The sequence below is a fragment of the Onychostoma macrolepis genome, chromosome 16 (assembly GCF_012432095.1).
Source record: "Onychostoma macrolepis isolate SWU-2019 chromosome 16, ASM1243209v1, whole genome shotgun sequence".
NCBI classification, from domain to species: Eukaryota; Metazoa; Chordata; class Actinopteri; order Cypriniformes; family Cyprinidae; genus Onychostoma; species Onychostoma macrolepis.
In genome coordinates, this window is record NC_081170.1 from 20862197 (window position 1) to 20919087 (window position 56891).

The following is a 56891-nucleotide window of genomic DNA, read 5'->3' on the forward strand; positions in this document are numbered from 1 at the left end:
GACTTTTTCTAGCCCTCATTGTCAAGTTCATGTTCAAATGAGCCACTTGTGTGCATTTAGGTTAAATACAAAAATTACACACTCTTAAAAAGATGATCAACTTAATTATGGTTTCTGCAAACAAAGTTCAACTTACAGTTACAGCAACATTATAAAAGCATATTTGAAAACAATTTGTCACCTACTTTAATGTGCAGCAATTAATGGACAAACTACAAATTACCAAACTACAAATAATACCACATTTCCCCATATTCACTTTTTATTTATTGTAGAAATGTATTTGTTAAAAATAAAATACACATTAAAACTGTGAACAACTAAACATTTGTTTCTTCAGTTAGTTCAGTAATAGCAATCATATTCAGAATTACTGGGGGAGCTGCATAAAGCAAGCACTCCTCCAATATTCTTCCTCAAAGTATTTATGAGGCCAGATACACCCTGACTGTAAAGGAACTGATTCTCTGCAATATTTCCTGCCGCCTTCACCACATCTTCCATAGCATTTATAACAGGCTGGCAGAAGATGAAATGTTGAGTTTGTCTCTCCAGTACAGTGACTCTTCCACTAAGAACACTCAGTAGATTTACAGCTCTTCTGACCACTTCTTGAAATGCAGCTGTGCCTCTAGATGCTGCTTCACCTCTTCAATCTCACTCTGAATTTTATTCAGCAATTTATCAGTCTCTTTAATCTCAGTCTGTATGCTAGAGATCCTGGATCGGTAATTAGTCACTTTCATGCTGTTCTCATTCACCTGACACTCATTTTCTTTAAGCCCATCTTCAGCATCCCTGATAGCCTTTGAAGCATCCACTATTGTATTTACTCCACTATAGAAAATTACTGGACCTAAAGGAAAGCAAGAAATCACATCAGCCATAATAGATGATTAGGTGTGCTCTTTAGGATGATGATAAATGGTAGGGATTGTAGCAGTGATCAGAAGTAGAAAATTTCTCACCTGCAATCCATCCAGCAATTGGTATCAGAGTAACACATGCTCCTGCAGCTGCTACCCATCCACCTGTCCCCTGCCTGCCTTTCTCTTTTTTTAATGTATGTTTTGTTAATTCTACATTTTTTTGGGCCTGCTTCAATGCCGCTTCAGACGCCTTTAATGATTCTTCAGCTGATTTCTTCTCAATATGTAATTTATCTTTGGCCATACATTTTTCCTTATTCTGCTGCTCAACATTTCCCTTTTCTATAGTAAGTCGCTCCATCCATTCATCCAAATATCCCAGTTTTTCTTTAATTGTTGTCTCTGATTCTTTCAGGTATCGCTCAGCGTGCTCAATATGTCCTCTGATTTGTTCATAATTGGAGCATGTGTCAGTGGTGGGATCAACTTGTGCATCCAAGAGAGACATGCAGATGTTGGAGATAGAAACAATTCCCTCATTTAGAGGCCCAACAACTGTCTCCACAGACTGCAAATCCTCAACACTGTGAGTGTAAAGATATAGAATAAGAAAATCAATCATAAACAAATATAAAAAACAGCAATATTCTGTGAACAGAGACTAGATTTTAAAACACTTACTCAGATAATTGGAACAGTTTTATTTCAGCTGTCATACTGAAACACAAAAAGAAAGAAAATGAATGATATTGTGTGTAATTAAACAGTGCTGTTGAGTTCTTTAGCAAAACATTTTGGAGTTATTGTAAGTATTATGATTTTATTTCATTTAAATTCACAACTCAAAAACAAATTCAAAGAAACAAAAGCAAAACAAAAAGTTGTATAACTGGTCTAGGTAAGTCATTGGTAAAGGATTAATTAGCAAAATCACACAAGAGTGCCTTTTTCTTAATATCAGCACATAATGGTAACATTCTCTCACAAATTGTGCTTTTGTTTTGTGATTCTTAGTTCAGTCTTGAGTTTGTATTCCTGTTTCCTTTTCCCCACTGCCTGATTGTTCTCAACTGTTTTTTGTTAGTCATATTATTCTTAATGTCTTTAATGCTCTGTGTTTCCCTTGTTCCTGGTCAGGTCTTGTCCTCTCATAGTAGTAGTAGTTTGTATATGTGCTTTGTTCTGGTTTCCTTGGCTGTTTTCTAGTGTCTTGTCCTGTTTCTATACTTGCTGTTAATAAACAGAATAGCTGGATTTACCTCTTAGACAAAATAATTTTGTCGTTCGTTAGTTTGTCGTAGGGGTGTGTGATATACAACCCGAATTCCGGAAATGTTGGGATGTTTTTTTAAATTTGAATAAAATGAAAACTAAAAGACTTTCAAATCACATGAGCCAACATTTTATTCACAATAGAACATAGAGAACATAACAAATGTTTAAACAGAGAAATTTTACACTTTTATCCACTAAATGAGCTCATTTCAAATTTGATGCCTGCTACAGGTATCAAAGAGTATGGCACGGTGCCAACAAAGGGATGAAAAAGCAAGAAATTTTGAAAAGATTCAGCTGGGAGAACATCTAGCAACTAAGTGCCACATAAATATCCAGCCTTCCTGAGTATGATTACATAAAAATGCAAATGCTCATCTTGTTTAACAGATTGTCAGGTTTATAACAACCAGAGGTGTAAAATACTTGAGTAATTTTACTTGATTACTTTACTTAAGTATTATTTTGGGGGATTTGTACTTTATTCAAGTACAATTTAAACTGACTACTTGTACTTTTACTTGATTACATTTCTGAAGAAAAAACAGTACTTTTTACGCCTTACAATTTTATTTCATCTTGAAAAGTACATTACATTTTTATTTTACCTTATGCACATTAAATATGGTAAACAGAAGCTCAAACGTGCGTGCCTGATGTGAGAACCAATGATCATTGTTTCATGCATCAAGCACACATTATGACCGGATTTATGACCGGATTTATGGGCTCCCTGTCAGCGTTGATCGACAGGTTGTCCTATGTCAAATGTATACATGGGTAGATTTCTGACCTGATTTATGGGTATATGACCCCTCTGTCACCCTGACTGTCACGTCACCGGGGTCCTGTCAGCCCTGAATGACATGACAGTAGGGGTTTGTAAATCAAAAGATCTAAACAGATGACATTTGATTTGACATTTGTTGGATTTATGAGTGGATTTACGTTGTTTTTAATCACTCACCTGGTGCCATGGGGTTTTTATGGCGTTCCTTCCTGGCCTGTAGCTAACGCTCAGTCTTGGAGGTGTTGGGCCTCTTCTTGGTTCTGGAAAAAATGGCTGAGCAAAGAATGTGTATTGCCACCTTATGTTTGTTTGATCTGTATGTTATATGTTAATGCCTAGTCAGGGGGGTCTTCCTGGTTGTGGAAAAAGTGGCTGAGTAATGGGTGATGTGGTGGCTCCTTAAGAGGACCAATGTTTGTTTGATTTGTATGGCATATGTTATTGTCTAGACACCAATTTGTTCCTACCGGCTTGTCTACATCCGCCTCTGAATAAGGAAGATTGTCAGGACATCTGCTTTTCCAGGTATGGATCAAGAAAGGTGTCGTGTCTGAGGGTAGTTCTTTGTTTTTGGGGGGATGGAAGACATCCAAACACGTGTCTAATGTCAAACCCCTAAACGGTTCAGTTCTGCTTGATCTATAGGCTAAATGTTGATAGCTAAGACATCACTGTTTTGATTGTATGAAAACTGAAACATAGAATTAAAGATTTCACCAATTGATGAAAATTTCTATATGCGTCTGAAAAGGTGCTATGTCCGGGCATGTTTTTCTTTATCATCTCAATATGTGTATGCTAACACCTCTGTAGGATCAGAGCAACCTAATCTGCAGGTTGAATAGATAAACTTATAAGGAGGAGTCTTAAGTTAAAAATTATCCAACTATCCATTTACTTCTGACAGTGAAGGTGATTGTGGGTCTAACTGACAGCGGACGACAGTATCCTCTTTGTGCTTGTGTTAATGACTTTACAGCATTCACTCATATAGATGTGCACAGAATCATGCTTTAGTTCAGTTCAGTTCATTTTATTTATAAAGCACAATAAAACAACAATGGTTGACCATTGTGCTAAACGATATTGTTTAAATGAAAAGTACATAACATGATATGACAAGACAAACAAATAAACATTTTTAAATAAGCCCTGCTTTAGACAAATAATCAACACTTTGGCTGATTATTTGGACTATCTCTCTCTCTCTCTCTCTCTCACACACACACACACACACACACACACACAAATCTGAGTATACTAAATTTTAAGTATGAGCAAATATGTTGTTTTTACTTTTTATTGTTGTTATTTAATAAATGTTTTCATTTTAATCTAGCCCGTAGATAGTATGTGTACTGTAAAAGAACAAATATACATTTCACTTAAAACTCCTCAGTAATACAATTACACCTACGGTTTTAAACATGTTTAAAAAGTTTCAAACACATTGTCACTAAAGCAAGTCATGCTGTCTATTGTCTTTAAAAGAGAGGAAAGAGAGCATGACAAGCACATACTTATTCATTTAAGAAAATGATTGAACATTTGACCAAACTTTTTATTATTTTGACAAACCTCCATTTCAAATTATTTCCCTCGAGGTGTTTGTCCACCGAATCTTTTTCAACACAACGACATTAAACATTAAAGAATGTCATCAGTCACTGTCACCATCTTCTTTGACTTAAATAAAGTGACATCTCAGGTGTACGTAAGCATCTACAATCTGCTAAACATTTTTGTTTCTCCACTTCTGTCATATTTATTTGATGTAATGCAAACATATTTTGAGAACTATGATGTTCCACGTTTTTGTAAAGGTCATAGAAAGAATTCAAATATAATCTTTACATAGGAATTATCTTTGCGCAAAGCAAATTGACTAAAAATCATTGAATTACAAAATGCAAAAATGTATACATTTAAGAAAAATTGCTATAATGCATACAGAATACAGAAATCCTCCTCTTGATCTATTGTGACTGACATTTTACTAAGTCAGACGGTCAGGATTATGGACGACACGGCTCACATTTAGTTTGTTGGACTGTATATGTCACTACTATGACTGTACTGTAGGTGAGGCCTTCTCTCTCTGAGAGCCATCAGCATTCAGTGTTTATAGAAATAAATGAAAATTAAGAACATTTCTTGAGAGTGTTTGACTAAGTCGGTATTTCTTTTTAGGACGATTATTCATCTATTTGATGTGATACCCCATTAAGTATCGACACAAAAATTAAGGCGTGCTGTTTTACACTTACGACTGAATTGACATATCTTACCATTGTGCTCAAAGCTACACATTCAGTAAAGTTTGAGGTCGTACACAGTCTTGAAAAGGTATATTGATCATGATCAACTGGGTATATTTTGTAAATGTTGTTTTAAATTACTTTTTTCTTACGCCACTACATCTAGAGCTCTTGTTCAGATGTGCACATTTTATTTGTCGTACTCGTTTCAACATTTCCGCTTGAGATTAAAGCCTAGGTAATGTGACTGCAATTAAGAACCATGACATTATACTACATTCCCTTTGAAAAGGTTATAGACATAGTCGTTTATACAGGAAATATGTTTGCGCAACAGAAATATGTATCAGTATAACAAATACCTAATACTGAAATCCTCTCTTCTAAATTTGTTAAAGTTTTAATGCTGATTTTGATGGCCTACCCCGCTAGCTGATACCACTCTATACTTTTTCATTGTTTTTAGATGAAGACTATTCTCAGAATCTGGTCAATCATGTCGCGAGTGTTTGCCGGAAAATATGAACAAATACATTATAAGAAAATAAAAGGATAGTCCTTCTACAAGAGATTGTTTAAACCGAGATTGTGATGTACTGTAGAGCTTTTTCTGGTCTGTCCACAAAGTGGCCACGAGACACACAGATCTTACTGTTTCTCTGTTACATGTACATCTATTTCATTTAGAACACAAAGCTGCACATTACAAGTTGAAGACAGTGTGGAAACACTATTTTCTTTGTACGCGTCTCTAAACATGACTTTAATAAATAAATCACAGATGTCATGTAGTTAATTCATTGAAAGGTGCATGTTTTTGACCGTTGTATACGTTCTGCACCAGCACACCGACACATGTTTTAGGTATTTATCTGTCAAAAGGTTTGATCCTGGGGAAACACACACAACAGCAGCTGTGTGTTGTCATGATTGTCTTTATAACTGATCCACTTTTATTAAAACAATGCGGCATGAAGTTACTGTATTCAACAGCACAGTCCCTTGAAATATTGTAGTATATATATATTTTTTTCCTTCTAAATATCATGTATTTAGCTTAAATATTAGTTGTTAGGTGTTTACAAAGTTGTCATGCCTGTTGTTGAATTTTATAACATATATTTCACCAAACCTAAAGGACTGAAAAATAGGTTTAGCATAAGTCTGTATTTCAGCTGTTAGCCTGAAAATGCAAGTGAACTGAGATTTCATACTGAGATAATCTACAGAACGTAAAACAAGCTCGCAGTTTTGGATTCTAGTTTATTTTCAATATTGTTTGTTACAGTTTCACAGGTTTAACACCTCATTACTTGAAGACACGTACTGTATAAATCACAACGTTTTTCACTGTAGTAGGCCGACTCTGAAACCAGACCAAAAAAAATTAGCTTGATACTTAGCTGTATGAAAATTGTTGTGTTTTTTTCTTTCTATGATTTGTTCGTGTTCATCATATACGTATTTATGTGTATTTCCTTAATTTAATAAAATATTTAACAAAATGTTTGGGTAATGTGTGTGAATATAGATGAACACGAACAAATCATAGAAAGAAAAAAACACAACAATTTTCATCCATAATCCTGACCGTCTGACTTAGTAAAATGTCAGTCACAATAGATCAAGAGGAGGATTTCTGTATTCTGTATGCATTATAGCAATTTTTGTCTAAAGCAGGGCTTATTTAAAAATGTTTATTTGTTTGTCTTGTCATATCATGTTATGTACTTTTCATTTAAACAATATCGTTTAGCACAATGGTCAACCATTGTTGTTTTATTGTGCTTTATAAATAAAATGAACTGAACTGAACTAAAGCATGATTCTGTGCACATCTATATGAGTGAATGCTGTAAAGTCATTAACACAAGCACAAAGAGGATACTGTCGTCCGCTGTCAGTTAGACCCACAATCACCTTCACTGTCAGAAGTAAATGGATAGTTGGATAATTTTTAACTTAAGACTCCTCCTTATAAGTTTATCTATTCAACCTGCAGATTAGGTTGCTCTGATCCTACAGAGGTGTTAGCATACACATATTGAGATGATAAAGAAAAACATGCCCGGACATAGCACCTTTTTCAGACGCATATAGAAATTTTCATCAATTGGTGAAATCTTTAATTCTATGTTTCAGTTTTCATACAATCAAAACAGTGATGTCTTAGCTATCAACATTTAGCCTATAGATCAAGCAGAACTGAACCGTTTAGGGGTTTGACATTAGACACGTGTTTGGATGTCTTCCATCCCCCCAAAAACAAAGAACTACCCTCAGACACGACACCTTTCTTGATCCATACCTGGAAAAGCAGATGTCCTGACAATCTTCCTTATTCAGAGGCGGATGTAGACAAGCCGGTAGGAACAAATTGGTGTCTAGACAATAACATATGCCATACAAATCAAACAAACATTGGTCCTCTTAAGGAGCCACCACATCACCCATTACTCAGCCACTTTTTCCACAACCAGGAAGACCCCCCTGACTAGGCATTAACATATAACATACAGATCAAACAAACATAAGGTGGCAATACACATTCTTTGCTCAGCCATTTTTTCCAGAACCAAGAAGAGGCCCAACACCTCCAAGACTGAGCGTTAGCTACAGGCCAGGAAGGAACGCCATAAAAACCCCATGGCACCAGGTGAGTGATTAAAAACAACGTAAATCCACTCATAAATCCAACAAATGTCAAATCAAATGTCATCTGTTTAGATCTTTTGATTTACAAACCCCTACTGTCATGTCATTCAGGGCTGACAGGACCCCGGTGACGTGACAGTCAGGGTGACAGAGGGGTCATATACCCATAAATCAGGTCAGAAATCTACCCATGTATACATTTGACATAGGACAACCTGTCGATCAACGCTGACAGGGAGCCCATAAATCCGGTCATAAATCCGGTCATAAATCACGGTCATAAATCATCTTTGACGTAACGTATTGGAGAACTACTGTTCTGATTTGATAGAGCCATTAGCTGTGTAATATATTAGCTGAATGCACAAGATTGAGTGCAAATAAAATCAGTGATGAGAATTTAAATACCATTAATATTTTTGTGGAAATATTTTCTTAATTAATTAAAAATCTCCAAAAGTGTGTAAATAAGCATTGTTTGTTAAATTAATTGTAATTCATGTTTAGTGATGTTCTCACCAGGTAGTGGATAAGTTGTATTTATAATATGTCATTATATGACACATTGCGTAGGAATCAGGACTGTCAATGTTTTTTTTAAGTTTTTTAAAAAATCTTAATAATTACATGATTTGCTGATTAATTAATCTAATTAGTAACAAATAATTATTTATGAATATTTGCTGAGAAAAAAAAAAAACTCTAAAAGCCCTTAAAAGATTAATTATCCTGTCAGACAGTGACGTTGAATAGACAACACACAAAAAAGTGGCCTTTCAAAGCGTTAATGTTGTATGTTTTAATTCTATGACTCTCCTCATTAATTCAACACATTCTTGTATTCTGTGTGGAATATGTTCCTAGCATCACATCTTGCTCTTCAAAGGGATAGTTCACCCAAAAATTATAATTCTCTCATCATTTACTGACCCTCATGTCATCCCAGATGTTTATGACTTTCTTTCTTAAGATGAACACAAGCAAAGATTATTAGTCAGATAATGCAAAACAGAACCACTTCAGAACCCACACAAAGTGAACACGCAAGCTTGAACACGGTCAAGCTTAAAATATTAGTAGGCCTATTTGTATCCTTCTTACATATGCCTATCATTTCACTTAAGAAGACACTGATTCATTAACAGGGGTTGCATGCGTTACTGTCAGGGGCGGATCTACCGGGGTGGCACGGGGTGGCAACTGCCACCCTAAGAAAAAGCCATGCCACCCCACCTGCCACCCCAGAATTATCACAGAATAAAATATAAATGTAAGCAGTGCTTCATGTGCTACTTTTCAGCCGCGGCGATGACAGCCTAACGGAAAATAATGGCAAAAAACAAACAAACAAGTCTTTCACTAAACTGTGCACGATGGTTGCACGCACGCAGCGCCCAGTGTAGTCGGCTTCATTAACAAATGACTCTTATGAACCGGTTCTTTTGAGTCGAAAACACAAAGCGCGGCCCATACGAATTGTTTTTGCATTTGTTCGTGAATCAGATACTGATTCTCGGTTTCCTCTGAGAAATCTAATCCTGTCCGGATGTGTCTGAGATTCATCCCAATTGTTTGGTGATCCGATTCTCCGACCGCTCGCTCCACTTTCATCATGGATATGGATATTGACGGAATTTTTCTTGACGTAAAAATGGGCGGCCATTTGTAAATTTTATGGGTCTAGCTTCCGGTCTCATCCGCGTCCAGCTATTTTTAGCTGTACAAAACAGTTCGTTTTGTTGCTTTATATTGAAAATTATTGTGTCTTATCATATTATTTTAATGTATTATCTTAGTTATGAACACACTGGTTTGTAGTGCAAACAGTTTTACCGTTTACTGCACGTTGTTATTTTTCTCCTTATTTACCTAGCGGCTAATGAACCGGAAGTCTCACCCATAGGCTTACTTTCGCGTTGAAGAAAAAGGTGGATAGAGGCCTTTCTGCCATATGGGACGAAACAATAACATGAAATCAATAAGAAGATGCCGATCACGAAAACTAATAGCAGAGTTAGGTAAGAATATTGTATTGACGTTTTCTCGATTGTTAACATAATATAACTGATTTTAGTTGGTCCATTTTCCCAAACCATTAATTCAGTTCTCAAAACAAAGACTAATTTCTCAAAAAGTTTAACAATGAGTAAGTTAAACATTAGGTAGCAAAACTGATTACACCAATCAAAATCTCTGCATCCTAACAACGGAGAGAGGAGAGAGCTGAATGAATAATATACATGGGTTTTACACATTCAGTATAATTACAGTACAGTACCAGTACATTAGATGATGGAAATTTCCATATTCTATATATTGTACATATTCTACATGTTGTACACCTTCAAACGTGTGACTGTCAAATTTTATTTGTAATCATTTTTTATGTGTAGCTACTGCATGTTTTCAGAACTGAGAAATTACTGCCTATAGCTAGTCTTGTGTCAGGAGAACAGGAAACTGCTGTATACTGTAATGAAATTTGACCAAATGTGCAGCGGATGCTGAATTTACTTATTTTTATTTTGTTCATATACAATTCTTTGGTATTTGAACTTTTCTAGTGTTTTTCATCTACTGCAAGATTACTTTACAGTAGTAAAATGAAAATGATCTGTTCCCCAAAGTTCATTGCTGAATTATTATTATTATCTGTAATTTAATTTATGTTATATACTGTAAAAGACATTGAGCTGCAATGATAATTCCTGAATCCTAAGAGTTTTCTAAGTGTTACTGATCTCATGAGTGTTCACTGGGCAGGAAAGTCATCTGTGTATTTGAATTGTGTGTAAGTATTTAAGAATACCCGTAATAACTAGATTGAAAAGTTTGATAGACATTTATGCTGGCTTGTCTTAAAGTCTTGTTTAAGAAACATAAATAGTTTGGTCAGTTAGATGTTCTAGATGTTTGGTAAAGTGTTGCTAGGATGTTCTGGGTGGTTGCTAGGCTCTTGCAGTTGTTGGGGTGTTGCTAGACTATTTATAGTGTGTTCTGGGTGATTACAGACATTCCCACCTTTGGTAATAACAGAAAATCAAATATTGTTTTCAAAACTGATCCAGTTGCAATGCTTTGATATTATTGTATTTCTTTCTAATGTTAGAAAATTCAAAAGTGTTACTCTTAAACTTGCACTAAAACATGATTTATACCATCTAAGTAGCTTATGTAATATTAATAGAACCGCATGTCTTCTTTAGTGATACAAGCTCAGAAACATTTAGAACCTGTAGAAGTTTTTTATATTGTGTATTGACTTGGTGCCATGAAGGATATTGAAATGTTATTTATTTTTCATTTTAAACAGTATAGATGATTACTTAATGGTAATGCAATATTTGTGAACAACTGTGCATGTCAGACAATCAATCCCCAAAAACTATGGATGGGGGCTTGCTTTGGTGTTGTCACCCCTCATAGACCCCGTGCCACGCCTTTGCCTCCCTAAAAAATATTTTCTAGATCCGCCCCTGGTTACTGTCATATTCACTTTGTGTAGTTTTTGAAGTGTCATACACGTGATTTTCCCCCCCTAAAACTCTTTGTTTGTGTTCATCTAATAAATGAAAGTCACATGGGATGGCATGAGGGTGGAAAGGATGGAGTTTCCTTTTAATCCCTTTCCCTGTATTTTTTTTCCCGGTGTTCCGCTGTGCTGCATTTTAATTGTTGTTATTGCACTAATGTTATTGCACACAGGTGTTTGACCTGTACCATTGCATTTTGTTTCGTTTTCTCCCTTTAACCAAACTTCTGAATGTATGTCAGAAAAGAAAGTACTTCTACTTTTTTAATACTTGAGTACAATTTAAAGTTGTACTTTTTTACTTTTACTCAAGTATGTTTTTGGCAAGATACTTTCACTTGAGTAAAATGTTTTGAGTACTTTTTACACCTCTGATAACAACAGCTCTTTAGTAGGCTACTTTAGTAAACAAATCATTCTAGAGCCCTATTCTGTGGCAATACAATTTTAAAATGTGCATTTTAAACAGATATATACATAACTATATCGCGTATAATTATATACAACTATAGTGTGTATATTTTCCTATTTTTAAACGGGAGATTTAAATAATCAAATAATACATAGGATGATATTTTATAAAAGATGCTTGCAATAATAATAATAATACATTTTACACAATAAGAATAAATTTGTAAATACAATTAATTTTATTTACAGCAGACAATAATGTGACTGGCCACGTGAGCAGCGCGTTTCCGTTCATAGGATCACAGAAATTGTTCCTTCACTGTGAATAAATCGCTATCCGAATCCATGAATTTGATCACTGAGGTGATATGTAAATTTATTTTTACAGACGTCAATATGAGAAACAATTACCGTCCGAATCGGGCTAGTCTACATAAAACTAAAACTAAAACCAAAAAAAAAAAACGAATCAAGTTATTATGGTAATCCAAAACATAACAAAAATACAAGATGTGACATGACGTGACATGACAATGACATAGGCTAAAAGTTGGATTAAACAATTTCATTGAAGATAAATTTTCACAATTGCAAACGTACCTGAAAGTTATCTCGCTGTTTCTTTATTTTCAAACGTAGACTGTTTCGTCACTGGTGAGGATGGAGTGTTTGTGGGATCCTTTTATTGCTTACCAGCATCCCCCTATCGTTTTAACTGGTGAAGGGACCACCTGCCTTGGCGACTAACTGTAAACCACGTTTTACAGTTAACTGTTTTGCTATTACTTGGATATTCATAATCGTTAGCCTACTTTTGCCATTGCAAGTTTTATACGTGTGCTTGAGCGCGGAATAGGCTATACACCTATACTGTATATTAAAGGACGGTTAGTAGCCTAGGTTATTATATTAATCAATTTACGTGTGACTAGTGAAATCTTTAAGCCCCGTTCACACTACAAGCGACACGCAGCGGCAAAGCGACACGATCCCATTAATTTCAATGGAGAGCTGGCGATTTCCTGCGACACGAGGGACAGCGAGCGATAGCTACAGTTGGCGACCGGATGGGGCGTGTCCAGCGACGCGACAAAGTTCAGAATCCTTCAACTTTATGCAAATGAAGAGCGACTTTCGAGAGCAACAGCCAATAGGAAAGAAGACGGTTGAGCTCATGTGATCGTTCTCCTCTCAGCCGGAGATAAACATAGAAACAGAAAGTAGGCTCTGTTTCTCATTCATTTTTGTTTGTATGTACGGATATAATTTAGATTTAGATTATATTTAGTCTTTTGCCTCCAAAATGTTTGAATTTAGCTGCAAGAAACCTGACTCGCTGTCAAGGCAACCAGTAGTGGGAACGCCCACTAGTGACCTCATCGCCAGCCCCTGGCGACATGCAGCGACAAAACAGATGATGTGCCAAAGATGTAGGCTAGGGGTAGCTGTGGTTGCAGATGTGAATAAATTAATATAGCTATGAGAAAATAATTTTTTAATATTTAATAAAATTAATATTTCTCGCGCAGGTTGCCGAATTGATGCCTACACAGAAGTAAGCCCTGTCTAGGCTCTGACCCGGTACGGGCTATTCATTAGCCATTTGTTATTCTGGTTGTTTGATGAGAAAGTGATGAAATATAGTTGCAATAAACCCGTTAAGAATGCATATAACTGTAGCAGCAGGACTGTTTTCTGCTGCGCTGAACTGTAGAAGAAGAGAAGTAATGACGGCACGGTTTAATGTTTGGTTGTCCAACATGCAGAGATCGAAAATTCAAGTCGTTTATTCATTTTCTAGCCCTGAAGATAAAAACAGAAAATCAAGCATAATTCTTGTTTTTTCGTTTTTTTTGAACAATTAAAAAACGAAAAAAGGAACCGTTTTCTTATTTTTCTGTTTTTAATATTAAATTAAAAAATGAATGATCGGAAGATACCCTGATTTGATTGGCACTCCACTTGCTGTCGCTATGGCAAATAACAGCTGCTTTGTTTAAAAAGGGTCCGTGTACGTTTTGATCATTTGTTTTTCAATTTTAAATTAAATAAGCAGAAACCAGAAAAGTTTTTTTTTTCGTTTTTTCATTTGTTCAAAAAAAACGAAAAAATGAGATTTTGGCTCGATTTTCGTTTTTTTGGTTCACGGGTAGAAAACGGATAAACAACTTCAAAATTCGTTTTCCCCTTGTGGGCGGTCGTGACACGCCCCTTTCCGCCGATTGGCCAGCCAAATCTGAGCCCGTGAAGTCATCCTCAGTTCCTTCAGCAAATAGTTCCCCAGCAAACACAGAACGTTGTGACGACGTCGCCAGTTCGTCGTCCTTTGGTCAGCGCGACATTACTTTATGGCGACGTTGTGAGGACGTCGTGGTAAAGTTCCAATTTTTAGAATCTTGGCTGACCAGAAACGTCGTGAGCACGTCTTCGCTTGTTAGTCCCATGAAAAACGTTGTTGCGACGTGGTCAGCTGGTCTCATGATAACTTTTCATATTATTGCACTACATCATGTTAAGATACCATTTGGATAGCCTATATTTTGGGAAATATACTGAATTAATCAAGCATTTTAAAATATGGCATGAATTATTATATGAATTATGTGTGTGTGTTAAATTAATGACAAAAAAAATAAATAGTTTGCTTAGCAAATGGTGATCATTGTTAATTACATGTTTGTGAATGACTGAGAATGAGATTTATTGAAAGAGGGCACTGGACAAATTAACATTTAAACCAGCAGCGCGCGGCGCGTCACTGTCTGAGTACTGCGCAAGAGTGTGCGTGCCCGTCATTAACGGTCAACTTCCAGCAGACGGACTCGGAGGAAAAGGTAAGCGCTATAAATCTACTTGTATTCATCGTTTTTACTGATTTATAACGTTAGATGTCACCAAAGATGAGTAGTGTTTTGTATTTTTTTTTTGTAGGTTTTCCAATTTAATTTAATAAATAAATGCCCTGTTCGGTTAATTAGCTCAGGAGCAGTCTCATGAGGCGGTCTGAGGTAACATTAACCGTTAAAACTTAGTAGTAAAGTTAACTAGATTAAAAAGTTTGTCGAGACAAACTTTAGGTTGGCTTGAGAAAGTCTAGCCTGAATGTTTAAAGTAGTTGTGAAAGCTTGAAGTTTAAAGGTTTTCAGTTTGAAATAGGCTAGTTAAGTGTTCATTTACTAGTTTTTAAAAGTTAAAAACCAGAAAAAGGTTGATAGCATGATTAGCATGTTATTAGCATGATTAGCATGTTGCTAGCATATTGCTAGCATGATGAGCAAGTGACTAGCATGTCGCTAGCATGTTTTTAACATGATTAGCATGTTACTAGCATGTTGCTAGCATGATTAGCAAGTGACTAGCATGTCGCTAGCATGTTTCTAACTTGATTAGTATGTTACTAGCATGTCGCTACCATGTTTCTAACATGATTAGCATGTCACTAGCATGTTGCTAGCATTATTAGCAAGTGACTAGCATCTTGCTAGCATGACTAGCAAGTGACTAGCATGTCGCTAGCATGTTTCTAACATGATTAGCATGTTACTAGCATGTTGCTAGCATGATTAGCAAGTGACTAGCATCTTGCTAGCATGACTAGCAAGTGACTAGCAAGTGACTAGCATGTTTATAACATGATTAGCATGTCGCTAGCATGTTTCTAACATGATTAGCATGTCGCTAGCATGTTTCTAACATGATTAGCATGTTACTAGCATGTTGCTAGCATGATTAGCATGTTACTAGCATCTTGCTAGCATGACTAGCATGTGACTAGCATGTCGCTAGCATGTTTCTAACATGATTAGCATGTTACTAGCATGTTGCTAGCATGATTAGCAAGTGACTAGCATCTTGCTAGCATGACTAGCATGTGACTAGCATGTCGCTAGCATGTTTCTAGCATGGTTAGCATGTCACTAGCATGTTTCTAACATGATTAGCATGTCGCTAGCATGTTTCTAACATGATTAGCATGTTACTAGCATGTTGCTAGCATGACTAGCATGTGACTAGCATGTCGCTAGCATGTTTCTAGCATGGTTAGTATGTTGCTAGGATAGATAGAAAGATTAGAAATATTAGATAGATGAGTTTGAATGGATTAGAAATAGTACATAGAAGGGAAGCTTGATTGAGTCTCAAAGGATTCTGGGAACTTAAAATTTGTATTTTGACAGTTGGAGTTTGAATTGTCTTGGCTCATTTGAACATTCCGTAATGGTAAGTCAATGGGATTTTATGATTTTTAATCTTCAGTTTTATGAAAACTATAAATCCAATCAGTTAGAAAAGATATAGCACACTAAGTGAGATCAGTCTGAACAGCTGGGCTGAGTTTGGTGATTCTAGCTTGAAAGCTCTAGGAGGAGATGCATTCAGAAATTTAGTCTAAGAAGAATAATAATAACTAGAATATACATTTCCTGAAGAAAATGTGAGTGGTGCTTGCCGTGACAAAACTTGGCGCTGGGCAGATAATACAGTGTTCTGCGCGATTGTAGAGAGCCAACTCCCATGTCTGTATGATGTTGTGGAGCTGAAATATGGCTTCTTTATGTTGCTGTACGGTTGCTAGGGTTCTCTATGTGGTTGCTAGGGTGTAGCTGCACAGTCGCCATGGTGATACTTACAAACTGGTTTTTCAGCCCAAACAAGAGAGGCCACCCCCATATCTATACCACTTTCTGCTGCTGAGAAATTGCTTATTCATGTGTTTGTTCAGTTGCTAAGGTACTCTAAATGGTTGCTATGGTGTGGCCATACAGTTTATGGCATGATATTTAAAGACTATTTGACAGTCTGAATCAACAGAGCCCAACCCCATGTTTCTACAATGTTTTGGTACTGAATAATAGCTTTTTTAATGTCCTTTTACGGTTTCTAGGGTGCTGTAAGTGGTTGCTAGGGCATAGCTATGAAGTTGTCATGTCAGTACTTATTGGCTGCTTGATAGATCGAGTCAAAAGGGCCCTCCCCCAAGTCTCTGTGACCTCCTAATCCAAAGATATAATCTCACTAATTTTGTGCCAATGTTAAGTCTATGGATTTTTTCGCCCAAATGTTTTCGTCCACCAGACGAACATCGTACACTCAATTACTTATAAAAGATATAGCACACCTCTCCTCAATATGTCGCATGATTTGACACCTCATTCATGGGTCTACGACAAAAGGTGAAGGAGGAGTAGCGTGCCGAAGTTTTGTCTGGGCGAATAGTAATAACAATACTAGAATGTACATTTCCTGAAGAAAATGTGAGTGGTGCTTGCAGTGGCAAAACTCGGCACTGGGCAGATACTACCGTGTTCTGCGCGATTGTAGAGAGCCAACTCCCATGTCTGTATGATGTTGTGGAGCTGAGATATGGCTTCTTTATGTTGCTATACGGTTGCTAGGGTTCTCTATATGGTTGCTAGGGTGTAGCTGCACAGTCGCCATGGTGATACTTACAGACTAGTTTTTCAGCCCAAACAAAAGAGGCCACGCCGATATCTATACCACTTTCTGGTGCTGAGAAATTGCTTATTCATGAGTTTATTCAGTTGCTAAGGTACTCTAATTGGTTGCTATGGTGTGACTATACAGTTTATGGAATGGTATTTAAAGACTATTTGACAGTCTGAATCAACAGAGCCCAACCCCATGTTTCTACAATGTTTTGGTGCTTAAAATTGTTTTTTAATGTCCTTTTACGGTTGCTAGGGTGCTGTAAGTGGTTGCTAGGGCATAGCTATGAAGTTGTCATGTCAGTACTTATTGGCTGCTTGATAGGCTGAGTCAAATGAGCCCTCCCCCAAGTCTCTGTGACCTCCTGATCCAAAGATATAATCTCACTAATTTTATGCCAATGTTAAGTCTATGGGACTTTTTCGCCCAAATTTTTTCGTCCACCAGATGAACATCGTACACTCAATTACTTATAAAAGATATAGCACACCTCTCCTCAATGTGTCGCATGATTTGACATCTCATTCATGGGTCTACGACAAAAGGTGCAGGAGGAGTAGCGCGCCAAAGTTTTGTCTGGGCGAATAGTAATAACAATACTAGAATGTACATTTCCTGAAGAAAATGTGAGTGGTGCTTGCAGTGGCAAAACTCGGCACTAGGCTGTCAATATAGCCTTCAGTATGATTCTAGAGAGCCAACTCCCATGTCTGTATGATATTGTGGAGCTGAGATATGGCTTCTTTATGTTGCTATACGGTTGCTAGGGTTCTGTATGTGGTTGCTAGGGTGTCGCTGCACAGTCGCCATGGTGATACTTACAGACTGGTTTTTCAGCCCAAACAAAAGAGGCCAGCCCCATATCTATACCACTTTCTGGTGCTGAGAAATTGCATATTCATGTGTTTGTTCAGTTACTAAGGTACTCTAAATGGTTGCTATGGTGTGGCTATATAGTTTACGGATGATATTTAAAGACTATTTGACAGTCTGTATCAGCAGAGCCCAACCCAATGTTTCTACGATGTTTTGATGCTGACAAATTGTTTGTTAATGTTCTTTACGGTTGCTAGGGTGCTTTAAGAGGTTGCTAGGGCATAGCTACGAAGTTATCATGTCAGTACTTATTGGCCGCTTGATAGGCCGAGTCAAAAGAGCCTCCCCAAGTCTCTGTGACCTCCTGATCCAAAGATATAATCTCACTAATTTTGTGCCAATGTTAAGTCAATGGGACTTTTTCGCCCAAATTTTTCATCCACCAGATGAACATCGACACTCAATTACTTATAAAAGATATAGCACACCTCTATAACTGGGCGGTTACTATCGTGTTGCTAAGTGGTTGGTAGTTGTCACACATCATTACTATCTAGTTCTATAGAGTTATTCGTATGTTCTTAGCCTGATTTAACACTTAGCTAATCACTATTAGCATGTAGCTATTCACTGCTAGTATGTGTAGCAGGCATGAGGAAAGTCCTGTTTGCAATCACGAGTCAAAAGAGCAAAACCTGCATGTTTATATGACACTTTTATCCAAAGATATCCTTTTGATCTGTTTTCAATGGAGGTCTATGGGTGGTTGCTAGGGTGCTGTAAGTGGTTGCTAGGGTGTGGCTATGAAGGTCATAGGTCATTACTTATTGGTTTCTTAAAAGATGAGTCAAATGAGTGTGTGTGAGTTACAGAGAGAGAGAGAGAGAAGGGGTTCCTAAGGGCCTGCGTGTGTGTGTGTGAGAAAGTGACAGTTGAGATTCAAATTCACGAACATTCCGCCAATGTAAGTCAATGGGATTTTTTTGCCCGCTTTTTCGTCCGCTGTGTGAACATCGTAGGTCCGATCGCTTAGAAAAGATATAGCCCACATCTCCTCAATGAGCCGGTCGATTTGACGCCTCTTTCATGGGTCTGTGACAAACGGTGCAGGAGGAGTAGCGAACCGAAGTTTTGTCCAGAAGAAGAATAAGAAGAAGCAGAATAATAATAACTAGACTGTACATTTCCTGAAGAAAATGTGAGTGGTGCTTGCAGTGGCAAAACTCAGCGCTGGGCAGATACTACAGTGTTCTGCGCGTTTGTAGAGAGCCAACTCCCATGTCTGTATGATGTTGTGGAGCTGAGATATGACTTCTTTATGTTGCTATACAGTTGCTAGGGTTCTCTATGTGGTTGCTAGGGTGTAGCTGCACAGTCGCCATGGTGATACTTACAGACTGGTTTTTCAGCCCGAACAAAAGAGGCCACGCCGATATCTATACCACTTTCTGGTGCTGAGAAATTGCTTATTCATGTGTTTCTTCAGTTGCTAAGGTACTCTAAATGGTTGCTATGGTGTGGCCATACAGTTTATGGGATGATATTTAAAGACTATTTGACAGTCTGAATCCACTGAGCCCAACGCCATGTTTCTACAATGTTTTGGTGCTGAAAAATTGTTTGTTAATGTCCTTTTACGGTTGCTAGGGTGCTGTAAGTGGTTGCTAGAGCATAGCTATGAAGTTGTCATGTTAGTACTTATGGGCTGCTTGATAGGCCGATTCAAAAGAGCCCTCCCCCAAGTCTCTGTGACCTCCTGATCCAAAGATATAATCTCACTAATTTTATGCCAATGTTAAGTCTATGGGACTTTTTCGCCCAAATTTTTTCATCCACCAGACGAACATCGTACACTCAATTACTTATAAAAGATATAGCACACCTCTATAACTGGGAGGTTACTAAGCGTGTTGCTAAGCGGTTGGTAGTTGTCACACATCATTACTATGTATTTTTATAGGATTATTCGTATGTTCTTAGCCTGATTTAACACTTAGCTAATCACTATTAGCATGTAGCTATTCACTGCTAGCATGTGTAGCATGCATGAGGGAAGTCCTGTTTGCGATCACGAGTCAAAAGAGCAAAACCTGCATGTTTATATGACACTTTTATCCAAAGATATCCTTTTTGATCCGTTTTCAATGGAGGTCTATGGGGTGGTTGCTAGGGTGCTGTAAGTGGTTGCTAGGGTGTGGCTATGAAGTTCATAGGTCATTACTTATTGGTTACTTAAAAGAGGAGTCAAATGAGTGTGTGTGAGTTACAGAGAGAGAGAGAGGAGTGGTTCTAATGGCCTGCGTGTGTGTGTGTGTGTGTGTGTGTGTGAGTAAAGAGAGAGAGAGAGAAGGGCCAGAAGAAGGCCAGGTCTCAGGGAAGCAGATACCAGTTCAGTTACGGAGGAGAAGTCCTCGAGCACAGCACCAGCTACACTTACCTGGGCCTCGAGATCTCTGCATCAGGGGGCTTCGGTCTGGCTGTGAAGGCCTTGAATGAGACGCCCGGAGGGCATTTTATGCCATCAAATCACGGTTTGGCCAATTAAAACATGGATCAAATTATATCACGCAATCATTAAACAAATTCTACTGTATGGGAGTGAAATTTGGGGACCAATAATACATTTTAAAAATTGGGATAAAACTTCAATAGAAAAACTACAACTAGAATTTATCAAAAACATTTTAGGGGTCCATAGAGGTACGTCCAATGATGCCTGCAGAGCTGAATTAGGCTTATACCCACTGAACATTGAGATCCAGAAGAGATGTGTTCAGTTCTGGCATCACCTCCATCGATCTGATCCTGATTCAGCCCTCCTCGCCAATGAAACCTCAGCAGAACCTCATCCTCTAAACACGCTCGCTCTTCAGCTCGTCCATAAAACCCAGCTCCTCACTGACTACAGCTACAACCCCAAAGCCATTATTAAAGAAATTTATAAAAATCTGAAAGACACTCATGATGAATCTCAAAAAATACACTTTGACCTTCATAATAAACTCCAATGCTGCTCAACCCTAAACAGAACCACTAGATTTGCCAATTATTTATTGATTAGACCATTCAAAGAAAGACAAATCCTCTCCAAATACAGATGAAGTAACCATGATTTAGAAACAGAGAGAGAAGACATAGACAAACATGGACAGAGCGAGAGCAGAGGATCTGTAGACACTGTGATCTACAGCAGATAGAGAACGAGAAACACTTTCTGCTGATGTGTCCTAAATATCACAATGTGAGGGAAATATTTCTCCCCAGATTTGAAGCATTGATCCCATCATTTACTGAACTTAGTGATACTGAGAAGATGCCCTTCTTACTCGGAGAAGATGATAACACAGCTGCACTCACTGCTAAATATGCATTAACCATTCACAATGTTAGATGATAAACATGATTAACTGACTTACTTTATCTTTTCATTTATTTAGATGGATTTTATTTATTATTATCTATGTTGTTGTTATATATATATGTTAATGCTTTGGCAACATTGTGCTACACAGTCATGCTAATAAAGCTGAATTGAATTGAATTTAATTGAGAGAAGGGGCTCTAAGGGCCTGCGTGTGTGTGTGTGTGTGTGTGTGAGTTACAGAGAGAGAGAGAGAGAAGGGGCTCTAAGGGCCTGCGTGTGTGTGTGTGAGAAAGTGACAGTTGAGATTCAAATTCACGAACATTCCGCCAATGTAAGTCAATGGGATTTTTGCCCGCTGTCCGCTGTGTGAACATCGTAGGTCCGATCGCTTAGAAAAGATATAGCCCACATCTCCTCAATGAGCCGGTCGATTTGACGCCTCTTTCATGGGTCTGTGACAAACGGTGCAGGAGGAGTAGCGAATCAAGTTTTGTCCAGAAGAAGAATAAGAAGAAGCAGAATAATAATAACTAGACTGTACATTTCCTGAAGAAAATGTGAGTGGTGCTTGCAGTGGCAAAACTCAGCTGGGCAGATACTACAGTGTTCTGCGCGATTGTAGAGAGCCAACCCCATGTCTGTATGATGTTGTGGAGCTGAGATATGACTTTATGTTGCTATACAGTTGCTAGGGTTCTCTATGTGGTTGCTAGGGTGTAGCTGCACAGTCGCCATGGTGATACTTACAGACTGGTTTTTCAGCCCGAACAAAAGAGGCCACGCCGATATCTATACCACTTTCTGGTGCTGAGAAATTGCTTATTCATGTGTTTCTTCAGTTGCTAAGGTACTCTAAATGGTTGCTATGGTGTGGCCATACAGTTTATGGATGATATTTAAAGACTATTTGACAGTCTGAATCCACTGAGCCCAACGCCATGTTTCTACAATGTTTTGGTGCTGAAAATTGTTTGTTAATGTCCTTTACGGTTGCTAGGGTGCTGTAAGTGGTTGCTAGAGCATAGCTATGAAGTTGTCATGTTAGTACTTATGGCTGCTTGATAGGCCGATTCAAAAGAGCCTCCCCAAGTCTCTGTGACCTCCTGATCCAAAGATATAATCTCACTAATTTTATGCCAATGTTAAGTCTATGGACTTTTTCGCCCAAATTTTTTCATCCACCAGATAACATCGTACACTCAATTACTTATAAAAGATATAGCACACCTCTATAACTGGGAGGTTACTAAGCGTGTTGCTAAGCGGTTGGTAGTTGTCACACATCATTACTATGTATTTTTATAGATTATTCGTATGTTCTTAGCCTGATTTAACACTTAGCTAATCACTATTAGCATGTAGCTATTCACTGCTAGCATGTGTAGCATGCATGAGGAAGTCCTGTTTGATCACGAGTCAAAAGAGCAAAACCTGCATGTTTATATGACACTTTTATCCAAAGATATCCTTTTGATGTTTTCAATGGAGGTCTATGGGTGGTTGCTAGGGTGCTGTAAGTGGTTGCTAGGGTGTGGCTATGAAGTTCATAGGTCATTACTTATTGGTTACTTAAAAGAGGAGTCAAATGAGTGTGTGTGAGTTACAGAGAGAGAGAGATGGTTCTAATGGCCTGCGTGTGTGTGTGTGTGTGTGTGTGTGAGTAAAGAGAGAGAGAGAAGGGCCAGAAGAAGGCCAGGTCTCAGGAAGCAGATACCAGTTCAGTTACGGAGGAGAAGTCCTCGAGCACAGCACCAGCTACACTTACCTGGGCCTCGAGATCTCTGCATCAGGGGCTTCGTCTGGCTGTGAAGGCCTTGAATGAGACGCCCGGAGGGCATTTTATGCCATCAAATCACGGTTTGGCCAATTAAAACATGGATCAAATTATATCAGAATCATTAAACAAATTTACTGTATGGGAGTGAAATTTGGGGACCAATAATACATTTTAAAATTGGGATAAAACTTCAATAGAAAACTACAACTAGAATTTATCAAAAACATTTTAGGGGTCCATAGAGGTACGTCCAATGATGCCTGCAGAGCTGAATTAGCTTATACCCACTGAACATTGAGATCCAGAAGAGATGTGTTCAGTTCTGGCATCACCTCCATCGATCTGATCCTGATTCAGTTGCCAATGAAACCTCAGCAGAACCTCATCCTCTAAACACGCCGCTCTTCAGCTCGTCCATAAAACCCAGCTCCTCACTGACTACAGCTACAACCCCAAAGATTATTAAAGAAATTTATAAAATCTGAAAGACACTCATGATGAATCTCAAAAATACACTTTGACCTTCATAATAAACTCCAATGCTGCTCAACCCTAAACAGAACCACTAGATTTGCCAATTATTTATTGATTAGACCATTCAAAGAAAGACAAATCCTCTCCAAATACAGATGAAGTAAATATGATTTAGAAACAGAGAGAGAAGACATAGACAAACATGGACAGAGCGAGAGCAGAGGATCTGTAGACATGTGATCTACAGCAGATAGAGAACGAGAAACACTTTCTGCTGATGTGTCCTAAATATCACAATGTGAGGGAAATATTTCTAGATTTGAAGCATTGATCCCATCATTTACTGAACTTAGTGATACTGAGAAGATGTTCTTACTCGGAGAAGATGATAACACAGCTGCACTCACTGCTAAATATGCATTAACCATTCACAATGTTACTTTATCTTTTCATTTATTTAGATGGATTTTATTTATTATTATCTATGTTGTTGTTATATATATATGTTAATGCTTTGGCAACATTGTGCTACAGTCATGCTAATAAAGCTGAATTGAATTGAATTTAATTGAGAGAAGGGGCTCTAAGGGCCTGCGTGTGTGTGTGTGTGTGTGTGTGAGTTACAGAGAGAGAGAGAGAAGGGGCTCTAAGGGCCTGCTTGTGTGTGTGTGAGAAAGTGACAGTTGAGATTCAAATTCAAACATTCCACCATTGTAAGTCAATGGGATTTTTTGCCCGCTGTCCGCTGTGTGAACATCGAGGTCCGATCGCTTAAAAAGATATAGCCCATATCTCCTCAATGAGCCGGTCGATTGACACCTCTTTCATGGGTCTGTGACAAACGGTGCAGGAGGAGTAGCGAATCAAATTTTGTCCAGAAGAAGAATAAGAAGAAGAATAATAATTAGAATGTACATTTCTGAAGAAAATGTGAGTGGTGCTTGCAGTGGCAAAATTCGCAGGGCAGATACTACAGTGTTCTGCGCGATTGTAGAGAGCCAACTCCCATGTCTGTATGATGTTGTGGAGCTGAGATATGGCTTCTTTATGTTGCTAAACGGTTAGGGTTCTCTATGTGGTTGCTATGTTGCTATGGTGTGCCTATACAATTTATGGCATGATATTTAAAGACTATTTGACAGTCTGAATCAACAGAGCCCAACCCCATGTTTCTACAATGTTTTGGTGCTGGAAAATTGTTTGTTAATGTCCTTTACGGTTGCTAGGGTGCTGTAAGTGGTTGCTAGGGCATAGCTATGAAGTTGTCATGTCAGTACTTATTGGCTGCTTGATAGGCCGAGTCAAAAGAGCCCTCCCCAAGTCTCTGTGACCTCCTGATCCAAAGATATAATCTCACTAATTTTGTGCCAATGTTAAGTCTATGGGATTTTTTCGCCCAAATTTTTTCATCCATCAGACGAACATCGTACACTCAATTACTTATAAAAGATATAGCACATCTCCTCAATGAGCCGGTCGATTTGACACCTCATTCATGGGTCTGTGACAAACGGTGCAGGAGGAGTAGCGAATCAAGTTTTGTCCAGAAGAAGAATAAGAAGAATAATAACTAGAATGTACATTTCCTGAAGAAAATGTGAGTGGTGCTTGCAGTGGCAAAATTCGCAGGGCAGATACTACAGTGTTCTGCGCGATTGTAGAGAGCCAACTCCCATGTCTGTATGATGTTGTGGAGCTGAGATATGGCTTCTTTATGTTGCTAAACGGTTGCTAGGGTTCTCTATGTGGTTGCTAGGGTGTAGCTGCACAGTCGCCATGGTGATACTTACAGACTGGTTTTCAGCCCAAACAAAAGAGGCCACCCCATATCTATACCACTTTCTGGTGCTGAGAAATTGCTTATTCATGTGTTTGTTCAGTTGCTAAGGTACTCTAATTGGTTGCTATGGTGTGCCTATACAATTTATGGCATGATATTTAAAGACTATTTGACAGTCTGAATCAACAGAGCCCAACCCCATGTTTCTACAATGTTTTGGTGCTGAAAATTGTTTGTTAATGTCCTTTACGGTTGCTAGGGTGCTGTAAGTGGTTGCTAGGGCATAGCTATGAAGTTGTCATGTCAGTACTTATTGGCTGCTTGATAGGCCGAGTCAAAAGAGCCCTCCCCAAGTCTCTGTGACCTCCTGATCCAAAGATATAATCTCACTAATTTTGTGCCAATGTTAAGTCTATGGGACTTTTTGCCCAATTTTTTCATCCATCAGACGAACATCGTACACTCAATTACTTATAAAAGATATAGCACATCTCCTCAATGAGCCGGTCGATTTGACACTCATTCATGGGTCTGTGACAAACGGTGCAGGAGGAGTAGCGAATCAAATTTTTGTCCAGAAGAAGAATAATAACTAGAATGTACATTTCCTGAAGAAAATGTGAGTGGTGCTTGCAGTGGCAAAATTCGCAGGGCAGATACTACAGTGTTCTGCGCGATTGTAGAGAGCCAACTCCCATGTCTGTATGATGTTGTGGAGCTGAGATATGGCTTTATGTTGCTATACGGTTGCTAGGGTTCTCTATGTGGTTGCTAGGTGCTGCACAGTCGCCATGGTGATACTTACAGACTGGTTTTCAGCCCAAACAAAAGAGGCCACCCCATATCTATACCACTTTCTGGTGCTGAGAAATTGCTTATTCATGTGTTTGTTCAGTTGCTAAGGTACTCTAAATGGTTGCTATGGTGTGCTATACAATTTATGGCATGATATTTAAAGACTATTTGACAGTCTGAATCCACTGAGCCCAACGCCATGTTTCTACAATGTTTTGGTGCTGAAAATTGTTTGTTAATGTCCTTTACGGTTGCTAGGGTGCTGTAAGTGGTTGCTAGGGCATAGCTATGAAGTTGTCATGTCAGTACTTATTGGCTGCTTGATAGGCCGAGTCAAAAGAGCCCTCCCCAAGTCTCTGTGACCTCCTGATCCAAAGATATAATCTCACTAATTTTGTGCCAATGTTAAGTCTATGGGACTTTTTCGCCCAAATTTTTTCATCCATCAGACGAACATCGTACACTCAATTACTTATAAAAGATATAGCACACCTAATACATGTTGCTAAGAGTGATCACACATCATTACTATGTAGATTTATAGAGTTATTCGTATGTTCTTAGCCTGATTTAACACTTAGCTAATCACTATTAGCATGTAGTTATTCACTGCTAGCATGTGTAGCATGCATGAGGAAGTCCTGTTTACATCACGAGTCAAAAGAGCAAAACCTGCATGTTTATATGACACTTTTATCCAAAGATATCCTTTGATCTGTTTTCAATGGAGGTCTATGGGTGGTTGCTAGGGTGCTGTAAGTGGTTGCTAGGGTGTGGCTATGAAGGTCATAGGTCATTACTTATTGGTTACTTAAAAGAGGAGTCAAATGAGTGTGTGTGAGTTACAGAGAGAGAGAGAGAGAAGTCATGATTTGTGTGTGTGAGAAAGTGACAGTTGAGATTCAAATTCACGAACATTCCGCCAATGTAAGTCAATGGGATTTTTGCCCACTTTTTTCGTCCGCTGTGAAACATCGAGGTCCGATCGCTTAGAAAAGATATAGCACATCTCCTCAATGAGCCGTCGATTTGATTTTCATGGGTCTGTGACAAGGTGCAGGAGGAGTAGCGAATCAAGTTTTGTCCAGAAGAAGAATAAGAGAAATAATAGAATGTACATTTCCTGAAGAAAATGTGAGTGGTGCTTGCAGTGGCAAAACTCGCACTGGGCAGATACTACAGTGTTCTGCGCGATTGTAGAGAGCCAACCCCATGTCTGTATGATGTTGTGGAGCTGAGATATGGCTTCTTTATGTTGCTATACAGTTGCTAGGGTTCTCTATGTGGTTGCTAGGGTGTAGCTGCACAGTCGCCATGGTGATACTTACAGACTGGTTTTTCAGCCCAACAAAAGAGGCCACATATCTATACCACTTTCTGGTGCTGAGAAATTGCTTATTCATGAGTTTGTTCAGTTGCTAAGGTACTCTAAATGGTTGCTATGGTGTGATACAGTTTATGGCATGATATTTAAAGACTATTTGACAGTCTGAATCCACTGAGCCCAACGCCATGTTTCTACAATGTTTTGGTGCTGAAAATTGTTTGTTAATGTCCTTTACGGTTGCTAGGGTGCTGTAAGTGGTTGCTAGGGCATAGCTATGAAGTTGTCATGTCAGTACTTATTGGCTGCTTGATAGGCCGAGTCAAAAGAGCCCTCCCCAAGTCTCTGTGACCTCCTGATCCAAAGATATAATCTCACTAATTTTGTGCCAATGTTAAGTCTATGGGACTTTTTCGCCCAAATTTTTTCATCCATCAGACGAACATCGTACACTCAATTACTTATAAAAGATATAGCACACCTCTATAACTGGGAGGTTACTGTGCTAAGCGTTGGTAGTTGTCACACATCATTACTATGTAGATTTATAGAGTTATTCAGATGTTCTTAGCCTGATTTAACACTTAGCTAATCACTATTAGCATGTAGCTATTCACTGCTAGCATGTGTAGCATGCATGAGGAAGTCCTGTTTGATCACGAGTCAAAAGAGCAAAACCTGCATGTTTATATGACACTTTATCCAAAGATATCCTTTGATCTGTTTTCAATGGAGGTCTATGGGTGGTTGCTAGGGTGCTGTAAGTGGTTGCTAGGGTGTGGCTATGAAGGTCATAGGTCATTACTTATTGGTTACTTAAAAGAGGAGTCAAATGAGTGTGTGTGAGTTACAGAGAGAGAGAGAGAAGGCTCTAAGGGCCTGCGTGTGTGTGTGTGTGTGTGTGTGAGAAGAGAGAGAGAGAAGGGCCAGAAGAAGGCCATCTCAGGAAGCAGATACCAGTTTTGTTACAGGAGAAGTTGCAGATTAGCCACTACCTGGGCCTCAGATCTCTGCATCAGGGCTTTCTGGCTGTGAAGGCTTGAATGAGACTACATTTGCATCAAAGGTTTGGCCAATTAAAACATGGATCAAATTATATCATAATCATTAAACAAATTCTGTAGGAAATTTACCAATATATTTTATTGGGATAAAACTCAATAGAAACTACAACTAGAATTTATCAAAAAGATTTTAGTCCATAGAGGTGAGATGTTTCAGAGCTGAATTAGGCTTATACCCATTGAACATTGAGATCCAGAAGAGATGTGTTCAGTTCTGCATCACTTATGATGATGATTCAGTGAATGAAAAGCAGAACCTCATAAATAGTCTGTGTAAAAAGCTCACTAATTCAGATGTTAAAGATTATTAAAGATAAAAATCTGAAAGATAATGATCTCAAATTTTGACCTTCATATAAAAATGCTGCTCAAAAACAGAACCATGATTTGCCAATTATATTGATTAGATATAAAGAAAGACAATTCCAAATACAGATGAAGTAATGATTTAGCAGAGAGAGAAGACAGACCATGGACAGAGCATGATAGAGGATCTGTAGACACTGTGATCTGCAGATAGAGAACTAGAAACACTTTCTGCTGATGTGTTAAATATCACAATGTGAGGGAAATATTTCCAGATTTGAAGCATGATCATCATTTACTGAACAAAGTGATACTAAGATGTTCTACTCAGAAGATGAAAACATAGCTGCACTACTGCTTTATGCATTAACATTGAGTGTAGATGATAAACATGATTAACTGACTTACTTTATCTTTCATTTATTTAGATGGATTTATTTATTATTATCTATGTGTTGCTATATATATATATGTTAATGCTTTGGCAACATTGGCTACAGAAAAGCTGAATTGAATTGAATTAATTGAGAGAAGTCAAGTGAGTGTGTGTGAGTTCAGAGAGAGTCTAAGGGCCTGCGTGTGTGTGTGTGAGAAAGTGACAGTTGAGATTCAAATTCCGAACATTCCACCAATGTAAGTCAATGGGATTTTTGCCCGCTCCCGCTGTGAACATCGTAGGTCCGATCGCTTAGAAAAGATATAGCACCTCTCAATGAGCCGGTCGACACTTTTCATGGGTCTGTGACAAACGGTGCAGGAGGAGTAGCGTCAAGTTTTGTCCAGAAGAAGAATAAGAAGAAGCAGAATAATAATAACTAGATGTACATTTCCTGAAGAAAATGTGGTGCTTGCAGTGGCAAAACTCAGCGCTGGGCAGATACTACAGTGTTCTGCGATTGTAGAGAGCCAACTCCCATGTCTGTATGATGTTGTGGAGCTGAGATATGGCTTTATGTTGCACAGTTGCTAGGGTTCTATGTGGTTGCTAGTGTGTACAGTCGCCATGGTGATACTTACAGACTGGTTTTCAGCCCAACAAAAGAGGCCACCATATCTATACCACTTTCTGGTGCTGAGAAATTGCTTATTCATGTGTTTGTTCAGTTGCTAAGGTACTCTAAATGGTTGCTATGGTGTGATATACAGGGATGATATTTAAAGACTATTTGACAGTCTGAATCCACTGAGCCCAACGCCATGTTTCTACAATGTTTTGGTGCTGAAAATTGTTTGTTAATGTCCTTTACGGTTGCTAGGGTGCTGTAAGTGGTTGCTAGGCATAGCTATGAAGTTGTCATGTCAGTACTTATTGGCTGCTTGATAGGCCGAGTCAAAAGAGCCCTCCCCAAGTCTCTGTGACCTCCTGATCCAAAGATATAATCTCACTAATTTTATGCCAATGTTAAGTCTATGGGACTTTTCGCCCAAATTTTTCATCCAAGATAACATCGTACACTCAATTACTTTAAAAGATATAGCACACCTCTATAACTGGGAGGTTGTGCTAAGCGTTGGTAGTTGTCACACATCATTACTATGTATTTATAGATTATTCGTATGTTCTATCTGATTTAACACTTAGCTAATCACTATTAGCATGTAGCTATTCACTGCTATGTGTGAGCATGCAGGGAAGTCCTTTTATCATGACAAAAGAGCAAAACCTGCATGTTTATATGACACTTTTATCCAAAGATATCCTTTTGATCTGTTTTCAATGGAGGTCTATGTGGTTATAGGGTGCTGGTTGCTAGGGCTATGAAGTCATAGGTCATTACTTATTGGTTACTTAAAAGAGGAGTCAAATGAGTGTGTGTGAGTTAGAGAGAGAGAATGGTTCTAAGGCTGTGTGTGTGTGTGTGTGTGTGTGTGTGAGAAAGAGAGAGAGAGAACCAAGAAGGCCATCTCAGGGAAGCAGATACAGTTCAGTTACAGGAGAAGTATACAGCACCAGCTACATACCTGGGCTAGATTGCATCATGGGTCTGGCTGTGAAGGTTGAGAGTGAGGGCATTTTATGCCATCAAATCAAGTTTGGCCAATTAAAACATGGATCAAATTATATCAGCAATCATTAAACAAATACTGTATAGTGAAATTTGGGGACAATAATACATTTTAAAAATTGATAAAACTTCAATAGAAAACTACAACTAGAATTTATCAAAAATATTTTTAGGGTCCATGAAGTGATGCTGCAGAGCTGAATTGCTTATACCCACTGAACATTGAGATCCAAGATGTGTTCAGTTCTGGCATCATATGATCTGATCCTGATTCAGTTGATGAAATAGCAGAACCTCATTCTAAAAGTTCAGTGATAAAAAGTCACTGACTACAGCTAAACCCCAAAGATTATTAAAGAAATTTATAAAATCTGAGACACTCATGATGAATCTCAAAAATATAGACCTTCATAAATAGTGCTCAACCCTAAACAGAACCACTAGATTTGCCTATTTATTGATTAGACCATTCAAAGAAGACAAATTCCAAATACAGATGAAGTAAATGTGATTTAGAAACAGAGAGAGAGAAGATAGATAAACATGGACAGAGCGAGCAGAGGATCAGACACTGAGATCTACAGATAGAGAACAACACTTTCTGATGTGTCCTAAATATCACAATGTAGTATTTCTCAGATTTAAAGCATTGATCATAATTTACTGAACTTAGTGATAGAAGATGTTCTTACTGAGAAGATGATATACAGCTGCATCATCAACAAATGCAAATTCAATGTTAGATGATAATTAACTGACTTACTTTTATCTTTTCATTTATTTAGATGGATTTTATTTATTATATCTATGTTTGTTATATATATATATGTTAATGTTACAACATTGTGCTTGTGCTAATAAAGTGATTGAATTGAATTTAATTGAGAAGGGGTCTAAGGGCTATGGTGTGTGTGTGTGTGTGTGTGAGTTACAGAGAGAGAGAGAGAAGGGGCTCTAAGGGCCTGCTTGTGTGTGTGAGAAAGTGACAGTTGAGATTCAAATTCAGTATTCCACCATGTAAGTCAATGGGATTTTGCTTTTGTCGCCAGTGTGAACATCAGGTCCGATCGCTTAAAAAGATATAGCCCATATCTCCTCAATGAGCCGGTCGATTTGACATCATGGGTCTGTGACAAACGGTGCAGGAGGAGTAGCGAATCAAATTTTGTCCAGAAGAAGAATAAGAAGAAGAATAATAATTCAGAATGTACATTTCTGAAGAAAATGTGAGTGGTGCTTGCAGTGGCAAAATTCAGGCAGATACTACAGTGTTCTGCGCGATTGTAGAGAGAGCCAACTCCCATGTCTGTATGATGTTGTGGAGCTGATATGCTTCTTTATGTTGCTAAACGGTTGTTCTCTTGCTATGTTGCTATGGTGTATACAATTTATGGCATGATATTTAAAGACTATTTGACAGTCTGAATCCACTGAGCCCAACGCCATGTTTCTACAATGTTTTGGTGCTGGAAAATTGTTTGTTAATGTCCTTTACGGTTGCTAGGGTGCTGTAAGTGGTTGCTAGGGCATAGGTATGAAGTTGTCATGTCAGTACTTATTGGCTGCTTGATAGGCCGAGTCAAAAGAGCCCTCCCCAAGTCTCTGTGACCTCCTGATCCAAAGATATAATCTCTAATTTTGTGCCAATGTTAAGTCTATGGGACTTTTGCCAAATTTTTTCATCCATCAGACAACATCGACACTCAATTACTTATAAAAGATATAGCACACCTCTATAACTGGGAGGTTACAAGCGATTGCTAAGCTTGGTAGTTGTCACATCATTACTATGTAGATTTATAGAGTTATTCGTATGTTCTTAGTCTGATTTAACACTTAGCTAATCACTATTAGCATGTAGCTATTCACTGCTAGCATGTGTAGCATGCATGAGGGAAGTCCTGTTTGATCACGAGTCAAAGAGCAAAACCTGCATGTTTATATGACACTTTTATCCAAAGATATCCCTTTGATCTGTTTTCAATGGAGGTCTATGGTTGCTAGGGTGCTGTAAGTGGTTGCTAGGGTGTGGCTATGAAGGTCATAGGTCATTACTTATTGGTTACTTAAAAGAGGAGTCAAATGAGTGTGTGAGTTACAGAGAGAGAGAGAGAAGGGCTCTATGGTGTGTGTGTGTGTGTGTGTGAGAAAGTGACAGTTGAGATTCAAATTCACAACATTCCAATGTAAGTCAATGGGACTTTTTCACTTTTCGTCCACAAAACATCGAGGTCCGATCGCTTAGAAAAGATATAGCACATCTCCTCAATGAGCTCGATTTGACACCTCATTCATGGGTCTGTGACAAACGGTGCAGGAGGAGTAGCTCAAGTTTTGTCCAGAAGAAGAATAAGAAGAAGAAGCAGAATAATAATAATAAGTATGAAAAGAGAATAGTGATGTTTGCCTTTGCACACACTAACTAGAATGTATCTGAAGAAATGTGAGGGTGTTGAGTGAAAATTGAGAGGCAGATACTCAGTGTTCTTATGTTGAGAGAAATGTCTGTATGATGTGGAGCTGAGATATGCTTTATGTCAGTTGCTGTTCTTGCTGGTCATGTTGCTATGGTGCCTATACAATTTATGGCATGATATTTAAAGACTATTTGACAGTCTGAATCCACTGAGCCCAACCCATGTTTCTACAATGTTTTGGTGCTGGAAAATTGTTTGTTAATGTCCTTTACGGTTGCTAGGGTGCTGTAAGTGGTTGCTAGGCATAGGTATGAAGTTGTCATGTCAGTACTTATTGGCTGCTTGATAGGCCGAGTCAAAAGAGCCCTCCCCAAGTCTCTGTGACCTCCTGATCCAAAGATATAATCTCACTAATTTTGTGCCAATGTTAAGTCTATGGGACTTTTTGCCCAAATTTTTCATCCATCAGACACATCGTACCAATTACTTATAAAGATATAGCACATTCTATAACTGGGAGGTTACTAAGCGCTAAGCGTTGGTAGTTGTCACACATCATTACTATGTAGATTTATAGAGTTATTCGTATGTTCTTAGTCTGATTTAACACTTAGCTAATCACTATTAGCATGTATTATTCACTGCTAGCATGTGTAGGGCATGAGGAAGTCCTGTGCATCACGAGTCAAAAGAGCAAAACCTGCATGTTTATATGACACTTTTATCCAAAGATATCCCTTTGATCTGTTTTCAATGGAGGTCTATGGGGTGGTTGCTAGGGTGCTGTAAGTGGTTGCTAGGGTGTGGCTATGAAGGTCATAGGTCATTACTTATTGGTTACTTAAAGAGGAGTCAAATGAGTGTGAGTTATAGAGAGAGAGAGAGAAGGGCTCTAAGGGCCTGCGTGTGTGTGTGTGTGAGAAAGTGACAGTTGAGATTCAAATTCACTAACATTCCGCCAATGTAAGTCAATGGGACTTTTTGCCCACTTTTTCCCGCTGAAACATCGAGGTCCGATCGCTTAGAAAAGATATAGCACATCTCCTCAATGAGCCGGTCGATTTGACACTCATTCATGGGTCTGTGACAACGGTGCAGGAGGAGTAGCGAACCAAGTTTTGTCCAGAAGAAGAATAAGAAGAAGCAGAATAATAATAAGTATGCAAGAGAATAATAGTGATGTTTGCCTACCACTAATAGAATGTACATTTCCTGAAGAAAATGTGAGTGGTGCTTGCAGTGGCAAACTCAGCACTGGGCAGATACTACAGTGTTCTGCGCGATTGTAGAGAGCCAACTCCCATGTCTGTATGATGTTGTGGAGCTGAGATATGGCTTTATGTTGCTATACAGTTGCTAGGGTTCTCTATGGTTGCTAGGGTGGCACATGGTGATACTTACAGACTGGTTTTTCAGCCCAACAAAAGAGGCCACGATATCTATACCACTTTCTGGTGCTGAGAAATTGCTTATTCATGAGTTTGTTCAGTTGCTAAGGTACTCTAAATGGTTGCTATGGTGGCCATACAGTTTAATGATATTTAAAGACTATTTGACAGTCTGAATCCAGAGCCCAACCCATGTTTCTACAATGTTTTGGTGCTGAAAATTGTTTGTTAATGTCCTTTACGGTTGCTAGGGTGCTGTAAGTGGTTGCTAGGGCAGGTATGAAGTTGTCATGTCAGTACTTATTGGCTGCTTGAGTCAAAAGAGCCCTCCCAAGTCTCTGTGACCTCCTGATCCAAAGATATAATCTCACTATGCCAATGTTAAGTCTATGGGACTTTTTCACCAAATTTTTCATCCAGACGAACATCACACTCAATTTTATAAAAGATATAGCACACCTCTATAACTGGGAGATTACTAAGCGTCGTTGGTAGTTGTCACATCATTACTATGTAGTTTTATAGAGTTATTCGAGATGTTCTTAGTCTGATTTAACACTTAGCTAATCACTACTAGCATGTAGCTATTCACTGCTAGTATGTGTAGCATTTGATCACGAGTCAAAAGAGCAAAACCTGCATGTTTTTATGACACTTTATCCAAAGATATGCTTTGATCTGTTTTCAATGGAGGTCTATGGGGTGCTAGGGTGCTGTAAGTGGTTGCTAGGGTGGCTATGAAGGTCATAGGTCATTACTTATTGGTTACTTAAAAGAGGAGTCAAATGAGTGTGAGTTACAGAGAGAGAGAGCTCTGGGCCTGCTGTGTGTGTGTGAGAAAGTGACAGTTGAGATTCAAATTCATAACATTCCACCATGTAAGTCAATGGGACTTTTTGGCTGTGCAACATCGTAGGTCCGATCGCTTAGAAAAGATATAGCCCACATCTCAATGAGGATTTGACACCTCTTTCATGGGTCTGTGACAAACGGTGGAGGAGTAGCTAACCAAGTTTTGTCCAGAAGAAGAATAAGAAGAAGAAGCAGAATAATAATAATCTATAAGATAATAATAGTGATGCTTGCCTTGGCAAGCACCACTAACTAGATAAAAGTTGTAGACAAACTTTGTTGGTTTTGAGAGCACAAAAGTTTAATGTTTAAAAGTTTTAAGTTTGATGGTTTCAGTATGAAAACAGTTTGAAGTTTAAAGTAGTTTTACAAACTTAAAGCACAGTCTGATATAGATAGATAGATTTTCATGTATCATAGATAGATAGATAGATAGATAGATAGATAGATGCAAAAGTGTCAGATTGCTGAAGGTTGCTAGACTAACTGTGGTTAGGGTGTTGTTATGGTTGATAGATAGATAGAATAGAGTCAGATGATAGATAAGATAGATAGATAGATAGATAGATAGATAGATAGATAGATAGATAGATAGATAGATAGATAGATAGATAGATAGATAGATAGATAGATAGATAGATTGCCAGAGGATAGATAGATAGATAGATAGATAGATAGATAGATAGATAGACAGATAGATAGATAGATACAGTGATGATAGATAGATAGATAGATACAGTCAGATGATAGATAGACAGATAGAGTCAGATAATGATAGATAGATAGATACAGTCAGATGATAGATAGATAGATAGATACAGTCAGATGATAGATAGATAGATAGATAGATACAGGATTATAGATAGATAGATGAAATACTAGATAGATGAGTTTGAATGGATTAGAAATAGTGAGGTCATGAAATCAACTTCTTTAGTTAAAATGTCTTCATCTCAGTGGAATAATATTTTGTGACTTTCAACATTTTCATCTGTATTCACATGGTTGATTCGTCTGAAGGTATGTAATTTTTACAATATGGCCAAGAAAATGAATGGCAGAAATCTATATATATAATTAATTTGTCATAATAATAAAGAGCATAGGTCTGAAATTTCTACAGAAATGAAGGCCTGTACTTGGATCACATGTTGTAGAAAAGATCAAATACACACCATGTGTGACTGGAGCATTTTTATAGAAATTGGCAACAAAATCAATAAATTAGCTCTGAAAATGTCCACTGAATAAAATTAAAGCTGATACTAGAGCACAAATGCAATGTAATGAGCATACTACATATAACATACCACATTCATATCTGCTATTGAAGTTTGTTTTTAGTTTAGCTGCTGATTTTATTTACATTTATGTAAAATAAATAAATAAATAAATACATATTTTACTTTGATTGAAATAAATATGTACCTGCAATCAAGTTTTATAACTTGTACATTTGAAATTTATGTTACTCAGTAGCATATATGAGTTTTAATGTATTTATAATGTTTAAATATATAATTAAAATATATATATCTAAAAAGTTGTGTATTTTATAATGTTTAAATATATAATTACCAAATATATATCAGAAAAGTTGTGAGATACACCACTTTGAAATGAATGGCTCTCTGGTTGCTGGATATATATGTCATTACACTATTCTTCAAAATGTGATTTCAGTTTTTCTCTAACCACCAGATCAGTATTGTACATAACATAGATCAATATCCAGAAACAGTTTAAAATTAAATTTAGATCATTTAAGAGATTATTTATAAAAATGTAATATTTACATGAAGCTAATGGTGTAGCTAAGGATTTTGTGGTAAACATAAAAGTATTTCATCTAAAACATAGTTAATGTATAGATGAGAAGCAAAACAAACAAACAAAAAGATATATTATTTGTATGATTATTTATAAATGTTTTATCTTTTCAATTTTAAATACATTCTGTTTACTGGTGTAAACAGGAAAATAGGCTTATGATTGAAAGGTCTATGTTTGTTTATTTGTTTGTGTGTGTGCTGGTCTGTGTGTGTTCTAAATGCTGTGTGTCTGTGTGTGTGTGTGTGTGTGATAGATCTATAGAGAGATAGATGAGTTTGAATGGTTAGATAAATAGAAAAGTCTGATAGATAGATAGATAGAGAGATAGATAGATAGAGAGATAGATGAGTTTGATTGCTAGAAATAGTACATAGAAGGGAAGTCTGATTGAGTCTAATATTTCAGTTTAGATTTAAATTTTGACAGTTGAGTTTGATGTGTTCAGATGAGCCAATGTAAGTATGGGATTTTTTATGATTTTTAATCTTATTTTTGAAACTTGATTAGTTAGAAAGATATAGCCCAAGTCAGATCAGTCTCAAGACTCTGAGTTTGGAGTTTGTAGAGTTAAAGCTCTAGGAGGAGTAGCAGCCAAATTTTTGTCTCAGAAAAGAATAATAACTAGATAGGAAGTTAGAGACAAACTTTAAGTTGGCTTGAGAAAACGGACCAGAAAGTTTGAAAAGTTTAAAAGTTTGAAAAGTTTAAGAAGTTTAAAACTTTGAAAATGTTAGTTTTAAGTTTGATGGGTTTCAGTCTGAATAGTTTGAAGTTTAAAGTAGTTTTAAAAGCAAAGTTTGACAATAGAGATAGATAGATAGATAGATCAGATTATAGATAGATAGATAGATAAAAGAGATAGACTTTAGATAGATAGATAGATAGATAAAGTGATTATAGATAGATAGATAAGAAACATTAGATAGATGAGTTTGAATGGATTAGAAATAGTCACATGACCCAATCAACTTCTTTAGTTAAAAAATGTTTCATCTCAGTGGAATAAGATTTTGTGACTTTTCAACATTTTCATCTGTATTCAGCAAAAAAAAAAAAAGGGCTTAATTGTTCTGAAGGTATGTATTTTTATTTTTTTACTAATATGGTCTTTGTCATATTATATTTTAAATTTGTCAAAAATAAAATCCAGCATAGGTCTGAAAATTTTCACAATGAAAAGTGTGGTAGATCACAAATGCAATGTAGAAAAGAGCACACAAGTGACTAACAAAGAGCATTTTATAGAAATTGGCAAATAAAATCAATAAATTCTGCATAAATCTGAAAAGTCACACAACAAAATAAAGTCTGATACTAGAGCACAAATGCAATGTGGAACGAGCATACTCACTCAGACGTACACACACACATCTTTACACACATATTCACACATTCATATCTGCTTATTGCAGTTGTGTTTTTAGTTTAGGTTTTTTTTTGTTTTATTTTATATTTATTTAAAACAAACAAAATATTTTACTTTAGATTGAAATAAAGCTCCAATCAAGTTTTAGTGACAACTTGTGTGGCATTTCTGCAAATTTATGTGGCATTATTGCAAAGAGCACTTATACTGTTTTTAATGTATTTTATAATGTTTTATATAATTACAAAATATGTATCATAAAGTTGTGTATTTTATAATGTTTAAATATATAATTACAAATATATCAGAAAAGATGTGAGAGGAGTGATCCAGAAAAGAATGGCTCTCTATGGGTCTGCTGATATATATGGTCATTACACTATTCTTTCAAAAACTGTGATTTCTACAAGTTTTTCTAACCACCAGATGGCAGTATTGTACATAACACTTAGATCAATATCCAGAAACAGTTTAAATTAAATTTAGATCATCATTTAAGAGATTTATTCAGAAAATGTAATATTTCACATGTAAGCTAATGGTGTAGTTGAGGATTTTGTTGTAAACAGGTACAAAAGTATTTCATATCTCCCAAAACACAGCATAATGTATAGATGAGAAGTAAATCATATTATGATTAAAAATTTATAAATGTTTACACATTTTCAATTTTAGTCATATTGCTCAAAGGACATGGTAAACAGGAAAAACAGGTCTTGATTGAAAGGTCTATGTTTGTTTGTTTATTTGTTTGTTTGTGTGTGAGGCGGTCTGTGTGTCTGTGTGTGTGTGTGTGTGTGTGTGTGTGTGTGTATAGATCTCAGATAGAGAGATAGATATGAGTTTGAATAAGAAGAGTACATAGAAGGAAGTCGATAGATAGATAGATAGAGATAGATGAGTTTGATTGCAGAAATAGTTAGAAGAAGTCTGATAGATAGATAGATAGATAGATGAGTTTGATTAGAAGATATATAGAAGGAAGTCTGATTGAGTCAATGAGTGTGTTTAGATTTAAATTTTGACAGGGAGTTTGACGGAATGTCAGATGAGCCAAAGTCAATGGATTTTTTATGATTTTTAATCTATTTTATGAACTAAGTTTGATCAGTTAGAAAGATATAGATGTATCAGTCAAGATGAGTTGAGTTTGGAGTTAAAGCTAGGAGGAGTAGCAGCCAAATTTTAGTCAGAAAAGAATAACAATTTAAGTAGTTTTAAAGAAGTATTAATTAAGTGGCTAAGCCAACTTATAAGAAGAATATCAGTAAGTCTTAAACTTAGGAATATCAGTAAGTGGTCAGAACTAATAAGTATGCAAGAGAATAATAGTGATTTGTTTGGCAATAACTAGAATGTACATTTCCTGAAGAAAATGTGAGTGGTGCTTGCAGTGGCAAAACTCGCGCTGGGCAGATACTACAGTGTTCAGATAGAGAGCCAACTCCCATGTCTGTATGATGTTGTGGAGCTGAGATATGGCTTCTTATGTTGCTATACGGTTGCTAGGGTTCTCTATATGGTTGCTAGGGTGTAGCTGCACAGTCGCCATGGTGATACTTACAGACTGGTTTTTCAGCCCGAACAAAAGAGGCCACGGATATCTATACCACTTTCTGGTGCTGAGAAATTGCTTATTCATGAGTTTGTTCAGTTGCTAAGGTACTCTAAATGGTTGCTATGGTGTGACAGTTTAGATAGATAGATGAGTTTGATGGGATGGTATTTAAAGACTATTTGACAGTCTGAATCCACTGAGCCCAACGCCATGTTTCTACAATGTTTTGGTGCTGGAAAATTGTTTGTTAATGTCCTTTTATGGTTGCTAGGGTGCTGTAAGTGGTTGCTAGGGCATAGCTATGAAGTTGTCATGTCAGTACTTATTGGCTGCTTGATAGGCCGAGTCAAAAGAGCCCTCCCCCAAGTCTCTGTGACCTCCTGATCCAAAGATATAATCTCACTAATTTTGTGCCAATGTTAAGTCTATGGGACTTTTTCGCCCAAATTTTTTCATCCATCAGACGAACATCGACACTCAATTACTTATAAAACATATAGCACACCTCTATAACTGGGAGGTTACTAAGCTAAGCGGTTGGTAGTTGTCACACATCATTACTATGTAGATTTATAGAGTTATTCGTATGTTCTTAGTCTGATTTAACACTTAGCTAATCACTATTAGCATGTAGCTATTCACTGCTAGCATGTGTAGCATTTGATCACGAGTCAAAAGAGCAAAACCTGCATGTTTATATGACACTTTTATCCAAAGATATCCTTTTGATCCGTTTTCAATGGAGGTCTATGGGGTGGTTGCTAGGGTGCTGTAAGTGGTTGCTAGGGTGTGGCTATGAAGGTCATAGGTCATTACTTATTGGTTACTTAAAAGAGGAGTCAAATGAGTGTGTGTGAGTTACAGAGAGAGAGAGAGAGAAGGCTCTAAGGGCCTGTGTGTGTGTGTGTGTGTGAGAGAGAGAGAGAGAGAGAACCAGAAGAAGGCCAGGTCTCAGGGAAGCAGATACCAGTTCAGTTACGGAGGAGAAGTCCTCGAGCACAGCAGCAGCAGCTACACTTACCTGGGCATCGAGATCTCTGCATCAGGGGCTTCGGTCTGGCTGTGAAGGCCTTGAATGAGACACCGGAGGGCATTTTATGCCATCAAAGAATTCCAATTAAAACATGGATCAAATTATATCACGAATCATTAAACAAATTCTACTGTATGGGAGTGAAATTTGGGGACCAATAATTTAAAAATTGGGATAAAACTTCAATAGAAAAACTACAACTAGAATTTATCAAAAACATTTTAGGGGTCCAGACTCCAATGATGCCTGCAGAGCTGAATTAGGCTTATACCCACTGAACATTGAGATCCAGAGATGTGTTCAGTTCTGGCATCACCTCCATCGATCTGATCCTGATTCAGCCCTCGCCAATGAAACCTCAGCAGAACCTCATCCTCTAAAACGCCTTCAGCTCGTCCATAAAACCCAGCTCCTCACTGACTACAGCTACAACCCCAAAGCCATTATTAAAGAAATTGATAAACTGAAAGACACTCATGATGAATCTAAAAATACACTTTGACCTTCATAAACTCCAATGCTGCTCAACCCTAAACAGAACCACTAGATTTGCCAATTATTTATTGATTAGACCATTCAAAGAAAGACAAATCCTCTCCAAATACAGATTAAGTCACCATGATTTAGAAACAGAGAGAGAAGACATAGACAAACATGGACAGAGCGAGAGCAGAGGATCTGTAGACACTGTGATCTACAGCAGATAGAGAACGAGACACTTTCTGCTGATGTGTCCTAAATATCACAATGTGAGGGAAACATTTCCCAGATTTGAAGCATTGATTCCATCATTTACTGAACTTAGTGATACTGAGAAAATGCCCTTCTTACTGGAGAAGATGATAACACAGCTGCACTCACTGCTAAATATGTATCAACCATTCACAATGTTAGATGATAAACATGATTAACTGACTTACTTTATCTTTTCATTTATTTAGATGGATTTTATTTATTATTATCTATGTTGTTGTTGTTATATATATATGTTAATGCTTTGGCAACATTGTGCAAGTGCTAGTGAATTGAATTAATTGAGAAAGAGAAGGTCAAGGGGTGTGTGTGTGTGTGTGTGTGTGTGAGAGTCACAGAGAGAGAGAGAGAGAGAGAGAAGGGCTCTAAGGGCCTGCTGTGTGTGTGTGAGAAAGTGACAGTTGAGATTCAAATTCACGAACATTCCACCATTGTAAGTCAATGGGATTTTTGCCCGCTTTTTCGTCCGCTGTGTGAACATCGTAGGTCCGATCGCTTAAAAAGATATAGCCCACATCTCCTCAATGAGCCGGTCGATTTGACACCTCTTTCATGGGTCTGTGACAAACGGTGCAGGAGGAGTAGCGAATCAAAATTTTTGTCCAGAAGAAGAATAAGAAGAAGCAGAATAATAAGTATGTAAGAGAACAATAGTGATGCCTTGCCTTTGGCAAGCACCACTAATATAATAAGACGTTTAAGTACATATCAGTAAGTTGGCTTTCTGCCAACTTAATAAGCTTAAGTAGCAGATCAGTGGTTGGCCTTTCAAGCCAACCTAATAAGCTAAGTAGCAGATCAGCAGGTTGGCTCTGCCAACCCAATAATAATAAGCTTAAGTAGATCAGCAGGTTGGCTCTTTCAAGCCAACCTAATAACAAGCTTAAGTAGATCAGCAGGTTGGCTCTTTCAAGCCAACCTAATAAGCTTAAGTAGCAGATCAGCAGGTTGGCTCTCAAGCCAACCTAATTAGTTTGTTTGACTGCCTGCTCGCGCTAGTCGATGACGCTCATGCTAACCATACTGTAAACTTGAATATAAACCGCTGTATAAAGTTTAATTAGAGGATTAATAATTTCCGCCTTTCCCCTCAAGTCACAGGCCTGTAAATTGTGTCATCTGCTCCTTAATGGTGTTAATGGTGTTTTTTTTTTTACATGCATGCTTTTTATGCTAGTTTAATTTTCAAATAGATCTGATACTTTGGTTTCAACAAATCTTTAATACACAAATGGTTCACCTTTTTAGGTCCTGACTGCCACCAGTTGAGTCATTGATTTAGTGAGTTGCTTATAAGAAAAGATGCTCATTTGTTACAACATAGTATTATAAATGTTTTATTCATTGCTGTAAAACTAAGTTGTTGTTTTGTTTTTAATCATCAGGTGGAGAGACAGTCTGGGCAGCAACAACAAGACAACTATTACCAGTAGAGATGAGTTTCAAGATCCAGGTGCAAGGTGCAATAAGATGCAAGGATCCAGGATCAAGAGATCATTCATCATTCATCCGATCCGATACCGAAAATTCTGAGTATCTGCCGATTCCGATCCGATACCAGTGCAGTTTCTTTTTTTTTTTTTAATCAATGTAGGATTTCTATACTTCTGTGTGTTGACCTGATCATTGCTCATTTGTGTGTTAAACACAATCTGCTAAATAGACAACTTCATTTTAATGAAAAATAACAAATTAAAAAATATATATTGACCCAAATATACAGGTGCTGGTCATATAATTAGAATATCATCAAAAAGTTGATTTATTTCACTAATTCCATTCAAAAAGTGAAACTTGTATATTATATTCATTCATTACACACAGACTGATATATTTCAAATATGTTTATTTCTTTTAATTGTGATGATTAGAGCTTACAGCTCATGAAAGTCAAAAATCAGTATCTCAAAATATTAGAATATTACTTAAGACCAATACAAAGAAAGGATTTTTAGAAATCTTGGCCAACTGAAAAGTATGAAAATGAAAAGTATGAGCATGTACAGCACTCAATACTTAGTTGGGGCTCCTTTTGCCTGAATTACTGCAGCAATGCGGCGTGGCATGGAGTCGATCAGTCTGTGGCACTGCTGAGGTGTTATGAGAGCCCAGGTTGCTCTGATAGTGGCCTTCAGCTCATCTGCATTGTTGGGTCTGGTGTCTCTCATCTTCCTCTTGACAATACCCCATAGATTCTCTATGGGGTTCAGGTCAGGCGAGTTTGCTGGCCAATCAAGCACAGTAACACTATGGTCACTGAACCAGATTTTGGTACCTTTGGCAGTGTGGGCAGGTGCCAAGTCCTGCTGGAAAATGAAATCAGCATCTCCATAAAGCTTGTCAACAGAAGGAAGCATGAAGTGCTCTAAAATTTCCTGGTAGATGGCTGCGTTGACTGTGGACTTCAGAAAACACAGTGGACCAACACCAGCAGATGACATGGCAGCCCAAATCATCACAGACTGTGGAAACTTCACACTGGACTTCAAGCAACATGGATTCTGTGCCTCTCCACTCCTTCCTTCAGACTCTGGGACCTTGATTTCCAAATGAAATGTAAAATTTACTTTCATCTGAAAAGAGGACTTTGGACCACTGAGCAACAGTCCAGTTCTTTTCTCCACAGCCCAGTTAAGACGCTTCTGACGTTGTCTCTGGTTCAGAAGTGGCTTGGTAGCCCTTTTCCTGAAGACGTCTGAGCGTGGTGACTCTTGATGCACTGACTCCAGCTTCAGTTCTCTCCTTGTGAAGCTCTCCCAAGTGTTTGAATCGGCTTTGCTTGACTGCATTCTCAAGCTTGCGTCATCCCTGTTGCTTGTGCACCTTTTCCTACCCAAATTCTTCATTCCAGTCAACTTTGCATTTAATATGCTTTGATACAGCACTCTGTAAGCAGCCACACCTTTCAGTAATGACCTTCTGTGACTTACCCTCTTGTGGAGGGTGTCAGTGTTCATCTTCTGGATCATTGCCAAGTCAGCAGTCTTCCCCATTATTGTGGTTTCAAACAACAAGAGATACCCAGAATGTATACTGTAGGGATGGTCATTTATTCAAACTCAAATGTAAATATTCTAATATTTTGAGATACTGATTTTGACTTTCATGAGCTGTAAGCTCTAATCATCAAAATTAAAAGAAATAAACATTTGAAATATATCAGTTTGTGTGTGTAATGAATGAATATAATATACAATTTTGACAGTTGGAGTTTGACGGAATGTTCAGATGAGCCAATGTAAGTCTATGGGATTTTTATGATTTTTAATCTTTATTTTTATGAAAACCGTAAGTCGGATTAGTTAGAAAAGATATAGCACGCTAAGTCAGATCAGTCTCAAGACTTGGGCTGAGTTTGGAGTTTGTAGAGTTAAAGCTCTAGGAGGAGTAGCAGTCAGAAATTTTAGTCTCAGAAAAGAATAATAACTAGATAGGAAAGTTCGTCGAGACAAACTTTAAGTTGGCTTGAGAAAGACGGACCAGAAAGTTTGAAAAGTTTGAAAAGTTTGAAAAGTTTAAGAAGTTTAAAAGTTTTAAGTTTGAAAATGTTAAAAGTTTTAAGTTTGATGGGTTTCAGTCTGAAATAGTTTGAAGTTTAAAGTAGTTTTAAAAGCTTAAAGTTTGACACATAGATAGATAGATAGATAGATAGATAGAGTCAGATTATAGATAGATAGATAGACAAAAGACAGATAGACTTTAGATAGATAGATAGATAGATAAAGTCAGATTATAGATAGATAGATAAGAAACATTAGATAGATGAGTTTGAATGGATTAGAAATAGTCAGTATGACCCCAATCAACTTTCTTTAGTTAAAAAATGTTTCCCTTCATCTCAGTGGAATAAGATTTTGTGACTTTTCAACATTTTCTATCTGTATTCACATTAAAAAAAAAAAAAAGGGCTTAATTCGGTTGTTCTGAAGGTATGTATTTTTATTTTTTACTAATATGGTCTTTGGGTCAATATTATATTTTAAATTTGTCAAAAATAATAATAAATCCAGCATAGGTCTTAAAATTTTCACACAGAAATGAAGGCCTGGTACTAGATCACAAATGCAATGTAGAAAAGACGCGCACACACACGTGTGACTGCAACAAAGAGCATTTTTATAGAAATTGGCAAATAAAATCAATAAATTCTGCATAAATCTGAAAATGTCCACACAACAAAATCAAAGTCTGATACTAGAGCACAAATGCAATGTGGAACGAGCATACTCACTCACGTACGTACACACACACTCTCTTACACACATACTCTCTTACACACATACCCGCCATTCATATCTGCTTATTGCAGTTGTTGTTTTTAGTTTAGGTTTTTTTTTTTCGTCTTGATTTTATTTACATTTATTTCAAAACAAACAAAATATTTTACTTTTAGATTGAAATAAATACGTACCTGCAATCAAGTTTTAGTGACAACTTGTGTGGCATTTCTGCAAATTTATGTGGCATTATTGCAAAAGCGAGCACTTATACTGTTTTTAATGTATTTTATAATGTTTAAATATATAATTACAAAATATGTATCATAAAAGTTGTGTATTTTATAATGTTTAAATATATAATTACCAAATATATATCAGAAAAGATGTGAGAGGAGTAACTGACCACTTCCAGAAAAGTGAATGGCTCTCTATGGGCCTCTGCTGGATATATATGGTCATTACACTATTCTTTCAAAAACTGTGATTTCTACAAGTTTTCTCTAACCACCAGATGGCAGTATTGTACACCTAACACTTAGATCAATATCCAGAAACAGTTTAAATTAAATTTAGATCATCATTTAAGAGATTTATTCATAAAAATGTAATATTTCACATGTAAGCTAATGGTGTAGTTGAGGATTTTTGTTGTAAACAGGTACAAAAGTACTTCATATCTCCCAAAACACAGCATTAATGTATAGATGAGAAGTAAACAAACAAACAAAAAAATATATTATTTGTATGATTAAAATTTATAAATGTTTTACAATTACTCTTTCAATTTTGGGGTCATATTGCCCCAAAGGACACAGGTGTAAACAGGAAAAACAGGTCTTATGATTGAAAGGTCTATGTTTGTTTGTTTATTTGTTTGTTTGTGTGTGTGAGGCGTGTCTGTGTGTCTGTGTGTGTGTGTGTGTGTGTGTGTGTGTGTGTGAGATAGATCTCAGATAGAGAGATAGATAGATGAGTTTGAATGGGTTAGAAATAGTACATAGAAGGGAAGTCTGATAGATAGATAGATAGAGAGATAGATGAGTTTGATTGGGTTAGAAATAGTACATAGAAGGGAAGTCTGATAGATAGATAGATAGATAGATAGATAGATGAGTTTGATTGGGTTAGAAATAGTACATAGAAGGGAAGTCTGATTGAGTCTAATGGGCTTCAGTGTGTTTAGATTTAAATTTTGACAGTTGGAGTTTGACGGAATGTTCAGATGAGCCAATGTAAGTCAATGGGATTTTTTATGATTTTTAATCTTAATTTTTATGAAAACCGTAAGTCGGATCAGTTAGAAAAGATATAGCACGCTAAGTCAGATCAGTCTCAAGACTTCGGCTGAGTTTGGAGTTTGTAGAGTTAAAGCTCTAGGAGGAGTAGCAGTCAGAAATTTTAGTCTCAGAAAAAGAATAATAATAATAAGTTTAAGTACAATATCAGTAAGTTGGCTTTCTCAAGCCAACTTAATAAGTTTAAGTACAATATCAGTAAGTTGGCTTTCTCAAGCCAACTTAATAAGAAGTTTAAGTACAATATCAGTAAGTTGGCTTTTTCAAGCCAACTTAATAAGTTTAAGTACAATATCAGTAAGTTGGCTTTCTCAAGCCAACTTAATAAGTATGCAAGAGAATAATAGTGATGCCTTGCCTTTGGCAAGCACCACTAACTAGAATGTACATTTCCTGAAGAAAATGTGAGTGGTGCTTGCTGGGGCAAAACTCGGCGCTGGGCAGATACTACCGTGTTCTGCACGATTGTAGAGAGCCAACTCCCATGTCTGTATGATGTTGTGGAGCTGAGATATGGCTTCTTTATGTTGCTATACGGTTGCTAGGGTTCTCTATATGGTTGCTAGGGTGTAGCTGCACAGTCGCCATGGTGATACTTACAGACTGGTTTTTCAGCCCGAACAAAAGAGGCCACGCCGATATCTATACCACTTTCTGGTGCTGAGAAATTGCTTATTCATGAGTTTGTTCAGTTGCTAAGGTACTCTAAATGGTAGCTATGGTGTGGCCATACAGTTTAGATAGATAGATGAGTTTGATGGGATGGTATTTAAAGACTATTTGACAGTCTGAATCCACTGAGCCCAACGCCATGTTTCTACAATGTTTTGGTGCTGGAAAATTGTTTGTTAATGTCTTTTTATGGTTGCTAGGGTGCTGTAAGTGGTTGCTAGGGCATAGCTATGAAGTTGTCATGTCAGTACTTATTGGCTGCTTGATAGGCCGAGTCAAAAGAGCCCTCCCCCAAGTCTCTGTGACCTCCTGATCCAAAGATATAATCTCACTAATTTTGTGCCAATGTTAAGTCTATGGGACTTTTTCGCCCAAATTTTTTCATCCATCAGACGAACATCGTACACTCAATTACTTATAAAACATATAGCACACCTCTATAACTGGGAGGTTACTAAGCGTATTGCTAAGCGGTTGGTAGTTGTCACACATCATTACTATGTAGATTTATAGAGTTATTCGTATGTTCTTAGTCTGATTTAACACTTAGCTAATCACTATTAGCATGTAGCTATTCACTGCTAGCATGTGTAGCATTTGATCACGAGTCAAAAGAGCAAAACCTGCATGTTTATATGACACTTTTATCCAAAGATATCCCTTTTGATCCGTTTTCAATGGAGGTCTATGGGGTGGTTGCTAGGGTGCTGTAAGTGGTTGCTAGGGTGTGGCTATGAAGGTCATAGGTCATTACTTATTGGTTACTTAAAAGAGGAGTCAAATGAGTGTGTGTGAGTTACAGAGAGAGAGAGAGAAGGGGCTCTAAGGGCCTGCGTGTGTGTGTGTGCGTGTGTGTGAGTTACAGAGAGAGAGAGAGAAGGGCCAGAAGAAGGCCAGGTCTCAGGGAAGCAGATACCAGTTCAGTTACGGAGGAGAAGTCCTCGAGCACAGCAGCAGCTACACTTACCTGGGCATCGAGATCTCTGCATCAGGGGGCTTCGGTCTGGCTGTGAAGGCCTTGAATGAGACACCCGGAGGGCATTTTATGCCATCAAATCACGGTTTGGCCAATTAAAACTACCAATTAAAACATGGATCAAATTATATCACGCAATCATTAAACAAATTCTACTGTATGGGAGTGAAATTTGGGGACCAATAATACATTTTAAAAATTGGGATAAAACTTCAATAGAAAAACTACAACTAGAATTTATCAAAAATATTTTAGGGGTCCAGAGAGGTGCGTCCAGTGATGCCTGCAGAGCTGAATTAGGCTTATACCCACTGAACATTGAGATCCAGAAGAGATGTGTTCAGTTCTGGCATCACCTCCATCGATCTGATCCTGATTCAGCCCTCCTCGCCAATGAAACCTCAGCAGAACCTCATCCTCTAAACACGCTCGCTCTTCAGCTCGTCCATAAAACCCAGCTCCTCACTGACTACAGCTACAACCCCAAAGCCATTATTAAAGAAATTGATAAAAATCTGAAAGACACTCATGATGAATCTCAAAAAATACACTTTGACCTTCATAATAAACTCCAATGCTGCTCAACCCTAAACAGAACCACTAGATTTGCCAATTATTTATTGATTAGACCATTCAAAGAAAGACAAATCCTCTCCAAATACAGATTAAGTCACCATGATTTAGAAACAGAGAGAGAAGACATAGACAAACATGGACAGAGCGAGAGCAGAGGATCTGTAGACACTGTGATCTACAGCAGATAGAGAACGAGAAACACTTTCTGCTGATGTGTCCTAAATATCACAATGTGAGGGAAACATTTCTCCCCAGATTTGAAGCATTGATCCCATCATTTACTGAACTTAGTGATACTGAGAAGATGCCCTTCTTACTCGGAGAAGATGATAACACAGCTGCACTCACTGCTAAATATGTATCAACCATTCACAATGTTAGATGATAAACATGATTAACTGACTTACTTTATCTTTTCATTTATTTAGATGGATTTTATTTATTATTATCTATGTTGTTGTTGTTATATATATATGTTAATGCTTTGGCAACATTGTGCTACACAGTCATGCTAATAAAGCTGAATTGAATTGAATTTAATTGAGAGAAGGGGCTCTAAGGGCCTGCGTGTGTGTGTGTGTGTGTGTGTGTGTGTGTGTGTGAGTTACAGAGAGAGAGAGAGAGAAGGGGCTCTAAGGGCCTGCTTGTGTGTGTGTGTGAGAAAGTGACAGTTGAGATTCAAATTCACGAACATTCCACCATTGTAAGTCAATGGGATTTTTTGCCCACTTTTTCGTCCGCTGTGTGAACATCGTAGGTCCGATCGCTTAAAAAAGATATAGCCCATATCTCCTCAATGAGCCGGTCGATTTGACACCTCTTTCATGGGTCTGTGACAAACGGTGCAGGAGGAGTAGCGAATCAAAATTTTTGTCCAGAAGAAGAATAAGAAGAAGCAGAATAATAATAAGTATGCAAGAGAACAATAGTGATGCCTTGCCTTTGGCAAGCACCACTAATAATAATAAGACGTTTAAGTACAATATCAGTAAGTTGGCTTTCTCAAGCCAACTTAATAAGCTTAAGTAGCAGATCAGTAGGTTGGCTCTTTCAAGCCAACCTAATAAGCTTAAGTAGCAGATCAGTAGGTTGGCTCTCTCAAGCCAACCTAATAATAATAAGCTTAAGTAGCAGATCAGTAGGTTGGCTCTTTCAAGCCAACCTAATAATAATAAGCTTAAGTAGCAGATCAGTAGGTTGGCTCTTTCAAGCCAACCTAATAATAAGCTTAAGTAGCAGATCAGCAGGTTGGCTCTCAAGCCAACCTAATTAGTTTGTTTGACTGCCTGCCGTTCGCTAGTCGATGACGCTCATGCTAACCATACTGTAAACTTGAATATAAACCGCTGTATAAAGTTTAATTAGAGGGATTAATAATTTCCGCCTTTCCCCCCTCAAGTCACAGGCCTGTAAATTGTGTCATCTGCTCCTTAATGGTGTTAATGGTGTTTTTTTTACATGCATGCTTTTTATGCTAGTTTAATTTTCAAATAGATCTGATACTTTGGTTTCAACAAATCTTTAATACACAAATGGTTCACCTTTTTAGGTCCTGACTGCCACCAGTTGAGTCATTGATTTAGTGAGTTGCTTATAAGAAAAGATGCTCATTTGTTACAACATAGTATTATAAATGTTTTATTCATTGCTGTAAAACTAAGTTGTTGTTTTGTTTTAATCATCAGGTGGAGAGACAGTCTGGGCAGCAACAACAAGACAACTATTACCAGTAGAGATGAGTTTCAAGATCCAGGTGCAAGGTGCAATAAGATGCAAGGATCCAGGATCAAGAGATCATTCATCATTCATCCGATCCGATACGAAAATTCTGAGTATCTGCCGATTCCGATCCGATACCAGTGCAGTTTCTTTTTTTTTTAATCAATGTAGGATTTCTATACTTCTGTGTGTTGACCTGATCATTGCTCATTTGTGTGTTAAACACAATCTGCTAAATAGACAACTTCATTTTAATGAAAAATAACAAATTAAAAATATATATTGACCCAAATATACAGGTGCTGGTCATATAATTAGAATATCATCAAAAGTTGATTTATTTCACTAATTCCATTCAAAAGTGAAACTTGTATATTATATTCATTCATTACACACAGACTGATATATTTCAAATATGTTTATTTCTTTTAATTGTGATGATTAGAGCTTACAGCTCATGAAAGTCAAAAATCAGTATCTCAAAATATTAGAATATTACTTAAGACCAATACAAAGAAAGGATTTTTAGAAATCTTGGCCAACTGAAAAGTATGAAAATGAAAAGTATGAGCATGTACAGCACTCAATACTTAGTTGGGGCTCCTTTGCCTGAATTACTGCAGCAATGCGGCGTGGCATGGAGTCGATCAGTCTGTGGCACTGCTGAGGTGTTATGAGAGCCCAGGTTGCTCTGATAGTGGCCTTCAGCTCATCTGCATTGTTGGGTCTGGTGTCTCTCATCTTCCTCTTGACAATACCCCATAGATTCTCTATGGGGTTCAGGTCAGGCGAGTTTGCTGGCCAATCAAGCACAGTAACACTATGGTCACTGAACCAGATTTTGGTACCTTTGGCAGTGTGGGCAGGTGCCAAGTCCTGCTGGAAAATGAAATCAGCATCTCCATAAAGCTTGTCAACAGAAGGAAGCATGAAGTGCTCTAAAATTTCCTGGTAGATGGCTGCGTTGACTGTGGACTTCAGAAAACACAGTGGACCAACACCAGCAGATGACATGGCAGCCCAAATCATCACAGACTGTGGAAACTTCACACTGGACTTCAAGCAACATGGATTCTGTGCCTCTCCACTCTTCCTTCAGACTCTGGGACCTTGATTTCCAAATGAAATGTAAAATTTACTTTCATCTGAAAAGAGGACTTTGGACCACTGAGCAACAGTCCAGTTCTTTTTCTCCACAGCCCAGTTAAGACGCTTCTGACGTTGTCTCTGGTTCAGAAGTGGCTTGGTAGCCCTTTTCCTGAAGACGTCTGAGCGTGGTGACTCTTGATGCACTGACTCCAGCTTCAGTTCTCTCCTTGTGAAGCTCTCCCAAGTGTTTGAATCGGCTTTGCTTGACTGCATTCTCAAGCTTGCGGTCATCCCTGTTGCTTGTGCACCTTTTCCTACCCAAATTCTTCATTCCAGTCAACTTTGCATTTAATATGCTTTGATACAGCACTCTGTAAGCAGCCACACCTTTCAGTAATGACCTTCTGTGACTTACCCTCTTTGTGGAGGGTGTCAGTGTTCATCTTCTGGATCATTGCCAAGTCAGCAGTCTTCCCCATTATTGTGGTTTCAAACAACAAGAGATACCCAGAATGTATACTGTAGGGATGGTCATTTATTCAAACTCAAATGTAAATATTCTAATATTTTGAGATACTGATTTTTGACTTTCATGAGCTGTAAGCTCTAATCATCAAAATTAAAAGAAATAAACATTTGAAATATATCAGTTTGTGTGTAATGAATGAATATAATATACAAGTTTCACTTTTTGAATGGAATTAGTGAAATAAACCAACTTTTTGATGATATTCTAATTATATGACCAGCACCTGTAAGACGACCCCCCTTTAATAAAAATAACCGGTAGCCCATCTGAATTATATAACATTTAGGCTATCCATCTCATAGTAGCCTACCAAAATTGTATTAACAGTAGAAGTGAAGTATTTAGGGGTGACCCCTAATAGTCGAAGAATCGATGCTTCGATTCGAGGAGCCTGATTCGACTCCCAATCTCACAGTCGAATATTTGCGGGGTGTTATAATCATGCCATTTTGGCAATATGGGGGTGCTCAAATGGCTGATTTCACATAAAACTACTGGTTTTCTAACCAATAAGTTCATATACAGCCTATTAAGATAATGCTGTAAATAAGAATCTGAAAAGAAAGCAGCTTTAAATAAATATTTGAACATGCATGAATAAATCCAACCACCCCTATAGATTTAAGTTTCACTTTCCATGATCCGTGAGCATGGATTTAAAATTTTAACAAGACTCAAACTGACACAGGCAGAGGGAAAGGATTTTTTCGATCGGGTAGGGTACAAGCGGGGATTAAAGTTCCCCGTCGCTGCGAAGGATTTCCGTTAATTGCATCGAGTCTACGACAGATTTCCGTCAATTGGAAAAAATGAGGGGAAAAGAAATATGTAGCACATTGTTGTTGTTCTGCCGGTACACCAAAATCATCCCCGCCACGTCTGCAGCTTCTCACTGACAACATAGTAACGCCGCTCGCATCATTCAGTCGGGTTCTTAGCAGAGAACACAGCAGAACTTGATTTCGGCTATTAATAATCATTCTATTCATTCCCGCAGGTTCCGACGGAATGTATCACATTTGCACCTGCTTTTGAGTCTTGAGAACTCACTCGCGCGCTTTCATTTTCTGTGCACAGATCGTGATAAGGAGAGTGACAGCTTTTAATTTTTATTAAGGGAGTTTGCAAATCTGATATTGATTTAACCTCTTAACTGTTACCGTCCACCCTGTGGGACACCTACGTTTACTTCACTATTTTACAATTAAATCCTAATCTAATCATGACAAACTATATATCGTTGGAAAGGTCTAGGACTCCTAAATAGGTATTTTACCACTTTTTTTGTTAAAAAATTATGTAGGAAAAGTAATGGATTAATTTATGACAAGAGTGGCCCTAAAAAATCTACATCATAACAGGAGTTCTGACCTTTGTCACAGAAAGTCTCCTTAGTTGCCTTTTTCTCTATTGGAAAAATCTTATGATTCTTATGATTTAGAAATCATAAGAAATTATATATCAGTTGAAAACTTAAAATCTCAAAATTCATCCTTTGAAACCCATTTTAAAATCAGAGGCTCTCATGCCATCAATTGCTCTCTGAGCCTCATTAAACGTCTGAAAATGAAAGAACCTTTTGTGTTCTTCTGTGCCACCTCTGTAGTACAAATTAATTTTTGTATTAATACTAATTTCATATAATCGGTAACTTATTTGTCTTATTCAAATGGTGATTTTTGGGTGGGGAGGGGGCGTGGTCCATGGGAAATAGTCCTGCCACCACAGCTGGGTGTCGGGGTGAAAGAATGGATGAAACGCATTTGTCTGTGTTTCACTCCGTCTCGAATCGCGCTCTCGGAAAGTGCTCGAGAAACAGTATCTCTTCTGCAGCTCCATACTCTTTCAACTCGCTTTTCTTTTCTTTTTTTCAGATGTATTTCCAAGAAAAAAACATCGTCTTATATTCGGGTCAATACGGTAATTATAATCTATGACAAAAATACTATTATAAACTAGATTATTGAATAATTCAGCAGCAAAAGATACTCATAAATCATGGGTGCACAATAATTTGATCAAATCTAAACATTTAGTGAAACATTTTAGTGAAATAAAGGCTGTTCCACACTGAGCGCAATGCGAATCGCCGACGACGGTGCTTTCACACTGAGCGCGAAACTGTTTTGTTCACCTTGTGCTAATTCATGCCTGCATGCTAGGTGGCGCCGACCAACAATGTATTTTTCCTCAGACGTGTATCTCGTATATGGATTTAACATCGTCCGCTGCTCAATATACAGCATTCAATTTTGATAAATAAAGTTTGGATCTACACCAGAAACACAAATATCTTTAATACTTACAAGAATATCCTATAATATAATTAGAAGTACAATTAAAATCAAGCTACACTTGAAAATTTATGTAATTATTAATGTGTTTGTTTATAAGTCACTTTAAACCATCATCGAGTGCTTCTAATAACTTCCGATTGTGATCTATAGTTGATTTTGATTATAATAGGCAGACTCGTTGTATGTCATCAACATCCTTTATTGTTATAAAGATACCACGAGCTGTATACAAAACACATACAGAAAATATATCGTTATAATCATATGTCTATTTGCTTTCATATGTCATGTGTAGCGGCACAAATGTACAACCCGTAAGAAGAATGATGCGCTTGAGTCACAGCGCGCAGCGCTACGCATAGAAATGTTCAAAGTACAAAGGAAAGAGATATTGGTGTGTATGTGTATTAAATCTGCGTGATAGTTTGAGCCTTTTCTTTTAATAGTTTTAAATCTCAGTTTATGTGCACTCTTTGTCATGAATCCGGGTCTACGATGCTCCGTCTCACCACCAGAGGTCTCTGTCTCCCGGATTCAATTCCCCATACTCCACTCACCTCATTACTGTTTAATTTGCCCCAGCTGTGTTCCTGATTGCTGTCCCTTTTTAAGCTCCCTGTGTTTTCTGTTCTGCGCTCGTTCGTCTCACTTGTGTGCCAGGTATGCCTGTGCCTTATGCCTGCCCTGTGCCTTGTCTATGTCTTGTTTTCAGTGGTTGTGTTTATTCTGGTTTTTTCCCCTTCGGGGTGGTTTCATTTGTGTTTTGTTTTATTTTATAAGTTATAAATAAAGGAAATTCCCATTTGCCAGCATTTGAGTCTTCGTTCCTCCCAACCGTGACAGTACGAACGAGCCACTTGAAGACTCAGCGGCAATGGGAATTTTCTTGTTCCCAGCTCCGGGTCGACAGAGGAACCAAGCCCCAGCCAGTGGGCCGCATCCCTGCCCACAAAACAATCGCCCCTTCGGGCGGTACGCCGAGGACCTCTTCGAGGTAGGCCAGGAGCTGGGGATTAGAGGGAGTACCCTCATCCAGCTGTTTTTAGCGGGCCTGGATGAGCCTGTCAACCGGGAGGAGCTGGGGGAGCTAGATACGTGGTCCTATTGGGAGATGGTCGACCACGTCATCTACTTGAAGGAGGTGGAGCTGCGCGAGGGTGCCCCCCTCCCAGTCTGGGCTGTTGCTCCAGAACCTCCTCGGATCGTGCCAGCCACTTCCAGAATCTCGGGGTCTTTCTTTGGGCGCCCCAGGCTGAGACGCAGCGTGGAGGATCCTCCGCTGATGTCGGTGAGGGGAGCGGTGGTTCCCGCTCACGATCGTCCCGAAGCGGCGGTGTCCGCTCACGATCGTCTCGAAGCGGCGGTGTCCGCTCA

At 37.8% G+C, this 56891-nt stretch overlaps 1 pseudogene; it reads right to left on the reverse strand.

Moving 5' to 3' along the window:
• Positions 1-345: 345 nt before the first annotated feature.
• On the reverse strand, positions 346-49306 carry LOC131522454 (uncharacterized; annotated as a pseudogene).
• Positions 49307-56891: the final 7585 nt, after the last annotated feature.